General features: G+C 38.9%; 2 protein-coding genes across 4 annotated transcripts; both read right to left on the minus strand.

The window, feature by feature from the left end:
• Positions 1–21,853: 21,853 nt before the first annotated feature.
• Positions 21,854–43,045, minus strand: MCM5 (minichromosome maintenance complex component 5). Of its 3 annotated transcripts, none has more exons than XM_058191288.1 (17): positions 42,911–43,045; positions 41,956–42,131; positions 41,636–41,762; positions 41,058–41,186; positions 39,068–39,240; positions 38,059–38,214; positions 37,253–37,419; positions 36,649–36,820; positions 35,819–35,930; positions 34,755–34,898; positions 33,681–33,746; positions 32,552–32,728; positions 31,711–31,823; positions 30,532–30,660; positions 28,285–28,427; positions 26,454–26,581; positions 21,854–24,396 (listed from the first exon to the last, which is right to left on the minus strand). In XM_058191288.1, the coding sequence occupies exons 2-17, from the start codon at positions 42,120–42,122 to the stop codon at positions 24,295–24,297; spliced, it is 2,205 nt and encodes a 734-aa protein (XP_058047271.1). In that variant the 5' UTR covers positions 42,123–42,131; positions 42,911–43,045; the 3' UTR covers positions 21,854–24,294. The 3 variants fall into 3 exon arrangements, with proteins under 3 accessions (XP_058047271.1, XP_058047270.1, XP_058047269.1); XM_058191287.1 differs by having other exon boundaries at positions 41,956–42,158; positions 42,907–43,045; XM_058191286.1 differs by having other exon boundaries at positions 42,907–43,042.
• Positions 43,046–50,234: 7,189 nt separating this feature from the next.
• Positions 50,235–60,745, minus strand: HMOX1 (heme oxygenase 1). Its single transcript, XM_058191354.1, has 5 exons — positions 60,544–60,745; positions 59,983–60,103; positions 53,239–53,730; positions 51,697–51,805; positions 50,235–50,898 (listed from the first exon to the last, which is right to left on the minus strand). The coding sequence occupies exons 1-5, from the start codon at positions 60,561–60,563 to the stop codon at positions 50,771–50,773; spliced, it is 870 nt and encodes a 289-aa protein (XP_058047337.1). The 5' UTR covers positions 60,564–60,745; the 3' UTR covers positions 50,235–50,770.
• Between the last annotated feature and the right edge of the window lie 9,415 nt (positions 60,746–70,160).

Genomic DNA, 70,160 nt, shown 5'->3' on the forward strand with positions numbered 1-70,160 from the left:
AATTGCATTTTGTATGTAAGGATAAAGATGAACAAGTTTTACATTTCTAAATTATTCCTTTATTGTTTATTATTCCTTCTTGAAGAAAAGCTATAGAGCTTTTCTAAGAGCCCAGGTGATGTAGTGGATAAAATGCAGTACTGCAGGCTACTTCAGCTGACTTCTACTTGCAGTTCAGCAGTTCAAATCTCACCAGGCTCAAGGTTGACTCAGCCTTCCATCCTTCCAAGGTGGGTAATATGAGGACCCAGATTGTTGAGGGCAATATGCTGACTCTGTAAACCGCTTAGAGGGGGCTGTAAAAGCACTATGAAGTGGTATATAAATCTAAGTGCAATTGCTATAGACATTTGTTACGATATCAGGTTCAGAGCTTGGAATATTAAGTGCAGGAATTAAATTCATTGGAAATTAATAACATTAATTTCTACATTAGAAAACATGATGGTCTAAAGTAGAACTCCTAGTGTTTTAAGTTACTTATATATAAATAAGTATATATTTATGTTCTATGTTACTTTTATATAAATCCTTATATAAAAGGATTTTTATACAAATGTATAGATATATCCATTCAAAAGCAGTAATACCTCCTAAAAATGGAGGACCTTAACTTGACGCTCAGGAAGATGTAAGAGGAAAGATGAATTTTAGGATATGATGAATACTTGGTTGTCTTTGGATTGCTTAATATAAACTTAAACAGCAAAGAAGCAGGAAGTAGGTTTAACTATAATGGCTGTTGGGTATCTCTTATTTACATTGATATAATGTAAATTATATAAATTATTGAATGCAGTTTATCATGGGCATTAATAACCCCTTGGACATGAGCTACTATCATAGGCCACTGTTTCTCAATCTTGGCAAATTTAAAATGCCTGGACTTCAACTCCCAGAATTCTTCAGCTATCATGCTTGCTGGGGAATTTTGGGAGTTGAAGTCCAGAGATCTTAAAGTTGCCAAGGTTGAGAAATACTATTATAGATTGCATATGGCTATTGAGATAAAGCTCCTGCTTTCAAAAATCCCATGAAAAATCTAGAATCTGATAGTTTTATAAATTGTTATAGGTGCTCACAAATATGGCCTAGGAAGCTTGCATGAAATTTCAACTATTAATGCAGAAGGGAAAGCTTTTTATTAGATGATGATGTGAATTGAAACAGAAGGATGCTTTTGATGGAGGATGACCCTAAAAGGCCATCTAAAACTTCTATACTAAATTTGGGTATGTGGGATCAAAGAAGGACATTGGTTAGTGGGATTTTTTGTTTGTTTCTGGTAAAATATGCCCTGCCAACAGTGGGAGAATCTCCCCCAACCCAAGTAAAAATAATAACCTATTTTAAAACAGTGCTTTGCTGCCCTAGTATACTGCTAGATAAACAGCATCTAATTCTAGGCAGGCATTGTTAGTCTGTAAAACAGGGATGAAATGGTCCCGGTTCAGACAGGTTCTGCCGAGCTGGTAGCAATGATGGCCGGTGGTTCGGAGAACTGGTAGCGATGGCAACTCGATGCTCCGCCCACCCACCCAGTCATCATTATTTCCTGGTTTTAACCAAGAAATAACCTGTTTTTTATTTATTTATTTATTTTATTTTATTAGATTTTTATACCGCCCTTCTCCCGAAGGACTCAGGGCGGTGTACAGCCAAAATAGTAAAAACCCCACAATATACACATTAAAACAAAACTTAAAACCAAGCATATAACTTAAATGGCCAAAATTTAAAAACAATTTAAAACCCTAAGATACATAAAAAACCCAATTTAAAAATTTAATAAAACTTTTAAGCCAGTCCCGCTTGAATAAATAAATGCGTTTTCAGCTCACGGCGAAAGGTCTGAAGATCAGGCAATTGGCGTAAACCAGGGGGAAGTTCGTTCCAGAGAGTAGGAGCTCCAACAGAGAAGGCCCTACCCCTGGGGGCCGCCAGCTGACATTGTTTGGCGGACAGCACCCTGAGAAGACCCTCTTTGTGTGAGCGTATGGGTCGGTGGGAGGCATACGGTAACAGCAGGCGGTCCCGTAAGTACCCGGGCCCTAAGCCATGGAGCGCTTTAAAGGTGGTGACCAAAATCTTAAAGCACACCCGAAAGACCACAGGAAGCCAGTGCAGACTGCGCAGGATTGGTGTTACATGGGAGCAATGGGTGGCTCCCATTATTACCCGCGCAGCTGCATTCTGAACTAGCTGAAGCCTCTGGGTGCACTTCAAGGGCAGCCCCATGTAGAGAGCATTACAATAATCCAAACGAGAAGTGACAAGAGCGTGAGTGACCGTGCATAGGGCATCCCGGTCAAGGAAGGGGCGCAACTGGCGGACCAAGCGTACTTGGTAAAAGGCCCTCCTGGAGACGGCCGCCAAATGATCATCAAACGACAGCCGCCCATCCAGGAGGACACCCAGGTTGCGCACCCTTTCCATTGGGACCAATAACTCGCCCCCAACAGTCAACTGTGATTGCAGCTGACTGTACTGGGGTGCCGGCATCCACAGCCACTCTGTCTTGGAGGGATTGAGCTTGAGTCTGTTTCTCCCCATCCAGACCCATACAGCTTCCAGACACCGGGACAGCACTTCGACAGCTTTGTTGGGGTGGCCCGGGGTGGAGAAGTACAGCTGCGTGTCATCAGCGTACAGATGGTAACTCACCCCGAAGCCACTGATGACCTCACCCAGCGGCTTCATATAGATGTTGAACAGGAGAGGCGAGAGAATCGACCCCTGAGGCACCCCACAAGTAAGGCGCCTCGCGGTCGATCTCTGCCCCCCTGTCAACACCGTCTGCCGTCAGAGAGATAGGAGGAGAACCACCGATAAACGGTGCCTCCCACTCCCAAACCCTCCAACCGGTGCAGCAGGATACCATGGTCGATGGTATCAAAAGCCGCTGAGAGATCTAATAGGACCAGGGCAGAGGAACAACCCCTATCACTGGCCCTCCAGAGGTCATCCACCAACGCGACCAAAGCTATCTCCATACTATGACCGGACTGGAAGCCGGACTGGAACGGGTCTAGATAGACAGCTTCATCCAGGTACTGGGGAAGTTGCCATGCAACCACACTCTCTACAAACTTCGCCACAAAGCGAAGGTTGGAGACTGGACGGTAATTCCCCAAAATAGCTGGATCCAGGGAAGGCTTCTTGAGGAGGGGCCTCACCACCACCTCTTTCAAGGCGGTGGGGAAAACCCCTTCCACCAACGAAGCATTTATAATTCCCCGGAACCAGCCTCATGTCACTTCCTGTGTAGCCAGCACTAACCAGGAGGGACACGGGTCCAGTAAACATGTAGTTGCATGTAACCTCCCCAGCAACCTGTCCACGTCCTCAAGAGCCACAGAATCAAACTCATCCCAAACCACCTCGACAAGACGCGTCTCCGTCATCTCACTTGGATCATTGCAATTTTGGTCCAAACTATCCCGAAGCTGAACGATTTTATCGTATAGATAACCATTAAACTCCTCAGCACATCCTTGTAAGGGGTCATCCCGCCCCTCCTGATGAAGGAGGGAGCGGGTCACCCGAAACAGGGCGGTCGGGCGGTTATCTGCCGATGCAATGAGGGTGGAAATGTAAGAACATTTCGCCTCCCTCATTGCCACTAGATAGGTCTTAGTAAAAGACCTCACTAGTGTCCGATCAGCCTCGGAACGGCTAGACCTCCAGGTGCTCTCTAGGCGTCTTCTCCGGCGTTTCATCTCCCTCAGCTCCTCAGAAAACTAAGGAGCCAATTGAGATCTACGCTGGGTCAGAGGCCACAAAGGCATGACACGGTCCAAAGCCCCAGCCGCGGCCCATTCCCAGGCCGCAACTAGTTCTTCAGTCGTGCCGTGGGCAAGATCCTCAGGGAACGGCCCAAGCTCCATCCGGAACCTCTCAGGGTCATTCAGGCACCTGGGACGGAACCAACGTATTGGCTCCATCTCCCTGCGGTGGTGGGTGGCAGTCCGAAAGTCTAGGCGAAGGAGAAAATGATCTGACCATGACACCGGTTCCGTCACTAAATCTCCTAGTTCCAGATCATTAAACCACTGTCCAGAGATAAAAATCAGATCTAGAGTGCCTCCCCCAATGTGTGTAGGGCCATCAGTTACTTGAATTAGGTCCAAGGCCGTCATGGAAGCCTGGAACTCCTGGACCACCGTTGATGACAAGCCGGCCGATGGCAAGTTGAAATCCCCCTGACCAAAAGTCTGGGAATCTCAACTGCCACCCCGGCAAGCACCTCCAGTAGCTCAGGTAGGGCTGTAGTCACGCAGCAAGGAGCCAGGTACGCGATCAACAGACCCATCTGATTCCTATGGCCCCACTTCACAAGGAGGGATTCACAACCAGCTATCTGAGGCACAGTGGACTCCCTCGGCTCTAGGCTTTCTTTAATCACAACCGCCACCCCTCCACCCCTACCTTGGGCCCTCGGCTGATGGAATGCATGGAAACCCGGAGGGCACAGTTCAACCAGGGGTACACCCCCCTCTGTGCCCAACCAGGTCTTCGTAATGCCCGTAAAGTCCGCAGACTCCCTCTGAATAAGATCACAAATCAAGGGAGCCTTATTAACCATGGACCGGGCATTGCACAGCATCAGTCGAAGGCCCAAGCTCTGAGGGTCTTGGCCATCCGGGGAACAAGTAAGGACTGAGGGGCCGGAGCATGTGATCACTTTTAAACATCGAACACCTGCTCCCAAAGAACGATACGGCCCCTTGCCTCCGCCATATCTGCCTCTCCCACTTACCGTACAGATGGAATGACATTCTACGCTCTGAACACCGCCCTCCCCCCCATCTTCGGACCAAATAAAGTAATGCCGTGAGCACGTGGGACTGGACATACCCTCCCCGACGGGCTTCTCCCCTTACCTGTTTCTCCCCTCCCCCCTTAAAAACCCCTTATTTAAAAACCTATTAAAAAACCCCCACAGATTCTTCTTCTTTTACCCTCTGCGCATGTGCAGAGGGTCGGTGCATATACTTCCGAACCGGTAGGGAAGGTAAGTAGATTTCACCCCTGCTGTAAAACATATGTAATTCTTCCAAGCATGTCACTTTTTTTCCTGAACAATTTCTAGATTGCTTTTTGTACTCTACTGAGGAACTTTGATATAATATTGGAAAATGAATTGAATAAAATATACTACTGTATACAATCCTTTGGCTGGGGAAAAAAATTTAGCACCTACTAGTGGAAAATAGGCTACATTAAGACAAAAGATTAATTATGTATTGGACTGGCTTGATTTTGCGACATCTGTCTATCCTAACCACAGGGTCACTTATCAGAATAAAGGGTTTTTGTTTTAATTTTATGCTTTGACTCCTTGCAACAGCCTGAACTAGTTCCTGTAGTTTTCTTGGCAGGGATTTTTGGAAGTGGCTTACCATTGATTCCTTCCTAGGGCTAAGGGAGTGTGCCTGGCTCAAAGTCATCCATTTGGCTTTGTGCCTAAGATTGAATGAGAAATCAGAGTGTCCTGTTCTAACCTGATACCTTAACCACTACACCAAATTGGATTTCATCAGAACATAGTAAAAAACCAAGATACTGTGTGAGTTGTCATGAGTTTTTTTTTCAAATTGGATACAATTTCTCTCTCAAGAAATTCAGAAAAATTAGCCACCCAATTAATCTACACACAGATTTATAGTGCATCTTGAAAGGCTATTTGTGCTTACCATTAGAACAAAATACATTACTTTCTAAAAGTTTGGATAAAGTTACCTTAACTGAACTTCAAGAAGCAACTTCACAAATTTTGGCAGAAAATATGGAAGACACTGGTTGGACCAAGGTAATTTGCTTCCTGCAGAGAATTACCTTTAATGCACAAAAGATGCTCTCAGCTTCTTGACCTGCTCAGCCCATTTGGCTCTTCAATTTTCCTCCCTTAAAGTCTCAATTGCAGATTATTTGATATTGAAATTGAGTATATGCAGTTTACTGTACAAGTATTTTGCTTGTAGAACACTAGGTTACCAGAGGATACCACTCGTTGATGTTAATGTTGCTGTGGAAACCTTGAGGTTGGAACTGGTTGAATTCAGAAATCGCATGCAGGAGAACTCAAGCAAAATTACCTTTATGGTTTCCACAGCAACCCTAACTTTATAACAAATATATGTAGGCTGAGTAAGCTTGCTCTCTAGACCTTGCTTGTAGTTTCAGGGCCAACTTCTGGCAATTTCATCTTTTCCAAGTGTTTTTGTTTTCTTTCCAGCACCTTCGCTGGCTTAAGACCACTCTGGCAACAAAAACTGACAAAAGAGTCTTACTGCTTTCCTCAGCATGGTGTGTTTTAAAATATCCATTTCTTTTCTCTTCTCTGTTGAAAATATGTAACTTTGGGATTCAATTCAGTCTTCAATTGTACATTGCAGGAATGGCTTTTATGTGCAGTTTTAGAATAAGCTATAATCAAGGCTGCAGCCTGATGCAGAAAAACATTGTGTGGTAAGCAAAGATGAGTTTTAAACCTTTTCCTTTTGGACTGTTCTACACCTGAAAATGAAGCCTTTCAGGCTTTTCTTATTTCAGAGAAGGACAGAAAATATTTGTTTATTTTCCACCATAAAGGGGAAATGTGAGAAGGTAATTTTGAAAAGAGAAGTGACTTAAGGAGCTCTCATCCTCAGCCACAAATGTGGTACAGTGGTTAGAGTTTCAGATGAGAAGTACCTTACCAATATAACCCAGGAGAGAAAATATATTAAGCTTTATGGAAGAAATGTTGAATAGAAATGTAGTATGATCTGCTTCAAGCTACTGTATAAGATTCCCTGGGAGGGAGGTTTTTAGGGGATGGAAATCAAGAGTCAAGGTGCGATGACCTGGGGCATGGCACGAAAGCAACACAGCCAGAAAACAGGTCTAACTTGCTTTTATTGCTCCAATTTTGCCCCCAAACATCTCCACTACAAGTCCTGGAGCAAAGCTCTCACGCGCACCTTCAGCAGCCTCTGCCTGCAAGTAGTCCAGTAAGCAAGGTTAGCCAAACAATAACCAAGGCCAACAGTCCAGTAAGCCAGGTTAGCCAAACAATAACCAGACCAAGAAATTCAGCGAAGCAGGCAAACTGGGCAAGCCCCACAAGATAGAGCACAGTAATCTCCAGGTGTCGGCAAGTGCACACAAGGCTCACAGATTCAACACTTGTTCCCAACAAATGCCCCTCCCAACGGCACCTCCTTACATTTCAGTGAAGTTAGGGTGGAGGATGACACAAGGTAGTGGTTGTGATCACATGGCTAAAGTCCGCCTTGTGTGTGTGTGTTTTGTGTGTGTGTGTGTGTGACTCTTTTGTTGAATGAAAAACACTGCTGTGCCTCTCTCTATAAGCTGTTATGGACTATTGGGAGCTTTAAACTGCTCCAACCTGATGATAGGACAATATCCTCCAGGGTATTGGAAAATTATCTTGGGCAATTTCGAGATTGGTTTTTACTCAGCATATACCCAGCCAATCAGTGGTGGGATTGAGCCAGTTCAGGCCAGTTCAGGCAAACTGGTAGTTAAATTGCTCCCCTCCCCGCCCTTTCCAGGAGTCCCCACACATTCCATTTTTGCTCCCAGGTAAATGCAGGGAGGCCTAATAGGCCCAAATTGTGGTGTGGGGGAGGGTGGGTGTGGTGCCCCCCTCTTGGCCCATTTTTTCTCCCAGGAGACTGCAGGGAGGCCTACTAGGTCCAAAACGGGGCACGGAGGGCAGCATGCCCCCTCCCACAGCCCATTTTTGTTCCCGGGGGATGCAGGAGGCCGAATGCTGCCTGTCACACTGCCTGGCCACACCTATCATGGCCACGCCCACCCAGCCAGTCATCAGGGGAGAGAACCGGTTGTTAAATTATTTGAATCCCATCACTGTAGCCAATCCCTATATCCACATCAAAGCAAGCTTAAATGCCATTCAGTTCAGCTGACAAAAATATAATTGAATATTTATTTATTAAACATCAGCAACATAAAAAGCCGTGAAGTAGCAAAATGGGACAAGACACAGACAAAGAGACATGAACAACAGACAGATTAAAAGGGCAGAGGTCATAGTATCAACAATTTACATGCTTCAAAAGGGCTCAAAACCTTCTAGAGTCACTGGAAACAATATTGTGGGTAATTAGCATGGAATGTTTTTTGGTTATTCCCTTATTTTAACCTTTTTAACATAACAGCAGCAAAATGGAGATGGAAAGTTAGATATCAGATGCTCTCTCCCCCATTCTGCACCATGAAAGAAACAGGTAGGTGTATGTACGGGAATGATGTATCCAGCACAGGGCCATTGAAATCAGCAATTCACCAAAAGGAGTTGCTGCAGTATATAAATTGCAGCATTTATAATTGCAGTATATAATTTATAAATTATATACTGCAGTATATAAATTGTGTCCTCATCCTGTTCTTCAGCTATTGTTGGGTGAAGCAATCTGGGAGTATGGCCTGTGTTATCCGTTGTCTGGGTTTTGTTTTTTTTTAATTAACATTCTTTTGTAGTCTGTGGAATTTTTTTCTTTTACTTCTTCCTCCTCCTCACTCTGTCACTCTCCCCATCCTCAACAATCAGCAAGAAGCTGGTTGCTACCTAGAAAGGATATGTCTTTCTTGCCAGATGTCTGGATTTATTGCTTAAAAAGAACTTTAGATAACATCCACCTCTGAACGAACACTGTGTAGCCACAATTTAAAATAAAGCAACAATATAAAAAATATACAAGAGCAGAGTTCATCTTTACAATGTACCATGTATAGAAGGGGGGGGGAACCACATCCCACAAGAGGACCACATTCACCCTACCCCAATGCTTTGGCGAACAGCCAGATTTTCAAAGACTTCTAAAACCTCATTAGGGTGAAAATCACCTGACTTGGGGGTGGTGGTGCAGGGGCCACAACAGAGAAGGTACCCTCCTTGGATCCTGATAGCTGACATTGTTTAATGAAAGGGACCCAGACAGGTACTATGCTACTAGTTCTCCTCAATGGGTAGAAAGCATAGGAGATTAGGATGAGGACTGCAGTTGGTTTGAAGGTTAGAGATGTGTCCCCACCACCCTTCTCTAAAATGAGCAGTTTTTTTTCCAAGTTCAGGTCTCTTGAATAGGAATTATTTAATTGCACCCAACACCCAACACCCACTTCTTCATGACTTAGCTGAGTTTTGACAGCTCTTTTCATTTAAAAAACAAAGCAAGATCCCATCTTATAGCTGAGCCATTCTTTAAACTCAATATTAAGGTGGGGAAAAAAATCCTTCCTTCCTTCCTTCCTTCCTTCCTTCCTTCCTTCCTTCCTTCCTTCCTTCCTTCCTTCCTTCCTTCCTTCCTTTCTCTGGCCACAATCTGCTACCTTCATGTGGGATGGGTATATAAAGAAAAAATTCTGAGAATTGTAATTCCAACATATCTGGAGGACAGCAGGTTGAGAAAGCCTAATTTAAGTCATGTTCAGCTTCTGTCTACACTATGATGCAGACTGCTGATGGTATAACAGCAAACTATCTTCAATATCGTTGGTAATCTGAGATCTATAGTGTGAAAATAATGGATTTTCTGGTCTTGTTTCTAAGACATTTCATTTCTTTTAAGGTAGAATTCCTTTGGATACAGCTCAGCTGCATGTTTTAGCTACCAAATAATTGCAAGTCTTGTATATGCTTAAATAAACTAATACGTACTGTATAATCAATGTATCCCACAATGCTGCAAGATGTCAGCCTGCTGTAATTGTCAGGAAGATGTGCCAATATATAACGGTGTTAGACCTTCTCAACTTTTTGTTGAAACTTAGGAATTTCTCTTCTTGTCACGGCAATGCGGGTCTGAAAAACAAAAGTTGTACTTGCTGCAAATTTTAATAAACTAGCATTATCTCTTCCAGTACACAGGAAAAAGCCATTTATGGGTGAATGAGTGGCATACAACAAGGGAATTGTGAAAGATAGCAAGAAAGAAAGAAAGAAAGAAAGAAAGAAAGAAAGAAAGAAAGAAAGAAAGAAAGAAAGAAAGAAAGAAAGAAAAGGGATGAAATCTTTTAAAATCTGCCATAAGGATGTTTTTGGAAAAACAAACAGTTAACCTAGCCTCAAATTTTATATTTGAAAGAAATTAGTTCTTCTGGACACTTGAGAATTGGCAGTGAATCACACATCTTATGTAAGAACTCAAAAAGAAGCAATGTTGAATGGGGAGATCTCTTCCATCGGTGTGGTTTCTGCCCCCACTCTTAAAATAGCAGCCATGTGAGTGGTGGGGTGGAACTGAGCAGAATCAAAGCAGCAGCACATAGCAAAGGAAGGATTAGTAACTTTACCTTTTTACAATGATTTCTTGCAGCAACATCTGTTTTTGGATGCAGATGCTCACTTTCTGTATTACCTTTAAGAAGTTCAAACACTCGGGAAAGACAAGGACTTCCCTAACATTATGCACTGGGGGTTATAAGAAGGATAGGCTTGGAGGACACTGAGATCAAGGCCTTTGATATTAGAAATGCGAATACTGGCCCTCCAGATGATGACCAGAACTTCTAACATTAGTAAGCACTGGCTATGCTGGTTGTGGCTGATGGAGATTGAAGACCAGCAAAGTCTATAGAATCTCAGGTTATCTGCCTACTCAGGTTATCTACCTTTATATCAGATTCAATCCAGATACCTTACTCTGTCCCATCCCCCCCCCACTCATATCTCCCAAATTATGTACAGACAGCAAGAGGTAATCTTTATTTTAGTAGCCTAGTCATTACCCAAGGAATGAAGTATGTAGTAATATAAATCGTAAGGGTCTGAAAGTTGGGTAATGCCTGCATTTGAATTTTGAATTCTCCTCATATGGGAACCTAAAAGACTGGCTCCTCGTTGCTTTGAATTATGGAGGGGGGAAAAAGCGACTGTGTTTTTGACATGCAAGAAATGTTTAAAGGAAACCAACACAGGGTGCAAGATTAGCCCTCTCACTGAATTGCACACTTTTAACTTTTGGGCTAAAGTAGACTAATCAGCAGGCAATTCGTGACTAGATCTCCCAAAATTTAGTTTGAAAAGGGAAATGTAGGCATGCTAGCAGTGCCCTGGGGAAAAATAATGTAGTGAAGAAAGCCTCCATAGGAAGCAGATGCTGAGAAAGTAGAGGGCAATTCATCATCAGTCCCTAGCTGTGAGAGATGAAGTTGGATTCAAAAAGGTCTGAACTTACAAGATGGAAAGTTTTAATTACCATTGCAGGGGAGCTTTGCTAAACGGGATGTACTTCTAAGTGAGCATTATAGATCAAATTAAGCACAGGGAAATGGATAGTAAAGCACTATAATACATACCATGCAAAATTACCTGTGCATTTCCACTTTCAGTTAATTATGAGGAAAGCAAATGCTTTAGAAGCACTGAAATCCCTACTAGGGAAGCAACTGCTTTGCAGTTTTTTTTCTTCCAAGATTTATTTCTCAGTCGAACGTGAGTTTTCTTCCTCTTCCTTTTCCCTCGTAGGGACAGTACTAACGTCACCAGGCATGCCATAAAGGGGATCAGGAGAATAGATACTTGGCTACTTGAGGCAGGATATATTGCCGCTCATCATTTAACTTGTTAAAATAGCACGAAAGCAACACGATCCAGTGTTTCAATTTCTCCCTCCCTATTTTACCTTCATGAATCCCGAGAGCTTTTTTCAAGAAGACAGGTGATGCTGTTACTTTCCACAGACCTACGTCAGCAGTCACACAGCACGTGGCACACTTGTCTGCTTTTTCTTGTACTTCTTTTTGCTTCACCACCATGGTAGCTGCCAGAATCAGCACATCAAAGAAGAAAAGGACATAAATTTAACAAGTCTAGATTAAAAAGCTTGAGTAGTCATTCTCAGTCTAGTGTCCTCCAGCTGCCTTTGACTCCATCTGAGGCTACAATTCTGCAACACTAGAAAGGATTGGGCAATTGGGCAATTTGACTTGAAATTGAGTGGAGAGTAGGGGTGAAAACTATATTAACATAAATGGTCTGCTATATCCATTAAGTGTAATTGTTCTGTGACTGAAAATTTGGGCGGGCAAAAAAAGGTAAAAAAAAATTATTGGGAGACATTTATTCTTTGTTGGAGCCATCGGATGGGGTCAAAACCTATTATTTCTGGCCATAATCTCTCTGTGTGTTTTCAGTTCCAAGCTACTTTAGAATTTGAAGGATGGATACTGAAGTAGGAGGGTGCTAAAAAAATATTCTTGGACTTAAATAAATCAATGTTTATTAAAATTGTTTCCATTAATTTCTTGCATTTCCAGGGTTTCTTCACCAAGCTGTGGCAATGAGCCCACAGTGGTGAGGATGGTGTTCCATGGAATTCAACTCACAAAGGGGTTGCTTTCATTAGCCCTTCAATATCTCTCTCCCCTCCTCCTCCATCCCCCATGAAGTTCCTTAGTTTTAGGCATCAGCAAGGAAAGGTTACATATTCATGAGGATTAAGTGTCTAGCAGGTATTGGGCACCTGCACCTTCCCAAAAGAGGGAAATAATTACCTAATTGGGGTTCGAGCAGAAAGCTTGTCATATCACAACTGGAAGAGTAAAGAGGAAGAAGCCTCTCTTCCAGATGTTGTTAAAAAATACAGGTCACCCTGAAAACAAACTCCTGAGAAGTTGTTTTTAAGGTGTCAAAAGGCAGCCACCCTTTGGGGCTTCTGGGGAAGGAAGGGTGGACTGAAGACATCTCTGCAAAAGTAGAGATGACAATTGCAGTGAAAACTGAAGAACCGGTGAGTAATATAATATAATATAACAACAGAGTTGGAAGGGACCTTGGAGGCCTTCTAGTCCAACCCCCTGCCCAGGCAGGAAACCCTACACCATCTCAGTCAGGTGGTTATCCAACATTTTCTTAAAAATTTCCAGTGTTGGAGCATTCACAACTTCTGCAGGCAAGTCGTTCCACTTATTAATTGTTCTAACTGTCAGGAAATTTCTCCTTAGTTCTAAATTGCTTCTTTCCTTGATCAGTTTCCACCCATTGCTTCTTGTTCTACCCTCAGGTGCTTTGGAGAATAGTTTGACTCCCTCTTCTTTGTGGCAACCCCTGAGATATTGGAACACTGCTATCATGTCTCCCCTAGGCCTTCTTTTTATTAAACTAGACATACCGAGTTCCTGCAACCGTTCTTCATATGTTTTAGCCTCCAGTCCCCTAATCATCTTTGTTGCTCTTCTCTGCACTCTTTCTAGAATCTCAACATCTTTTTTACATCGTGGCGACCAAAACTGGATGCAATATTCCAAGTGTGGCCTTACCAAGGCATTATAAAGTGGCACTAACACTTCACGTGATCTTGATTCTATCCCTCTGTTTATGCAGCCCAGAACTGTGTTGGCTTTTTTAGCAGCTGCTGCACACTGCTGGCTCATATCTAAATGGTTGTCCACTAGGACTCCAAGATCCCTCTCACAGGTACTACTATTGAGCAAGGTACCACATATACGGTACCTGTGCATTTTGATTTCTTTGCCTAAATGTAGAACCTTACTTTTTTCACTGTTGAATTTCATTTTGTTAGATAGCGCCCAATATTCAAGTCTGTCAAGATCCTTCTGTAACTTGAGCCTATCTTCTGGAGTGTTGGCTATTCCTGCCAGCTTGGTGTCATCTGCAAATCTGATGAGTTCAGACCAGCTCTTCAAAATTCCTCTTAGGACAAAGATCACCCAGCAGTGAGATCACCCTCTCGGGTTGCTTTGTGATAGAATTCAATAATGCTGTTTCTGTATAGAACAAAGGGCAGTATGCCATTTTGTTATGATCTTATCTTCCTCTCTCCTTGCTCTGATAAACACTGTATTCAAACTGCCAATTTCCCTGGGATTGAAATAATGAGTAGAGCCACACATGAATCTCTGAAAAGAGCAAAATGTTCTGGGATTCAAGAAAGGCATCCTGACAGTGAGGAACCACTCTGGTCCCAGCTAGCATTCTCTCTTCTTCTTTGCTTCTTTATTTCACAGTATTTATTAAGTAGTGATTTTAAAAAAAATCTACACAACATTTAAATCACTGCTTATTATAGCTTGTGACCTAGATTTCCATGCAAATCTATACATATATCAGTGTTGAACTGAACATAGGATATATAGTTCTCATCTAATTCATAGCTAAAGTGCAAGAATGCAATATCATCCATGAGTATTTCTCTGAATTTCCCATGTGCTTTGAAATAAATTACAAGACCAGATTCTCTTTCCCAAACTGGTTGATTTAAAAAATATTTGGTTAATAAAAGGTTGGCAGGGGAATATTCTCTATAGAACTTTACAGTAACTACTTCTAAAAGCGAATCTTAAATGCTAATTGCTATTTAAATATATTTAGCATGTAAAGTTGGCATGAGGATGGGCTCCAGCATGACTCTGAAAGCTCGGAAGACTAAACTTCTGGTTTAGTTTCCTACCATTAGTGACCGACCCAGATTGGTTACGGCAACATTATTCTGGGACATATATATTTGCCTTCATTAATTTGTATGTACTATACATCTCATTTGGTCTCTATTTTGGACATTCAGAAGTGATCATTTCATAGATCCAGCAACTCCTAATCCGTAATTCTGATACTCAATTTCTTTAATATGACTCCTTCACATACTGATACAATTCATAAAAATATACATTCTCCATCTCTGCCATTCCACTGTATTAAAAAAAGTTAAGATCAGAAGGAGTAACCTGGTTATTCCCCTTCTATGGACAATGGTCATAACGACTTTATTCATGAAGTATGCAATTTAAACACTTTTTAAACACAAAATCCCTGTTCCCACTGTGAGTGTATCCTTTTGTTAAAAAGACAAAACCAATTGGCTTCTTAACATAAAAGAATGGTATAGAACAACTGTAGGATTAAAAATAAGTTGCTCAAAAGACTCAAGCAGTATCGGAACGTAGACAAAAAGAGAAAGGCAAAAATGGAAGTGCAAAAGGGCCTCTAGATCCCCATGACATCCATCAGCTTGGCAGAGAGCTCTATTGTACTTGCAAACATCCAACCCTGCTGGAAATACTGCCATATTGGGCTCCCTGGAATGGCCAGTTCACTTTCATATTCATGACTTATTCATCTCATCTGGACAGGGAGCAATGCTTAGAGTCTGCCCTGCAATATTCATATTTGTTGATATTAGGAAGAAGAAAGACTCTGAAAAAGGCCTTTAAGTTTGGATGGGCAAAGTTTTGATTGGCAAGTGCCATACTCAACCTTTTAGGAACAAAGTAGTGTGGCCCAGTGGTGGGTTTCATTTTTTTTTACTAATGATTCTGTGGGTGTGGCTTGGTGGGTGTGGCTTGGTGGGCGTGGCAGGGGAAAGATATTGTAAAATCTCCATTCCCTCTCCACTCCAGGGGAAGGTTACTGCAAAATCCCCATTTCCTCTGGATCAACTGGGATTCGGGAGGTAGAGAATAGATGGGGGCGGGGCCAGTCAGAATTTTTACTACCGGTTCTCCAAACTACTCAAAATTTCCACTACCGGTTCTCCAGAACTGGTCAGAACCTGCTGAAACCCCTTCTGGTGTGGCCATTTCATACATGAGGAAAGAACTGCTTCTGGTCACTCATTTCTGTCCTGAATTTGGACATGTAGGGCAGAGAGCAGAATACAGATCAGAAACTATGAGGATAACCTGAAACTGAATTGCAAGCATTTTTTATTTCCTTCAACAGATCCTTCTCAAATGGAATATTTTTACCTGTAATACTAATGAAGGCCAAGGATACTCCATCAGTTCTTCTAAGAACTCAGATGTATTTGACATTTTCTATTGCATAAATGTTGGCACCTAGAAACTACTTTTGATAAAAATGGTTTTGGAATGAATAGGAAAGAAAAAACAACAACAATCAGTCAATTTTTATTCTCTCTCTTTCTGTTTTTTGGCCTTTTGGTTTATTTATTTGAGGGAAGGGACTGTCTTATTTATTACAGAAAACATGTAAATGAAGCAAAAATGCCTCAAATAAGTACTGTATCAAGTAATTAAAATATTCCACATGCCCAATAACATTGCACAGGATATAGAGAGCACCTCTTACTTAAAACAGAATTATCATGTTCCATGCTTTTGGAATTACTCTTAATTCCATAAATTAGGGATTTGTTGTTAAAGAAAACTTGAAACACTTTTAGAGAGCCTTGTGTGCATGTTTGTGTGCATTTATTTATTTATTTATTTATTTTATTTAATTTTTATACCGCCCTTCTCCCGAAGGACTCAGGGCGGTGTACAGGCATAATAAAAACCAGCAATACAATATACAAATTTAAAATCCAATTTAAAAAACTTATTTAAATTAGCCCAATGATTAAAATTTACTCTACTAAAACCCCATTTAAAATTAATAAATTTAAGATTTAAAATCCCAATTTAAGCCAGCCCCGCGCGGATAAAGCATTAGGCTCTGGCCTGTACCTCAAGCTGTGAATCTCCAAGAGATGAACAGGAGGAGTAAAAGAAGAGAGGATTGTAGCTAATATGTCACTTGAGCATGATAAGCAAGTCAGTGGTGGGTTTCAAATTTTTTTACTGCTGGTTCTGTGGGTGTGGCTTGGTGGGTGTGGCATGGCTTGGTGGGCATGGCTTGGTGGGCGTGGCAGGGGAAGGATACTGTAAAATCTCCATTCCCACCCCACTCCAGAGGAAAGTTACTGCAATATCCCCATTTCCTCCCGATCAGCTGGGATTTGGGAGGCAGAGAATCTCCCAACTACTCAAAATTTCCGCTACCAGTTCTCCAGAACTGTTCAGAACCTGCTGAAACCCACCTCTGAAGCAAGTTAAATGGATGCTTTTCTCATACTATTAACAAGTCAGAGCCAGTCTACATGAAAATACATTGTCCAGCTCTCCTGTGTCAATGCTAGTTCACAATCCATACAGCCAAGTATGTTATCCCAGGGGTCCCCAACCCCCAGCCCACTACCAGGCCGTGGCCTATTCCGAATTGGGCCATGTGAGTGGCTGGCTGAAGTGTGCACATGTGGCACTTAACTTGCATGAGCAGCGGCCTGATGGACCCTCACTTGCATGCGAACCGTCCCGCTGCTTGTGTGACCCAGTTCCTGTCTTCCCTCAGCCGGGCCACCATGCTGCAAAGGTTGAAGCTATTATTCTATTATTACCATGTGGTAAAAAAAAAAACCAAAACCTACATCTTTTTACACAGAAAATCAGTTCCCTGGAGGGGAACACTTCTTGCTAATATGCTATCCTTAGACAGGGTGGAAAATCTGAGTACCCTTGCAATCTTTCCATTTTTAAAAATAAAATGAGAGTAGAACTGCACCACATTTCACATGAATAATTTGAAGCATACGGTTTGAAGCCTGAAGCCTGTCAGGGTATCGAACCTCATTCTCTGAGCACCTTCCTGATCATGACATTCTTAACTCTCTGTGCCTTTGCTGTGCCTGCTCTTTCCTGCCACATTCTTCCATAAGCATGTTTGAAGTAATCATTTCTCTTGGGAGGCAAGCTGCGTAAGCCAGGCTCAGGCTTTGACTACATTTGACCTCCTGTCCCCGTGCAGAACAAGAGAAAGGAAGCAATAAGCACTCTTTAATTGCATTAGTTACACACATGCTCCGTGAATGCCAGACCAATTAGTGATGTTACTTTCTCCTTCAAAGAGCCAAAAAACATAGCCTGTCATTTAGGAAATGTCAGCAGGCTTAAGTGTGGTTGGCCTGGATGAAACAGTATGCCTGCTACCATCTAGCCTATCAGGATGGGAGCAGGCAGGTGAATGGATGGAAATATTTGGTGTTCCAGCCGAATAAATATGCCACAGTTTGTGCTTAAGGATGTAAGAGAAATCTGCAATAAATTTAAGCAAACTGTCAGTTCTACCTCCCATGGATTCTTTTCACAGATGTGAATCGGGGGTGGGTTCTACTTACCTTTACTACTGATTCACATTGTGCCCATGCGTGGGTGTGCTCCGCTTGTGCACGCATGCCAGAAGAGTTTTGATGACGTTTGGGTCAGTGGGCGGAGCCTCCTGCCAGTTTTATTACCAGTTCTGTAGAACTGGTCCGAACCGGGAGCGACCCAACACTGATGTGAATGACTTTGAATGCTGCTGGATCATCTTCTATTAGTTTGGGAAAAGCATTGATTTGTCGGGAGGGGGGGAAACCTTATGGTTGTTTGGAACATATTCTAGAAAGATTTGTGTAGGTTTCAGTTGTACATGATAAATAAAGATTTTTAAAAAGGTAGCATGATGCTAATTCACTCACTTTACATATGCAAAGTCCTGATTCCTTTAGCATCATACCTACCCATCATATGGGCAATGTTATATTATACAATTAAAAACTGCATGGAGGAGGTGGTGGGGAGGACAGAGAGAAAATTATATTGGGTAGCTTTTTTTCTCCCTAGGAAAGATCTCAAGATCACAAATTGGCCAGTAGAAGAGTAAAATAAAATGGTGGATATGTATGTAAAGGATCCAAGAAGCAGTTAATTGTGTCCTCGCTGATCTTGTCTGGCCTAAAAAGCCCAAGGTTAATGTTTGGATAGGTCACCAAAAAAGGGCTGTAGGCAAGGCTGAGATTAAAAAACAAAAATCATTCCAGAAGAGAGGAATGACAAACCACTTGGGCACTTTTGCCAAGAAAAGTTCTTGGCAACATCTATGTAATGACTAGATGAGCTTGAAGTGAAGACACATTTTTCAAAACATGCTCGGAGTTTTAATGAAGCATATTCCCAAGTTTGCAAATATGGGTTGTCAGGTACCTTTTTTGGCAAGAGTCAGAAAAAAAAATGGTAAAAAATTAATTTTGGCTGCCTTAAAAGACCAGTAATATGACAAAACGCACAGAGATCCCCCGCATGTCCTGCTGTGCTACCTCATTGTGATGGTGGATGGGGGAATATGAACAAATGCTGGGGGTATATGCCAAGAGATGCCAGGATCTCAGCAGGATCACCTAAGGGATGAAGGTCATACCTGCTGACCTGCTAAAGCAAGGTGACATTAAGGGAAGATGCTAAAGTCAGATTATTTTAAGTGACAACTGCAATTTCAAACTATGTGGGAGAAGGCAATAGTAAACTACTTGTATTTTACAAAGAAAACCATAGAGATAGAAAAATCTACATGGTCACTTACTTGATGGTACATAATCAATCAATCAGCAGCAGAGATAAATAATGATCAAAACTCCTGTACCTGTAACTGGGTAAGAAAGACCATTCCATGTTTATAGACAACAAATCTGCATTGTTTAACCCCTCTTTCATCCATTTCATGATTGCAGAGCTCTAGTGGCACAGTGGGTAGAATGCAGTACTGCAGGCTAATTCTGCTGACTGCCGGCTGCCAACAATTCAATTCTCACTGGCTCAAGGTTGACTCAGCCTTCCTCCCTTCCGAGGTCCATAAAATGAGGACCCATATTGTTGGGGGCAATATGCTTGACTCTGTAAACTATTTAGACAGGGCTGTAAAGCACTGTGAAGCGTTATATAAGTCTAGGGGCTCTTGCTATCCACCTGTATAGGTTTTAATTGATATTCACTCACAAGTTTTTCTTAACTACATCTGGTGTTTTTTTTCCCGTTTGAAGTTGATATTTGCACAAGAAGGCATTTTTTTCCCATTACCTCATGGATCCTCTTCTTGCCCTGTGTGCTTACATATTATGAAAAACATGTCTGGATGAAAATATATCTAACAGAACAGCTCAAGGACAAAAGAATGCTAATATTCTTGCTGAATGCTAGGAAAGGTTAAGCTATCTTCCAATTTGCATCTTGCATTTTTATTTAAGGAAAGGTTTGGTGGGGGAGATGGAAGTGTGAATGGAAATCCTGCTGAAACACACTGATGGTGGACTTTGTATGCAAAGTCCCTGGTTCAGTACAGGAACCGTGGTGATTCAGTGGTTAGAATGCAGTACTGCGTTTTGCTGACTGCCGGCTGCCAGCAGTTCAGCAATTCGTTTCTTGACTGACACAAGGCTTTCCATCCTTCTGAGGTCGGTAAAATAAGGACCCTAATTATTGGGGCCAATATGCTGACTATGTAAACTGCTTAAAGTAGGCTGTAAACCACTGTGAAATGGTGTATAAATCTAAGTGCTATTGCTGTTCCTTGTCTGCTATTATCTCTTTGACTAAACTCTTGAGTAAACTAATTTCTATAGCAACTGCACTGTGAAGCGGTATATACTGTAAGTGTTATTGCTACTCCCTCTCTGTTCCTTCACAAGAACTACGGTAATCCTTGATTGCAACCATTTGTTTAGTGACCGTTTGAAGTTATAACATTAAGAAAAGTGACTTATTAAGTTTTCACACTTACAGATGTTGCAGAATCCCCATGGTCACAGGATGCAACATTCAGGCCTCATGTGATCACCTTTTGACCAGGAAAGCCAATGGGAAAGCCAGACTCACTTAACAACAGTGTTACTAACAACTGCAGTGATTCACTTAACAATGGTGGCAAGAAAGGTAGTAAAATGGGCAAAACTCACTTAACAACTGTCTTGCTTAGTAATGGAAATTTTGGCTCAGTTATGGTCGTAAATTGAGCACTACCTATATGCAGCAAAAACAACACACACACACACACACACCCATGGGGGAGTTGCTACTATTCCAAAGCACTGGACTGGATCTGGCTTGTATCAGCTACACAAAATGCACGAGATCCATTTCTTTTTGCATGAGCATTAAAAAAAATCCCAACAACTTGTCACTGCTTTACATATAATATCATATTGGAAATGGGAATGAGGATCAGGTTTTTCCATTTTTATAACAACTTGCCTCATGCAATATTCTGGAGAATTCTATAATAAATCTATTTTTGTGCCTGCATGGTTGGCCCTAATAAATGTACAACTGGATGGAAATACTGCAGGACCAGGTGGTCCAAATGGCCATAGCCATTCAGCCTATCTAGGTCTAGGACATAATGGATGAAATGTTTAACAGAAGGATACAGTATCAACATACATCACTGAACAAATTTTCCCCTTTGCACATTTGCTTCAGTAATAAATCCTTTTATTTATTTTTTATTCAGATCATACGCTGGGACCATGCCATCATGCAGGATGTCTTTACTCCTGAATGGGGATGCATTTCCCCATTTGGAACTGATAGGCAATTTGGACTTTTTTTTCCTGGACTCATAGCACCTGCTTGAAAAGGTGATAGCTGGGAACTAAGGCGATTCACCTTGTGCACCAAAACCTCGTTGTTCTTGTATGTGGCTACTCACGGTCATCTTACATGCAGACTGTTGCAAAATGTTCTACATGGTGTTGCCCTTGAAGACCACCAAGAAGCTACAGCTGGTTCAGAATGCAGCAGCATAGGCAGTAATGGGAATGCTATGATTTCATGAACCAGACTGATTACTTATTAGCTTCTGGGTACAATTCAAGGTGCTGATTATCAATAAAGCCTTTCATGGTGTAAGGCCTGGCTAAAGGAGTTTCTGTCCTTCACGTAGAACTGTGTGCTCCAGGTTCCAACAGGTGTGCTCCAGGTTCCAACATAGCCCAAATCCTGGAGGAAAAAAAAGCATGCTTTCAAGGACCGTTTGACAAAGTAGGAGCCATAAGTGCTGCAACAGAGAAGTAGATCTTCTCTGTTGCAGCACCTATGGCTCCTACTTTGTCAAACGGTCCTTGAAAGCATGCTTTTTTTTCCCTCCAGGCTTTGGGCTATGGTGAGCCTCTTATGGGAATACACCAGCTTGTGTGTTCTATTGCAGGGGTCTCCAACCTTGGCAACTTTAAGACTTGCGGACTTCAACTGGCTGAGGAACTCTGGAAGTTGAAGTCCACAAGTCTTAAAGTTGCCAAGGTTGGAGACCCCTGTTCTATTGCATGTCAGGATGTCCGCACTATTTCCTCTTTATATTATACTTGTACTATTTTTAGCATTGCACATTGCTCAGAATCGCTATGGAGTCAAGACAACCTTTAGTTTGATTAATAAATATAAAATACATCATAAATTTTTAGAACAAGTGCTGGCAACAACAGAATGGCTTTATTCAAAAATCTATCAGGCAATAAGAGTTAAGTATAATTAAGAAACTGCCATATCCCTCACAGATCAACCAAACCGTATACTCCTGTAGCTGCAGGACAAGACTGGTCTATCTGCAGTGCTCAGGCAATAACATTTCACTGAGGAGGAAAAGGCACAGGGCATCAGCCAGTTATTCTTTCCTTTATTATGGTAAAGTAATGAAGCTTCACTTTGTTTATGAAGCCAGCAGATTTTGGATTTCTAGCACCCTCTACTGGCTGCTGAAATTAGAGAGAGAGAAAGGTTTTAAAGTAGCACAGCAAAAGGTCAGCAGGTCAAAATTAGAGAAAACCACCTTTCTGGCTATTCTCTCACTAAACAACATCCCTACATAACTTTTAAAATATATATACTGTACAGCATCAACCTGTGAAAATGACATGTGTATAATACGAGCGCTGAACTTCAAGAAAATACAAGCACAAAAGGGGAAATAAAGGTTCACTCTGAATTTCCATATGGAAGTCATGTTGCCCATCCTACAAAAACAGGTGAACCATTATTGGAGCACTAATAATTTGCAAACAAAACAAAGGCAAAATCCCAAAAAGAGGGCAGTTTCTGGTAATGATGTACAGAATTCAAAAGACAGGGTAAAATCCATTGAGATACACCATGGTTTTAATGCATACTTGATTAAGCAACTATGGTTTGGTTCACACACTAAGTCTGAGTAAGTCTTTAAAATATGTGCTTTGGAACACCTGGGAGTATGCACAAAGGTCTCCATTTTGAACTATTAAGCACCTGTATCTTTGTTCCACCCTTGGGACAACGGCTTTGGAAGTTTACTGTGTATGAACTTTCCAATATAGTGTCCAAGAGTCCAAGCTGGAAAGTTGAGGCTGCTTGAATGAGAGATACTTGGTATGTACTCCAGAGATTCTGAAGTGCTTTTACACTGGCTTTGCACAGTTCTAATATGCCTACCACTAAACTGTAAACAAAGATTTACAAGCTGTAACAGCTGGGTGTGTTAGTTCAAAAACAAGAGAAAATATGTGGCTTTGTAGAGTGTCTCATTCATGAGTGAAATGGGTATTTCCTAGCTGCAAATCTTCCTACAGGGTTTCAGGCAGAAATAATTTGCATCGATTAGCTAAAACTGTTGGTACAAACAATTTTAAGGCATCATCAAGCCTTCAAATAGTTGTGTTCACTGCCTTTGCAGTGGTTTGTTATTTTATTTTTAGAATGCAGTGCTGCTGCTTTAATTATTTCATTGTTAAATATTAGCAAACATTATAAAATGTTTATGCAATTTCTCCAATGCAGTATTTATTGCTTTATACACTCTTGTGGAAAGTATGATTTAGCATGTAATAAAATCAAATTAAAAGAAACCCGGCTGGGTTTTTTTGGGTCATAACTAAAAGAGGGACATTTCCACTACATGGTGGGATTATGCATGGTCACTGTCTTACCACAAGGATTCCTGCTTGCACTTCGAAAGGCCAAAGGAAAAAAAAATACAGCTATACTCTTGAGACTCTTGAGGAAAGGTTCTTAACTAACACATTCAAAGAATGATGGTGGAAATAACTTCCTTCAGTGACAGATCTTTCTACATATTTGTTTCCTGGTCTCCTCCACCCTTGCTCAGCTGCTATTGAAGTATTGCCACCTAAGCACAAAAGTCAGGTTGTGTAAACATGCCTTGGAACTTCTCAAGGGAGAGGTCTTAGTTTTCCCCATAGGTTCTTTGTTTTCCCTGGTTCTCTTATTGTTGACCTCAACGGCAGTCACAAGAGATCACAACGTGATTTTACTACACCAAGCAATGAGGCTTTCATCAGAGGGAGCAGTTAGCAGAAACACATTAGAGAAAATTAGTTCTGTACTGCTTAACAGTTTTATCTTACCCTCACACCCTTAACAGAACACTTTCTATTTGTTACAGACATGTTACTTATTAAGTTTTAGTGTAGATAAAAAAAAGGTTTTAATATTGGTAACAAAATATCAAGGTGACACTTTCATAGGAAAATTGCAACAAATAAAAGCAAGAGCTATTATTATGCTGTCTCCATCCCGGCCTCCCTAATAGGACAATATTCCAGAGTATTTTTCTTTGCGCTGAAAGATGTATTGCAGATATTAAATGTAAGAAAACAGTAGCAAAAATTTAGTTCCAATGACACAGAGAATGGATCTATTTTAACATTCCAGGAGATGTACAGTATTTTACTTGATGCGATAAAGAACTTTGCGTTGCATGCGATGCTGGATCTCACCACGACGCATCATAAGCTGCAGCACTTTGTAGATGGCGTGCTCAGGATATTTCTGAGAGGGAAGGAAAAGGGAAAAAGATATTTTGTGAAAACATGCCTAAATGTAACAATCAAACTTGAAGGAGAATGATGGACAAATTATGGTGCTAAACTGGACATTGAATGTCTATATCAAGCAAATAAGACAGCTTCATTTTCACCTACATTTTGTATTAAGCACAGTAGATTTGTCTATTAGGGGATATTCTAGGTAAATCTCGACTTCTACCCTTATTTGAGCCTGGAATTATGGTCGTAAGTTATGCTGGTCATTAAGCGGGTCATCACATGATGACCCAACTTTAATTTTTTGTGGCAGTCATTAAACAATTGTCTGCAGTGGGTGTTTTTTGCTGGAAAGTGGAAGTAAATGCTGGTTTCCAGCAAAAAACATAAACCATGGTCACATGACTGTGGGAGGCTGCAACCAGTCATAAATGTGGGCTAGTTTGCCAAGGATCCAAATGCAATCATTTGACTGCAGTGGGGAGAGGGTCCAGCTGTCAGAAGTTTAAATCTGGGCCATAAATACCATTTTTGGGGGAGGGTCTGTCGTAACTTCAAATTACCTTTAAGCAATCAGTTACACGTCAAAGACTAACTGTATCTTTCCCAACATGAAAGTACAACATCTTCTATGCAAAGCGTGACCTATTTTTCCCTCGATGGTATTAAATCAGCTGCTGAGAGGAAGTGAGAATTCTGTGCACTCCACCTATAGCCCTGATCCCTTTGCATCCTCCTTCCAAATGTGTGGAAGTCCGATTCTCACAATCCTTGGGTCAAAGGACAGGAACAGCTGTTCTAGAACAACGATGAATAAACATTATGATGGGCTGAAGCACACTTCCTTCTAACTAAAACTATTGTATTTTTCACACTATAAGACGCACCCCCCCCCCAAAAAAAGCTGGTGGAAATGTCTGTGCATCTTATAGAGCGAATATTGAGGTAAGAGGGAGGGGGATTGGCGTGGCAGTTATGGAACCCCTAGATACTGAACCCCTAGAATGTGTGCCATTGGTTGTCTGGCCAAGTTGCAAGATGTCCAGACCTAATTACCATTTTTTTGCACTATAAGATGCACTGGACCATAAGATGCACATTAGCTTTAGAGGAGGAAAACAAGAAAAAAAATCTGCCTCTGCCTCCCAGCATCCATCTGGCTAGTGTCCTTGGAGCAAACAGCAAACAGACTGGTCAGCTTCAGCACATTATCGCAGCCCTGGCACGTGGCTTGTCAAGGGTCTGCTCCGTTGCGCCCACCAGCGGTCAACTGAGCTGAGCTGTCGCCGCTGTCAGGGAACGCTGGAGCCTTCACTGCCAAGCAGCTGATAGGTGATTGGATCGGCCTCCCAGAATATTGCCGATCAGCTGTTTTAAGCGGTGGGGATTGCCACCGCCACCTATCGCCACTGTTTTCTATCTATTGCCACCACCGTCATTCAGAGATTGTTGCCACCGTTCGATGCCACTGAATGGTGCCAGCAATAGATAACAAATAGGCGGTGGTGACGATAGGCGGTGGTGGCAATCCCCATCGCCTAGAACAGCTGATCGGCAGTAATCCGGGGGCCGATCCAACCACCAATCAGCTGCTCGGCAGTGAAGATTCCAGCGTTCCCCAGCGGCAGCAGCACCTTAGCTCAGCTAACCGGTGATGGGCGCAACAGTGTGGAGCCCTGATGAGCCACATGCCGGGGCTGTAATAACGTGCCGAAGCTGACCAGTCTGTTTGCTGCAAGGACGCTAGCTAGACGAATACCAGATGGATGCTGGGAGGCAGAGGCAGATTTATTTTTCTTGTTTTCCTCCTCTAAAGCTAATGTGCGTCTTAAGATCCGGAGCATCTTATAGTGCAAAAAAAAAAAAAAAAAGGTAATTAGGTCTGCACATCTTGCAACTTGGCCAGACAACCAATGGCACACATTCTAGGGGTTCTGTATCTTCTTGATAAACTGCATGTAAACCTCTTCATTCATGTTACTTTCACACAGGACTGCAAGTACAGGTGATTTGTCAACAGGTGAGAGAGCATTTCCAACTGCCTCCCTCTCTCAGGTAACTTACTTGCTTCACAAAATCCTGGATGATGCTGTGTTCAGATACTTGGGAGCCAATGGCAAAGCGACGCTTGAGCTGCTTCTCAATACGAGACAGCATCTCTTGGTCTTCCTGAGTAGTGAAGCCTTCTACTCCTATAGGGAGGGCATATTGCAATTAACACCAGACACAAATCTCTTTATAGAAATAAATTGTTCAAATCTTTGATATCCGATCTAGTCAAAACTTACAACAGTACATTTTGTATCAGCATGAGTTGTTTTGTTGGATTTCATCAGTTTAAATAAACCGGAATTTAATACTATTGAAATAAATGGTTCATACCATTTATTTTTTGTCTCCTAAGAGTTCCTTTATTAAATTCAATCAGATATAATTATATGTTTAGCATGTTAGTGTCTCTAAGCCATTTCATATACCGTATTTTTCGGAGTATAAGACGCACCGGCATATAAGACGCACCTTAGTTTTTGGAGAGGAAAATAAGAAAAAAGCTGATTGGCAGGTAGATTAGCCTCCCAGAATATCCCCAATCAGCTGTTCCCAGAGGTGAATTTTAGCAACAGGTTTCATGGTTGTGATCTCTGTGCCTTGTTTTTTTTTCTGCCTCTGAAAGCCTCTGAAACAGCTTCAGAAAAAAAGCCTCTGAAGCTCTATTTGGGAGCTTCTTTTCTGAAGCTCTGGGGGCTTCTTTTCTGAAGCTGTTTGGGGGCTTCGTTTCTGAAGCTTTTTTCAGTCTCTGAAACCTCCATTTGAGAAACTGGGCGGGGCTAGATTCAGAGTATAAAACGCATCCAGATTTTCACCCTCTTTTTTGGGGGGAAAAGGCGCGTCCTATACTCCGAAAAATACGGCATATGTTGTGTCCACTTGCAGCCTGTGGAGATGGCAGCAGAGTCGGAAAGTGAGGAGTCTGGGGAAGAACATGGGCCAGTCCTGGAGTCTGGGGAAGGCTCAGACGAGGGCTCTGCGTCGGAGGCAGAGATGGGGCCAGGGCCATCTGGGAGTTATGTGCTGACTCTGGAGCCTCCAGAGGGAGCCTGTTCCTCTGCACAGAGCTACCAGAAGGCAAGAACAGTTAAGAAAAAAGGGGTGACTTGGGAGTAAGGCTTGGAGATGATTGGCTCCTCCCATAACACATAAAGGAGGAGCAAAGGCACGTGAGACTTTGCAGGAAGCAACTTTGTTCGTTCTGGTCGGTTTATATTCTGAAGCTCTGTTTTGACTCCGTGTGGCCTTGCAAAGCTAATTGCCAATTAGGTCTTTGGCAGCATGTTAAGGAGATAAAGGTGGGTGCTTATCAGCCTTATCCTGAAAGACTGTGGCAGACTTCTGTTGGACTCTTTACCAACTCTTTGTGAATCATTATGAGCTGTGAATGAACAATAATTCAGTCGTTGAAATAAAAAGAGAGTTTTGGGGTCTAATCATGTACTTTTTACTGTCTCAGGAAGCTTAGGTCAGAACAATATATTACTGCAGACTCTTTCCTTACAACAATGCTTAAGGTAAAGAAAATACTGCAAATGGAGATGACAGCAAAGAAGTTAAATCTATTTACATCATTACACACTGCCTCAATTGTATTCAGGCTCTTAGCAGCCAACAAAAATCACAGCAGAAGGAAGAATTGAGGCAAATACTTCATATCTCATTCTTATATTCCTATATACACCAAAGTTGAATTCTTAATCTTAATTTTTCAAAGTCCAGCCAACCTGAATGCTGAAAAAAAATCAACATTATTTTTGAGAGCAAGATTATCAACACATGTAATCTTTGGTCAATAACCCTGTAGTACTGCACTAGCCACATGTATTTCCTTGGTGAAACTCACCTGAGAGGTTGCCTGACAGAGCCGCATCAAGTGTAGACACCTGGAAGAGCCGCAGGGCTTCTTCAATGTCTGCCTCAGTAGCAAAAGGTTGGAGCTTCATCTTACTGAGGGATTCTGCTATTCGCACAATGGCCTCCAGCTGCCTGCATGGAATGAATGAAAAAGCTCCATTAAAATAATATAAAAGGAATGGAAGAAATAACTAAGAGAAGTCTTTAAAAACGTAAAAGAAAAAAGAAAAAGAGTGGCTGTGGATGCCGGCATCCCGGTACAGTCAGCTGAGTCCACGGCTGACTGTTGGGGGCGAGTCATTGGCCCCAATGGAGAGGGTGCGCAACTTGGGCGTCCTCCTGGATGAACGGCTGTCTTTTGAAGATCATTTGATGGCCGTCTCCAGGAGAGCTTTCTACCAGGTTTGCCTGGTGCGCCAGTTGCGCCCCTTTCTAGACCGGGATGCCCTATGCACGGTCACTCACGCCCTCGTGACGTCTCGTCTGGATTACTGCAATGCTCTCTACATGGGGCTCCCCTTGAAGGGCATCCGGAGGCTTCAGTTAGTTCAGAATGCGGCTGCGCGGGTGATAGAGGGAGCCCCTCGTGGCTCCCGTGTGACACCTATCCTGCGCAGACTGCACTGGCTACCTGTGGCCTTCCGGGTGCGCTTCAAGGTTTTGGTAACCATCTTTAAAGTGCTCCATGGCATAGGGCCGGGTTACTTACGGGACCGCCTACTGCTACCGAATACCTCTCACCGGCCCGTGCGCTCTCACAGAGAGGGACTCCTCAGGGTGCTGTCAGCTAGGCAGTGTCGTCTGGCGACACCCAGGGGAAGGGCCTTCTCTGTGGGGGCTCCCACCCTCTGGAACGAACTCCCCCCAGGACTTCGTCAACTTCCGGACCTCCGAACCTTCCGTTGCGAGCTTAAAACACATTTATTCATCTGCGCAGGACTGGATTAGATTTTAAATTTATATTGGTTTTAAATGGGTTTTATTATTTATATTGTTTTTTAATAATTCGGCCTTGTAGAATAAGTTTTTTAATTTTTATTTTAGTCTGTATTTATATGTGCTTTTTACTTGCCTGTGAACCGCCCTGAGTCCCTTGGGAGATAGGGCGGTATATAAATGTGATTAATAAATAAATAAATAAATAAGCATTAAATCAATAGAAATATTAACTGGAAATTAAATTTGAACAAGGATCTTTTCAGCATGTCTATTCAAACTCGAGCTTTCTCTATTCTCTTTTTCTTCATTTTAGGAAATAATCATAACTTCCTGAATCAAGGTAAAGTAAACATCTCGTTTATTTTGGATTTTGTATGCAGTTCTACTAACGAGACATCAATGCAATGCAGGCCTTAAAAATGCTGAAACAAGAAGACAATGTTTTTGAAAAAATACTACAATAACATATTGATCATAATGTAAGTTCAAGTTCTCACTGTATTCAAATTTCCAGTGATAATATGTGTATCCAGACATTGCAGGATGCATCAGATGGGGAGACCTCAAGTTCCTAAAAGTTTATGTCTTTTAATAACATTTGTTTGTCTGAAAAGTTGAACCCAGATTTTCTGATTTATGTGTATCTAGCAGCGTGCACAAAATGGCAAAAATCTTTTGAACCTGGAACAAACTGTCGCATTCTGATGGTTCTGCATTATCTGCTGTGATTCCAGATTTCAAATGAAACAGAATTGAAATGAGTAGAGCAAGGCTATTATGTGCATCTCCATCTTCTCTCAGCAGATTTTAATGTGACCTATCGCCACTGGTCCATTCACCCCGATATTCCCAAAGCAAAATTATAATGTAGTATATAGTCCAACATGCCTCCTCTCCATCTTCCTAGTATCTTTCCATCATCCTCCCAGTTGCAAACATTCTTAGGTTTCTCTGCTCTCCAAATACCAAAACCACTCCTGTACAGATCAAAACACTCCTAGTTTGTTAACTGGACAGGCCAATTTTCCCCTCTATCCCTAGACATGCAGGTTTTGGTTCAGTCATTGGCCAAATCAGCTTTTTGCGCATGGGACAGTATGTGCACAGAAGACTTTGCACATCCCTATGTATACTTACTGGCTGGACAACTGTCATGAAAAAATAACATGAACCTTTTTGCCTAATGAAACTTGAAAGAATCAGAAAACTGTACAGAGGGAGTTTTCTCTACGGTTTCAGTACTAAATAACAATTATTTAGTTCCTCACCTGAAACCCAGATATATACCTCCCCTTACCTTACTGTAATGGGAATGTTGGAGCGACGATCGCTTTCTCTTTCATGTTCGCGGGCACCACTGCGCATAAGAATATAGCGGTTCTTCAATTTCTCTGCAGCTTCTGCAGAGAGGCGAGGACCACATTTCCTATGGGAACAAATAAAAATCTTAGCATACAAACACACACACACACATTCATACGTACACATATACCACATAAATACGAGATCATTTCATCTCACCAAATTTTGAATTCTTATGGCACAGTCACAAACCAAATTTGTGAACACTAGCAAGTCATAATGTAGTTCAGGATGTTGTGCGAACTCATCCACTGTGGCTTATTAAACAAACCACAGTTAGAACACTTTAATATACTGTACTTTTTGAAGTATAAGACACACTGGAGCATAAGCACTAAAATTTCGAAGAGGTAAAGGAAAAAAAAAGTTTTTGCCTTCCCTGGCCCCCAGGAACACTCTGCAGGCCTCCGAAACCCTCTGCATGACACATTTTTTCACAAAAACAGGATGTGCAGAGGGTTTGGAAGGCCTGCAGAGTGCTCCTGGGGGCTGGGGAGGGCAAAAATACCTCCATTTTTGTGAAAAACTGGCCCATTTTTGGCCTCCCAAACTCTCTGTGCATCCCCTTTTTGTGAAAAACAGGCATGTTTTGTTAAAATGGAACATGTGGGGTGGGGTTTCAGGAGGCCAAAAATGGCTGTATTCGGTATATAAGACACACCATTTCCACCTTCTTTTAGGGGGGAAAAAGTGCGTCTTATACTCCGAAAAGTACGGTAATATATGAACTTAGTCTCCAGGCTGCTCAATTTATGAAATTAAAGTAGATGTTCTAAAGTGATTTCCTAATGATATGCCTTTTCTCCTCTAGCATCTTCTGGAAGCTTATAGCATCATGAAACTTATTAAGAATAGTTGAGTGAGCTTCTCTCCTACATTCCTTAATGTGGAGCACTACATTAGGGGCACTTGAGGGAAGGCATTTTTGCTGCTGAAATGTCACCCTGGCCCTCAAGTCAGAGTGAAGGAAATTTTGATTTTGCTTCAGCACTGAGCTGAAGACCTTTTGAATCTCTAGAAGCAAAGCAAAGCCTAGTTTTTATTAATCTGAAGCATGCTTGAAAGGTTTCTACCACTCTTTCCACGTAATTACTGCTACAGTCGTCTTACTCACGCTCTGCAGTAGGCAATCAGCTTCTTCAGTTTATGAAGCTCAATCTCACCCTCGACTGCCTGTGTCTGGGTTAAGGCACTTACATGTAGTGACATCACATGCTTGGCCAGGGTCTAGGGAACAACAAATAACAAATTAACCAGAAAGAAAAAAACTCTATTGAAACTGCCTTCTGCACTTACTATTAGTGCAACGGCTTTATTGCTTTGGCATGCTAACTTTTTTGAAGCCTGCAAGAGATCTGCCATTATCATTCCTTTAAAAAAGCACTGATTGCTCTTTTTACGGTAGTAAAGGGTTATTATTCCTTATTCCACCCTTTATGTAATCTTTGGAGAGCAATTTAGGGTATGTTTATACAACACAGAGGGTCACAAGCTAGGCAATTAAACTTTATTGGACTCATTCATATGTAGTTAGTCATTATATCATGTGAACATAGAAGAATTGATTAAATGGATTACGGTTATGCTAATCTTGGGTAAGTGCAATATGAAAGCACAGTCCATAAATCTTGTAGAATTTGTAGTTTTACAGTGCTTTCCAGGGCAGAGGTAACATTTGAATACAGTAGGATCTAAATTTGCAAAATACTTTCTGAATGCTAGCTTTGTTTTATAAGGAAGTGTAAAATATTGGCTAAAATCTCTAGAACGGCTAGAGAGTATAGAATTGCACTCTTTATCTACCCCTTCTTGTGGAAGTATTCTGTTATATAAAATAAATAGAATATAGGCTTTCACAAAATTAAGCCTTTGTGCCATTGTTTCTAGAGTTTTTTAAAAAATGAATTTCTTACACACCCTCTCCCACGTTGTACTGGGCTATTCAAACAACTCACCATGTCTCTTTCTTCATTGTGCTCATCTTTGACAATGAAGATCATATCAAATCGGGACAGAATGGTGGGCATGAAGTCTATGTTTTCGTCTCCTTTAGTTTCATCCCAGCGTCCAAACACAGAGTTTGCAGCTGCTAACACAGAGCAGCGTGAATTTAGGGTAGTGGTGATACCAGCCTGCATGATTGCACAAAGGAAAACCCTGTATTAACCAGCATGTAGTACAGTCAAAATGATGGGACTTATGCAAATTCTTACCATATTGGGCCTACAGTTTAGAAAAACTAAAAGTTAGAGTAAGATGCAAATCAGCCTGGAACAATTCCCCCATCATGTTCTATAAAAAATGTATAATAATCTATAACCAATGGCCCACAGCGAGGCACTCTTAACTCTCTATACAAAAGCTGAACTTATTTAATTATTGTCAGGATTAGGGACCAAATGGGAACCTTAAGCCTCTGTAAAATGTTAAAAATATCCACTTCCTACTTTAAACTTTACAACACAAGAAAGAATAAAAATTTTCTTCTCTGCCTACTGCTGCAACTGCATAATGTTACCGTTGTGCTCACTGTGGTCCCGGACAGGATGCAAAGGAAAAACAAAGCCCTTGGCACAAAAAATGCTGTTCAGTCCTGATAAGGAAGAACAAACTCGATCTCATTTGATATTTTAAGGCTGGCCTGAACAGCTCCCAGCCTATTTGCTAAATAAAGCCTTCGGACTTACTGATATGACCCACTGGCTTCTCTCCTAACCCTTATCTTTTCTGATAAACAACTTTTGATCTTCAGTTCCTTCGAGTATTTCTCATTGGTAAAGTTTTACAGTTATTTTCAAGTAAGCTCCACAGAGAATCTAATTGCTCTGCAATGGATTTCCTGAAGCTTGTATGAATGCATAAAAGGCTTCAGGCAACTAAGTCAGCAGAATGCTTCATTTCATGCTTTGGAATCACCTACTTGCTACTGTGCATTCCCCGCCCTGCCCCCGTTGCAATTTATCCAGAGTCAAATTTCATCCTTGGTCAGAAATAAATAGTGTCTGGTTTAAAGCCATGTAAATGAACAAAAGAAAAAGCACTGAAAAAAATAACTGTAACATCCAGCTGGTATGGTAAGTTCACCTTGGCAATGGAGATGGTCTGCTGCTCCATAGCTTCATGGATGGCCACTCTATCATCTTCACGCATCTTTGTCAAAGAAAAGGGGAAAACAACAGGTCAAATTTCCATATGTAGAAGAAAATAATACCATTTTGTTAAAATCTTTTGTTAAAAAGTTTTGAAATAACATTCAAAGCAATAGTCAATTATGTTTTATGAAAGTTGGTATCCATAGTAAAGTTGGTAGCTCACTTTCAGCACAAATTAAATGAATACATTTTTGAACTTAAGTTGGTTTGGGGCTTCTTGAATTACAGAAGTTTTACTATTCTCCATTTTTTTAAAATGAATGCATATATTTATATAAAGCTCTCTTCCTAATGTGATGTGAACTTATTATGCACAGTCCTAGACTTATCACCATAATTCTGAGTTCAAATACAATCGTAAGTCATAGTAATTGTTAAATGGGTCACCATGTGATCACATCTGATTTTATGACCATTTTTCAGCAGTTGTTAAGCAAACGTCGTGGTCATTAACAAATCTATTATACACAGTGGACATTTTTTTGGGAAACCAAAGTAAATGCCAGAAATGGGCATAAAATGTGACGGCAGGATGTTGCAAATGCCTGTAAATGTGAGCCAACTGCCGAGCACCATGGTGGTGCAGGTATGCATCACCGTTGGAACTTCAAAACTGGGTTATAAGTAGAATTGGGGAGGTCCACTGTAACTTCGAACTGTTGCTAAGTGACTGCTCCAAAGGTGCTTTTTTTTTCAAGAGGCAACTGGACTTTGTGGTTTTTCTTTGAAGACATTTCACTTCTCATCCAAGAAGATTCTTTAGCTCCAACTGGATAAGCTAAATGTCTTCAAAGAAAAACCATAAAGTCCAGCTGAAAAAGCACCTTTGGGACAACCATCACCTGGATGACTGAGAATCTACATAGATATTTGCTAAGTGACTGGTTGTTAAGCAAGAAACAACTGTATTCCAATCTTAAAGCCCAATCAAAACACATACACCCACCCCGCACACATTTCTTGGTAGTATTACAACAGAGGTTTTTGCTAACCCTTCCATCTGTACCTTGTCAAACTCATCAATACAAACTACTCCTCCATCAGCCAAGACCATGGCTCCACCTTCTACAAAGAAGCTCCGTGTGGCTGCGTCTCTGATCACTGAGGCAGTCAGACCAGCTGCACTGCTGCCTTTCCCTGAAGTATAGACCTGAAAGGGGGAGAGGGGGGGGAAGGAGACCACGTAATGCTAGTCAAATATTCTACAGGCCAGAACTTCTGCTTGATAGCAAAAGGAGAAAAAAGCTGCTATTTCTGAAATGGTTTTCAATTTAAATTGCTCCATCAATGTGGAATGTACGTTTCTATAACTTAAATTTATATTATGAAACATAATTCAGACCTTGACTTTCTTCTAAGTAACAAATTGTAGATTTATAGTTTCAAGCTGCCTTTTTAAGTATAACTCAAGATGATGAGCATAACTAATATACTGTGTGTCCTACTTTCCCCACAATAACCTTATGAGGAGGGCTGGGCTGAGAGTGATAGGCCCCAAATCACCCAGCCAGTTTTCAGACCTAACAGAAGACTGGAACCGAGTCTCCTGGTTTCTTGGACAGTCCCTTAACGACTACATGAAACTAGCTCACTATGTAACATCCCTGTCTTCACTTTCACCATTTAAGGCACTACGAGTACAAAGGGCTTGAGCGCCCAGATTAGCCAAGTAGAAATTCTTGACTTAAAAATAAAATTTATTACGGATTCTACCTTCAACTCTTCATTCCCCTGGTATTTAACATACATTTTTATTAGTCTTTGATTACTCAGCTATAAGTAACTCAGTCAGGATTGTTATCAATCTTACGAACATACCTTGTAACCAGCAGTTTTTCCCAAGTTTATCTTTTCATCCCTCACATTATACCACCCAATCTTCCATATACAAGCCAACAAGTAGATTTCTCAAACAAGACAATCTCTAGTATCAGAGTTTATGCAATAAAATCAGAAAACAAGATGAATGAGCTTTTAAATTAGTGGAACAACAATTGGAATGACAATCTATAATTTTAATAATTGATATGCCTATGGATCAGGTACATAACCGCCCTATAAATTACTTACTCCTATGGGTGAACATCTTTCTACAAACTTTAAGAGCTGAGATTTGGCAGTTCCGGGGTCTCCCATCATGAGCAAATTAATATCCCCTCTACGTGTTAACCCATCTGGAAGTCTGTAAATTGAGAGAAAGTGATCAGAGACTGAATATGAACTTTTGTTAGACAATGGAATCAATTGTCTAGCTCAGTGGTTCTCCAAGGATGGCCTGGGAACACCTGGAAGTTCAGAGACCGGTTTGCAAAGTCAAATAAAATTTTCAAAATTTTTCAGTTTTAATTTCTAATATAGTAAATACTGATTGTTATAAACCACAGAAACCAAAATTATTTTTGAAAATTTGGTTTTAAGAAAGTTAAGGGATCTCAAGACCAAAATCTTAAGAGAAACAATAGTTAAAAACATAAATTTTGGTGCTCATCCAATCATGCTGATGCACCTTTCTCTGCAAGACTGTTTTGGTTCCATTTGCCAACAATAATTACTCAAATTTGCTATTTGAGATATTTTTTCCCTTTAGAGGCTGCCTAAGAGATGTTATTAAGAACATCAAAGCCCAAAGGGAATTGGAAATGGAGCAGAGGTAGCAATGCTTTTTTCCACTTTGTTCCATTCTTGTTCCATAAAAGAAAACACCACGTAACAGATAGCTGCCCTTTCCTTTTCATGTAGTGCTGGGTAAACAGCACTATTTTCTTTCCCAGGAATAGTTATGGTAAAAGTAAGGAAAATCTTAAGTATATAAAAAAGCTGCTTCATAGTAAGATAAAACAAGCATAAGCCTGTATGACTTTCTTTCTTAATGATACCCCTTTACCTCTCTTGCCAATTACCTCTTTCGAGAGCCTCCAAAAAGCATGCATGCAATTGCCTTCTTGATATCATTACTACCATAGATGGAAGGAGCAATGCTTTTGGCAATCGTATCATAAATATTGGGCATGGAAGCCAAATGCCGAAACTCCTCCTCTTCCTGAGGTGTCATGGAGCCAGTGACACTGCGCCCTAGAGAAAAACAGACAAATATTGAAAGGTTAGGGTAAATTCTCTGATCACTAGCATAAGAACACCAAACTAATTTGCAGGATTGTTTTGATATAATTTTAACCAAAAATAAATATTGCATCTTATGTAATACCTTATCAGTCATACTAACAAAGTACTATTGACATTAGATATGACTATTTTGAAAAATGCCACCAATCATTTGTATTAAATAGTCTTAAATCCCCAGCTTAATATTGGTTTCACTCTGATATGGACTACATTAGAAAGGCAGAATAGATAAGAGTTGGAGTCAGTAATTCTCACTTGTGTCAAAACAACACAAGTTGTCTTTTGACCAGCATGTTCCCTAGTCAAATGAAAGGAGTGCAAAAAAGTATGGCATGACTCGAAACCTCTTATAAGACCCAGGCTTCCAAATTAAAGCTTTACCTGAGCCTTCGGTGTCTACTTGGATTCCCACCACACGGATGTAGGAGCTCCGGATGCCAACTCCAACATTATTCCGGCTCTTGATCTTTGTGAGGCCGGCTTTTTTGATTGAGTAAACACCTATGATGGTAGCTCTGTTCCCAGGGACAACTTTGTCACATAGATATCTGGAAAATTAAGAGAAAGGAAGGAAGAAAAAGCCATTTAAAATGGAACAAAAAAGGTAACTCTTGAATGCTGTCTATAATTTTTGCTAATAGCAGGTGGCTGTCTGCTTACAAAGATCTTGAGGATCACATAACATGGATAAGTGCCACTAACAACTATATTTATGCCTATATAGAGATTTAGCTAATTCAGTTTTCCAGTTTATGTATTGAAACAACCAAATTCTGTCTTAAGCATGAACATGAATGGTCACATGAGCATCTTAACGTTTTAACCATGAATACAAAAACATATTGTGTTTGGGTTTTTCTACTTGATTGAGTCTCTTGTTGCACTACAGTCCTATCCTGCTGAAGAAGGGCCGGTTTAGCTCTGCCTGGTAAGGCCTGTTATTAAGAACACAAAGCCTGCAATTACTGCAGGTTCGAGCCCGGCCCAAGGTTGACTCAGCCTTCCATCCTTTATAAGGTAGGTAAAATGAGGACCCAGATTGTTGGGGGGGCAATAAGTTGACTTTGTAAATATATACAAATAGAATGAGACTATTGCCCTATACATTGTAAGCCGCCCTGAGTCTTCGGAGAAGGGCGGGGTATAAATGTAAAAAAAAAAAAAAAAAAAGAATCCAGAGGAATCACCTGTCACAATAGAGCTGCATGTGCCGAGGCAACTCTCCATGAGGAACAGCATCAGGAGACTCTTGTAGCTTCAATGTCTGGAAATCCACACATTTACACTTGTCTGGAACAATGAAATATGGGTCCAAAGGACATTTTGCTAGGTTAGTCTGTTCCCTGAAGTGAAAAGAAAGACAGTGAAGGTAAAATGGGAACAGTTTTACTATTTTATAATGTCTATCTCAATCATTCTCATAAGACCTTGGGATCACAAGTTTTGGAAACACCAATACTATGGGTACCAAATTTGTCCATGGTTAGCTAAAATAAACTGTGTATCTTAGATGCAAATGGAATCCACATATCCACTAAACTTTAACCCAAATTCTTGCAGTTATATTAAGAGTTGGGTAATTAAACAATACCAGCCACTTCATTGCCAGTGTTGTAGTGTTCAATCTCATATTGCATCACTACATTGTATTAAGATGGAACAAAGTTGTTTTCTTGCTCTTAATTTTCTTTTGCATATCAACTTGTTTGGAAATTCAGAGTTCAATTTTTTTTATGAACTCAGTTTAGGTTTATTAGATACATTTTAATCTTTCTGAGGTACAGGAAAACACTGTTTTTAATTTATCTTTGCAGATCAATTCAAATTACATGTTTTCTCCAAGAAATTGTCCCCCCCCCTCCAAAGCTTTTATAATCTTAACCAAGCAAGCATCTTCCAAGTGTTTTTGCACTAGAACTCTCCCAAACCTTTACTAAATTGTTTGTGGCTAATAGGAATTAATCCAAATATCTGGATGACATAAAATTTGCCCAAAATGAAAGGAAATAAATATAACAAAGGCTATAATCTTAGGCAAATTATTTGACAATATTAATGAAGCTTAACAGAACATGTTAATGAGGAAGTATATATAGGAGTCCTCTGTAAACAAATGCAAAGCAATATAATCATATGTGTCTCACTCAAAAGTAAATTTAATTAAAATCTGAAAGGAAATGCGACCCATTCCCTTACGTGCTGCACTTCCGAGGAAGAGCATATCCTTCCAGGCCTGGACGTAAAGCTATGTTAGGTATTATATTTCGGCAAGTGCGGCATTGGATGGTGATCTTGGTTGCTTTGGCTCTCACAGGAGTTGCAGCAATAATGATTCCTGGGATCTTCACCAAATGTGACATCTGTTCAGACTTCAAAAGAAACAAGGAGAAATTACAACCGTCATGAAATCTGCAATATACATATAGAGTGTATATATATATATATATATATATGTATGTATGTATGTATGTATATAGGTCTTTGGTTATTCGGGTTTTCTCCCGCGTAAAATTGGAAGTGTCTTGGCGACGTTTTGACGAAGTCTCATTCGTCATCTTCAGGCTTCAGCTTCTTGCTTCTGGGAGCAAAGCCTGAAGATGATGAATGAGACTTCGTCGAAACGTCGCCAAGACACTTCCAATTTTACACGGGAGAAAACCCGAATAACCAAAGACCTACATACAAACACCCGCGAAAACCTCAGAAAACACACACACACACACACACACACACACACACACACACACATCCAGAGCATCCGAAGATCCAGAAATCCAAATCTCTTTTCCGCAGTCACTACAAGTTGTTCATAATATAGTGTTCCAATTATGTTGGAACATTATATTCCATGTATCCAGTTAGGAGATACAAAAATACAGAATGAGGCATATAAAAACATGTCATATATATATTATTTATTGCAACCCAAGAACATAGGGTTCTTAGGTTCCACATTTAAATGAACTTCAGAATGAAGTGTTCCTTTGAATCTGCTTTCCAAAGCCAAAAGTTCCCTTTGTTTCTTACTGTAAAACATTTGCACTGCTTTATATTTCAGCAAGGTTTTATCTGCAGCCACCTCCTCTAACATCTGGAATAATCAGAAGACTCTGTGCATGCATAAAGGCCTCTTCCATTATGTCCAGTTAACTATTTTGGCATCTTCCAATTTTTTCAAAGAATTGAGAGGCACCTGGAGGCAATTAAATTGCCCGCACGAGAAATATTTGTGCATACTTTATTGCAATTAATGATTAGGTAAAACAAAGAAAATAAATATCACTTTTGTGGTACAAAGCATCTGATGAGATGAAAGTTGGCATTAAACTAGTTTTTAGATTTTTATCCTGCCTTTAAAAGAAATTCAAGGCAGCAAACATTCTTAATACTCATTCCTTCTCTTTTTTCCCACAGCTCTGTGAGGTGGGTTGGACTGAAAGAATGACTGGTCCAAAGTCATCCAGATGGTTTTCATATCTAAAGCTTGACTAGAACTCATAGATTTCTGATTTTTAGGACAGCATCTTAACCACTATATTAAACTGTCCCTCCACAAAAATAAAGGATGGTTTTGATATAACTTTTCTTTCAAGTTTATTTTAGAGTAAATGGATCACAGCTCCTTAAGGCAGCCATCAATATAAAGAAATTCAAAACAATAAACTGGAAAGACAAATTATTATACCTTATGGGCAAAATTAAGCTAATAAGAGATTTTTATTATAATACTACAGCAATGCTGGCAAATGCAAAGGGAACCTTCATTAACTCTACAAAACTATAGCTTCAAGCTCATTTTGAGCGAATCTTTAAAAAATAGCCTATTTCAAATTGAGCTTCTTCTCAACTTCAAATTTCTTGGAAACAGCATAGAAATGATTTGCCATTTGGTTCTTCCAGGGTTTTACTTCTCAAATTAACCTACAGTACAAACAGGAGTTTCTTCAGGGTGTGGTAAAAAAATTAAAGATGGTGGTCTTAAGGGCAATGCACATAAAAATTGGGTAGAGCTTTGATTACACCTTTGTGGGGGCCATTTTTATTTCTGTTTTACCATACCCTGCAGATATCCCTGGCTACAGATCTGTAGTTTCCTGGGACCTTTATATTCAAACACTAAGCAGGTCTGACCCTGTTTAGCTTTATGAAATCAGCCATAGTTCATAAGGCTGAGGGTCTATCTCACCTTGAGATTTCGGATGTTGGATGGATTGGCATCTGATCTGAGCATAACTTGAATATCCTGAAGAGTCTCTTCTCCTGTTGGCCGAGGACGTGTTACTTCATCAGCTACCTCTTTTGCAGCTTCTTCCAGCTAAGAAAGAAATGAAATTGTTTAAAATATAGGAAGAAAGGCATTCGTCTTTTCTTAAAGAAAAAGCCCCAATTCGACAGAAATAGCCGAAAAGTAGTCTAATCATAGAACATTAAGCTTCAGTTAGAAAAGTAACAATTGGAGTGAACTCTGGAATAGGGCATATCTAATTAATAATACTGTGGAATACTTATACATTATACACTTATACATAAAAAAGGCAGAAAGGGGATAGTTCAGTAATATAACACAGTCTTTACAGGCAGAAATCCTCAGGGTTAATATTCCACATTTCTAGCTGGGCAATAAAAGATTCCAGTTTGAAACCCAGAAGAGTTGTTGTCATCAATATCAAGCTCGATGGAGCAGCAGTCTGAATCTCTACAAGGCATCATTCCATAATCTAACTGCAACCTCCCACATATTTCTCCCATGCTGCATATAGGTACCAGCTGAAGATGCTCCACAGGCTGTTTGTATATATAGTTTGCCAGATCTTCATCAAAGCTTGCCAAATCTTCTATCTCCACCTCAATCCAATATTGTCCAACATTATAATGACGTTTGAGCTCATCTCTTTTAATATAGTGGGAGAAAAAAAAAGAGACCCATGAATATGTTTATTGGAATAACATTCACAACTATGCACAAAGCTGCACAACTCTAGGACAAGTTGTCTTATTTTGATATACTTACCAACACTTCAAAGGTATTTCAACTTAAACTGCTATAAACAACTGTTTTAAGTTTTTCAAAAAAGAAAGGGCACCTGTATTTAAAAGAGAAGCCAGTCCGGTCTGTTCCAATTCGATACTGCCTTAAAAACTCTTTGAAGCGTTTCTGCAGCTGGGACTTTCGAACTTGCCCTTCCTCTGCAATTGGGTCTCCACCAAAGCTATCGCTGTAGAAAATGCCAGGGTCATCAAAACCAGACATGCTGATTCTCTGGGGGGGGAGGAAAGCAGAATGGAGCTGAAAGATATCAATAAGATACATTACAAATATAGGCTTCACCGGTTATATTAAGTCTAGAGCAGCAGGAAGCTGGGCAGCACTAAATTTAATAATTACAATTAAGCCAGAGATTCAGTTTAAAGTATCAGGAAAAACAGTTCTGAGCATGTGCAAAGTGTATTACCTTTACCCTACAGCTTTTATACAAGACAGCATCTTCTTTTGCATTATTTTTCCTTTTCTCTGTGGCAGAGTTGGGTAGTTTATGATTTTCTGTTGCAAATCAATAATTCCCAATAATTATAATTAGAGCCACATGAAAAATGAGTCGCCTAGCTGCGAGATGGGCAACAAGATTAGACAGATAAATAGATAGATCACTATTTCGATAGATCTAATTCAGCAACAAGACGAAAGCCTTGAGTTCCCTATAACTGATAACGGGAGAACTGTTTTTAAGCTGAAAAACTGCAGGCAGGAATTGTCCTTTATTTTGAAGGGCACAGATATAACCAGCCAACTTTGATTCAATCAACTCAGCCATCTGTGATAGTTGTACAAGTTACCATCATAGTGGGGGAGGATGGGAGTTGTGCAAAAGTTGGGATATACAAGAAATACTTGGAGGAACATTGTTTCAGAAATGACGGGTCACTAATGAACATCGCCGCTCCTGAACTCGGGTTAAGCAGCAACCCAAGATCGCCCTGAAGGCATACAAGCAGATATCCCTCTAACACGCGCCCCTGACCCCAGCGCCCCTCACCTGCCTCCGCAGCCGTAGAGAGAGAAACCGCTCGCAGAACGACTCGGTCGCTCGCTAGAACTCTGGGAGACGTTTTTCGCGGCAAAAAGTAATAAAAAAATTCTTCTGGATTCGCCGGCAGTTACGCACTCCGCTTTGCGCACTCTGTCATTGGCTCAAGGGCAACAGGACGTGTGCCGATTGGCTAAAAACGGTGTCCTTTAAGGGCGCGAGAGAAGGGCGGCAGCAAGCGCCAAAAGCGATTGGAGGCGACCTAAATCAGAGCCCGCCTTTTTACCAACTCCTCTTTTACCGAATTGGTCAGCCGTCCGCCAGAGTACAGGAACTTTTTTGGCGCCAAAACTTATTCCTTGCAGCAAAAACGGAACGGAAGGTTTAAAATGGCGGCTGTGGCTCGAAATGGGAGAGATTCGGCGCTTTTCGCTTTTTGCGAAATTCGCCATTGCGTTCGCGTGTAAGCTGGTTGCCGTTGATAGCTATGGAAGAAGGTAGTCCTGCAAATAAAACTTGCTTTTGCAAGCCAGAAAGTATGAGAAGATGTATCTGTTGATTTTGTTTTGCCACTACCCTAAAGCAAGAGATGGGGGCGGTGTGTGTGTAAAAGATTAAAAGCAGAATTGGAGAGAGATCTGCCCGTTACCCATATGTTAGGCCAACATTATTTAAAAGCATAAAAACAATGCGAAATGAAGAAAAAAGAAATTTCAAAGTAAGCCAAAAGTGCAAGACAATTAAAAAAAACCTTAAAATTATTTTTTTAAAAATAAGGCTTTTAGCAACAAATCAGTTCATTGGGGTTTTAAGTGTATTATGTAAGCTCAAATATTAATATTAGTAATTAGTAATGTTCAATATTAATAAAGTAATATTTATTAAAACTTTAATGCCAAGTTTAGATTATATTTGTAACTTGATTTCAGGCCTTCTGACCATAAATAAAATTGATTAATTAAAAGTGCAAGAAAAGAAAAACAAATAGAAAAGTAAACAAAAAGATATAAAGTTGCTTCTGATCTTTACAGCAGTTATTTACAATTATAAGTTCACCTATTTGTCTAAAGTCACAACTGTCTTTATCTAGTAATCAAAACCATAAATCATAAGCTTTTTACTCAGAGTCTATTTTTCTGTTTTATGCAAAAAATAAGACAAAGACTTTCCAGCTCTCTTTCCGTAACTTACTCTCCAGGATTTCCACTTCATCATTTGTTCTAAATTTACAGATGCTTTTTTTACAGAGCTTTCCATTTTGTTGATTTATTCTTTAATCTTTTTTAACTTTCCAAGTCTTTGATCCATTCTTAAATTGTCAATTTATTATGTAGTGATTTAGTCAGCTTAGCATCTTGGTTAACTTATTGTCCAATTCCTTAAAACATTTTCTGAAATAAATCTGGCATAAGTCATCTCTCTGAGGTTGCTGTATTGATACTCTGACATATTGCAGTTTTTCTGGTGATTGTCATTGTAATATTGTAATCCAAAAGTGAAAGAAAGTGTCTGTATTGCAAGGGAAAGGTAAAAGGAAAGCTTTCCCTTCTCTCCTCTTGTCTTTCTGTGCCCTTAATATACTACTTTCCTCTCAAATGGCACTCCTTAGATTTTTTTGATTTTTTTGATTTCATTTTTTCACAACAGTATACACAAACATTGACATAGAACAACAACACATCACAAAAGAAAAACATGTATATAAGCAAAAGTATGCAACAACTATATTAATTTGATATAATGAAAGGGAACAATAGGACAGGAACGATAGGCACTTTTGTACTCTTATGCATGCCTCTTATAGTCCTTTTAGGAATGGGGTAAGGTCAATAGTAGACAGTTTTTGGTTGAAGTTTTTGGGATTTTGGGTAGAGACTATGGAGTCAGGTAGTGAATTCCAAGCGTTAATAACTGTTACAGAAGTCATATTTTCTGCAATCAAGGTTGAAGCGGTTGACATTAAGTTTGAATCTATTGTTTGCTCTTGTATTATTGCGATTGAAGCGGAAGTAGTCTTTTACAGGAAGGATATTGCAATAGATGATTCTGTGTGTTAAACACAGGTCATGTCGGAGTCGGCGGAGTTCTAAGTTTTCTAATCCCAGGATTTCAAGTCTGGTGGTATAAGGTATTTTGTTGTTTTCAGAGGAGTAGAGAACTCTTCTCGTAAAGTATTTCTGGATGCGTTCAATTGTATTAATGTCAGAGATGTGGTATGGGTTCCAGACAATGAGCTGTATTCAAGAATAGGTCTAGCAAATGTTTTGTATGCTCTGGTTAGTAGTTTTTGGAAAAGAAGCTGCATAAAATTAGGTTTACAACTTTTAGAGCCTTTTTTGCTATGTAGTTGCAGTGGGCTTTGGCACTTAGATCATTTGATATGAAACCTCCAAGGTCTTTAACTATAAGGTAATGTCCATCAAGCTTGTGCTTATTGTTAGGGTACTTTTTCCCAATATGTACGACTGAGCATTTGCTGGTTGAGATTTGCAGTTGCCAAGGTTTAGACCAATCGGAAACAAAGTCAAGGTCTTTTTGAAGGGTAGAGGTATTGTTAGTGGTATTAAATAGTTTGACATCGTCAGCAAAGAGAACACAATAACCTGAGATAAGGTCACAGAGATCATTTATGTATAGTATGAAGAGCGTTGGTCCAAGAACACTGCCTTGGGGAACGCCACTTTTGATAGGAACAGGATTTGATAAAGCGTTGCCAATTTTGACCACTTGTTGTCTGTTTGACAGGAAGGCATTTATCCAATTGTGAAGAGGTCCTGAAATGCCATAGGATTTTAGTTTTAGGAGAAGTTTATCATGTACTACTGAGTCAAAAGCTTTGCAGAAGTCTATGTAGATTGCATCTATTGCTTTTCCTTGATCAAGGTTAGTAGTCCATATGTTTTTGCAGTGGAGAAGTTGTAAGTTACATGATAATTTTTTTCTGAAAGCAAATTGTTTATTTGAGAGTAGGTTGTTTGTTTCAAGGTGGAGTGTAATGGATTGGTTTATGATAGATTCCATTACTTTGCATGTGATGCAACATAGAGAGATAGGTCTGTAATTTTCAACTAGGCTGGGATCTCCTTTTTTGAAGATAGGGATGACTGTGGCTAGAGACCAGAGTTTGGGAAGGGAACTAGTCATGAAAGCTTTATTAAAGATTATGCTTAGGGTTACAGTTACAGGCAGCATCATTCTGCCTCCTATTATCTTTATCTATTGTTCTGTAAATTCCACCAGTTAACTGCATAATAATAATAAAATAATTTTAAAAATCCATGAAAGTTCAATTTGTTTGTCTAGTTTAATTCTAGAAAGAGTGTAGAGAAAAGCAACAAAGATGATTAGGGGACTGATATCTCGGGTTGCCACAAAGAAGAGGGAATCAAACTATTCTCCAAAGCACCTGAGGGTAGAGCGAGAAGCAATGGGTGGAAACTAAACAAGGAGAGAAGCAACTTTGGAGAAATTTCCTTACAGAACAATTAATCAATGGAACAACTTGCCTCCAGAAGCTGTAAATGCTCCAACACTGGAAGTTTTTAAGAAGAGATTAGATAACCATTTGTCTGAAATGTTGTAGGGTTTCCTGCCTAAGCAGAGGGCTGGATTAGAAGACCTCCAAGGTCTCTTCCAACTCTGTTATTCTAATTCCAATTTATTCAACAACTTTAATCAGAAAACAATATTAAAAAGCTTTCTCCATTTTAAACTTTCTTACATCCATTCCTTCTAAATCTCTTTGCCAAAAGTTTTTAAATCTTTAACTCCTCTCCCTCCCCTTTTAAGTCTAAAAAGGATGTTGAACCATCAAGTGGAATTCTCTTATCCTGCTACTCAGGAAATGTCTCTTTAACTAATTGCTAACTAACTAACTAACTAATTAATTGCATCTAAAAGTGTTTTAAGTGAGGCTTGTACAAACCTTGTGTCCAAAAGGCTGTGAGCTTGATTGAGATCCCTCAACATCTACTGTAGCTGCTCAATCCACAAGTCGTTTGCAAAAACCTGTAATCTCACAAGCAGCAAGTATGTGGAATGCAAATGGACAATCTCACAATATCTTCTTGGAAGACCGTGCCAGAAAGAATTCACCATCTGGTTATTGATCACCACAGTGCCATTTAGGACTGTCTACTTGTCATAGATCTTCATACAATACTGTCAGTTTGAATTTTTAATATGGTAAATATTGATAAACAAATAAAATCTTTTGGAGACTGCTCCATAATTTTAAAAAGTGGGAATGGGTCCTGGAGGACAAAAGTTTAGGAAACACTGTATTAGACTAATCTAAGCATTATTTCTGTTTTGTTTCACATGGAGCTGTTTCCCCTCCCGCCTTTTATTTTTTTGGAGAATTTAGGTTTACATATGGTATTAAGACATACTGGTAATGTGATTTGTTCAATAAGCATGGCAAGCAAGTTGAAGCCAAACAAATATGACAGCACAGTAGATGGGAATCTTGTCTCAGTCCACTTTAAAAACAAGCTTAAGGTAAGGACTTTATGTGCTAACTGGAAACACTCTGCATATATTATATACATAAATAATCCTCATTGATGTTTTTTGTTTATGTATTGTGTATTTATGTTGTACACCGCCTGAGTCATACTGTCTAAATTGAGTAACCTTATAAATCTTAAAATAAATTAAACTGGTCTATCCCAGGGGTGAAATGCTCCCAGTTCAGACTGGATTGCCCAATCCGGTAGCGATGGTGGCGGGTGGTTTGGAGAACAGGTAGCAAAAAGCCCTGCCCCCTGCCCCTGCTGAGCCGTGCCATCATCAGGGTTTTTTTTTGTTTTTACTTTTAAAAGCATTTTTTCTTCAGCCGGAAAAATGCTTTTAAAAGTAAAAAAAAAAAAAGCCTTTGATGATCGTGGGGCTCAGCTGGGATCTTCAGAACCCTTTTATAGCTTTTTTTTAACAACCTCGGCCGAAGAGATTGTAAAAAAAAAGCTTTTAAAAGGCTTCTCTGGTGATCCCAGCTGTGTTGCCTGATCACCAGAATCTTTAAAAAACATATTTTCTACAAGCTCTTCGGCCGAAGAGGTTGTTAAAACAATCCTTTTAAAAGGTTCTGGCAATCAGGCAACTTCAGCTGGGATCGTCAGAGGAGCCTTTTAAAAGCTTTTTTTTCCTCTGGCGATCCCAGCTAAGTTGCCTGATCATCACAGGCTTTTAAAATCATTTTTTTACAACCTCTCACAACAGCCCCCGCCCATGCTTACCCAATTGCCCAGTCCCCACTTGCCTAATTGCTGCTTCTTTCGGGCTCGCTAAGCCTTGCTTCAGCTGCTGCAATCAATTGCATCAGCTAGCAACTGAATCTGCCTGCCTGCAATCCATCTCATCGGTGAGCAACTCAATCTGCCTGCCTCCAACTGGGTAAGTAACGGGGTGGGGGGAGCTTTAAAAATAGTTAATTGGGTTTTTTTTAAGGAGTTTTTTTTTAGACCAATTTAAAGTTAAGGAAGTTTTAAATTTAGCTGCTTTTATCTAAAAAATATAAAATAAAATAATAAAATAAAATATTTGTGCAGCTTTCTGAGATTTGGTGTGTTTCTGTAGTGTTTCACTCTTAACTACACAAACACAAAAAATCTCACAAAGCTGTATGTGGCATTTTGTGTGTGTGTGTGAGTGAGTCATGTATGTGTGTAAAGTGTGAAAGTTGGTTTCTGAGCTGTGGCTGTATGAGGTTCCTGTTGTTGCAGGGGCCATTTTGGGTGAACTGCAGCTGCTTTTACATTGTGTGTGAGTCAGTGGTGTTGTGTTGTGTGTGTGTGTAAAGTGTGAAAGTTGGTTTCTGAGCTTTTTGTGGCTGGGTAAGGTTCCTGCTTGTTGCAGGGGCCATTTTGGGTGAAGTACAGCTGCTTTTACATTGTGTGTGAGTCAGTTGTGTTGCGTTATGTGTGTGTAAAGCATGAAAGTTGGTACCTCTTATTGTTTTGTGTACTTTGTTTATTATTTTTATTATTTATTGTTATTGGCCACGTCCACCTGGTCACCTGACCACCAAGCCACATCCACCAATTAAGCCATGCCCACAGAACCGGTAGGGAAAATTTTTAGATTTCACCCCTGGTCTATCCCCTCTTTCACTTTCACATGGAAGGAAAAAAGATAGCATGGGAAAGAAAGAAGGGTAGTGAATAGAATAGATTCACCTGGAAGCATTTTCAGGTAGAATTTACATAGGAAAACTCATTAAAGGACTGCAAGGCATTTTCTTCAGTCTTTTGCCACATGAGATTTTTTAAGTTTTCTGTATAATAATTTGGGAGCACTTTCATTGCTAAACAAGTATTCTCATTTCCTAGGAAACAGGGTTTGTGTAATCACATTAAGTTGTTTGTATAGTTGTGTCGTTCGCTGTGTTCAGCAAAACCAGATATTACGGTTATATAAATGGATAACTGCTTTGCATGAGTTTGGCCAATTTAATCAAACAAGGACAGGTACACCTTGCTTAATAACTGTCCTTTTTAGTGACCATTTGAAGTTGTGATGGTTCTGAAAAAGTAACTTTATGGTTAATCTTTACATTTATGACCATTAGAAAGACCCATAGATTATGTGATCACCATTTGTGTACTTCACAACTGTTTTCCAACAAGTAGAATCAGTGGAAACCTACAGTATAACTAAGTCCTGATCACATGATGTTTCACTTAGTCGCATGTGGTGACTCATTTAACAAGTGATGTGAATCATTGCAAGTCAAAATTAGTGAAAAGTTCAATATAAATATAATAAATAATAAAATCTTGAATTAGTTTTTGAAGAAGATGGGAATTAGAGTTAGTATTTGATATTGAAATCCATTATTTTTAAAATATAAATTAACTGAAATCAAGAATCTACTGAATAGCTAAAGGAGCTAGAATGAAAGAATAGTATTCTATGTCTGTATATATATTTTTGCCCCTACGGATATTTTTATTATTTTTCATGGATGTGAGTATGACTGGATGCTAATTTGTAATTAATCTAGCTCAAGATCAGTATGAAATTTTAGAAATGTCAGTGTTCTTTCTAGGAAATAAAAATATTCCTGTGTTAAACTACATATACTACTAATATATTTATTGCTATCTGAGCAAGTGTTCCTACCTCATATTTTAAGCTTTATTATATTTTTAGTAAATATATTCTAGACTTAAAACAAGCCTTAACAAAATGCATTTTTCTTGAATCTGTGTAAAATCTGTGTAAAACATGCTAAAGTACCCTTCCTAGGTTAGCCAATAACATTAAGGCAATAACTCAGTGTGGAAAGCAAATATTCTTCAAACAATCTGATAAACATATAAAAGTACACAGCTGAGTTAATTTATAAGAAACTTTAATGAAAGTACATATAACTTAAAAGTATAAAGTACAAATAAAAGAATGTTTTATTCTGTTCCTGAAAGGTCATTGCTAAGGCACATCTGTTTTAAAGTAGTAGAAGTGTATCCCATAAAATCATAGTTTATTGCATTTTAGGACAAAGAAAAACATGCAATGAAACATATACTGTATAGAAACTCTTGTACACAAACACTGGACAAAATATCACAGCTTGATTTATTCCTCACATATTTCAGATGGCAAGTTAACATTCTTTTCTCATCTTGGCTTCTTATTGGTTTAATGGCATGTCATAAAGTGGCGTTTCAGATTCTTTAGAGAAATGTATTTGACACAAACTTCTTTAAAAATGCTGCTGGTAACAACAATACCTAGAACTGGAGACATAGTCAAGCTCAGTACTTCCAATATGCAAGATAATCTAAATCTGCAACCCTCTTTTTTTTTAAAAAAAAATGCATTAGTTCCAGAATAGGCAAGTAGTAGTAAAAGTGCTTAAGTTCTTTTCAGTTCATAGAGCATACAAGCCCACGACAACTGTTGTTGCTAAGAAGAAAAGGGCGAGAGTCCAACGCAAAAGCGGGGTTCTGGGCAGCAAGTCTGTATGCTTCATCTGTGCTTGGCCACTTTCCTTTGGGACTGTATTAAGAAAACAAAAATTGTTCAGAATGAAAACTAACTGGAAAGGTTGTATTACTAAATCATTAAGCACAGCAATGTTTTAGTCACAGTTATAGCATAACTAAATACCTAGTACCTATTAGCTCTGCAAAGTAGAGCATACTGCAGTAACACTGCAAAGTTTATGAGTATATTACAATAGTGTGGACTTAAATTGTGTGATAGACAACCATTTGGTGGTTGTAGCTTTCAAATGAATTAACTGGGGGGTGGGAAAGGTGATGAGGGAATGCACAACTTGTAAGCAAGAACGACCATGAAAAGTTAAGTATAGTCTTATAGTTATGCAATCAAATATATGAACATAAACTTTTAAACAGCAGTGTCCATAACAAGCCATGGTGATATCAACATGGTAAATATGTGCATCGTAATATCACAAAAATGATGAACTTATTTAATAGATCCCCCATCATACTCCTCTCTGGATTATTGTATGAAATATTTTGTATATTGTATGAAATATTTTGTACATTCATTCTTTGGTAGAATTTCACTTGTAACTTATAGTATAGCTGTAAATTAGTTGTCCATCTGTTTTTCATATCACTAATTGAAAATGTTCCATGTTTAACATATGGCCTATACCAAACTTAGATATTTTCGATGCACAGGGGAAGGTAGGTGGCAAGGGGAAATGTGAAAATCATTCTAAGCAGGCATATTTTATAATATATACTGATTTTTTAATTATTCAGGATAAAAATCGATAAAATAAATTACAATAGTGAATATTAATGAATCGTTATTTCTTACTTTGTGTTCTGTTGCGTCCTGTTGTGTGAAAATCTAATTTGGTTTTCCCAAGATGATTGTTCTGTGGAGGCTTGCCTTGATTCACCAACTTTTGCAGCTCCTGAAATACCTGAGAAAAATGAATCATAGAATAGTTTAATTGCAGAGAAGGGTTTTTATAATTTAGATTTTGTGAGATCCATTTTAAGGAATTTAGAAAGTCTCCTTATCTTCCAGCCTTCCTACTTCACTATAACTTTTGATATGGAAAGCAACACAGAAATTGGATGTTTAATAGGTTCAACGATGGCCATCTACTTTGCAATAATGGATATCAGTAATATGAAATGCTATAAATCTAGTGCATAGATAAATGTGAAGATTTGGTTCTTCCTGTAGATATATTTCTATCTATCATATCTGTAGGTAAAGAATATGTATTTGCAATACCGGTAACATGGGAGGAGAAAAAGAAAGATGTCTCCAGTTCATATTTCCTAATCAAATACATAATACTTCATTTGTATCAATGGAATTTGAACTTTCCTCAGTATGGAAAGTATTGGCCATGAGATCATCAATCAATTACATATACATTTAATTTTAAATTCTACACTACTAGTGCCTCTATTTTTTGAAATAATACATAACTATAATAATCTAATTCCCTTTTTAAAATGTCCATGTTAATAGCCATGACCACATCTTATAAAAATGAAATTCAACAGTTAAGAATACATAATATGGGGATGTATTTTTTTTTTAAAATATGTCTTGAATCATTCAAATTTCAACTTCATTGGCTGACTTAAGATTCTGGTATTATGAAACAGTTTTATAATATTGGTGCACTATGGTTTTCTCTATTTAATTTTTTCTTTTGAAATAAAGAGGTTCTTACACTAGCTTTTTCTCAGTAAGCTATATAACTCCTTTGTCCTTTCCCACAATGTTCTTTGAGATACAATAGTCTAATAGTATCTTAATAATATTCAATTGATATAAAATGGTATAAAAATATAGTCAAAGAACCCAGGCTGAAGTTAAATGCTGAGATAAGGTAATTGTCTATAAATATGTCAGGAAGCAAGGATTTTTGATAGATTTGAATACTTCCATGTATATTTTCAAAAGATCCCCCCCCACTTTTCATGAAATCTGTGCTCCTTTGTAAAAATTAACCAAATCAATTTGTAGGGTCCTGCTTGAAGCATTTTAAGAATATGGTAATATGTTAATTAGTTATTATTGCTTAGACTGGTTGATTCTAATATAGCAGGTTGTTTTATTTGAGAAGGTCATGTTAATTGCAGCACAATTATTTCTATTATACCCAAACTCCAGCATCATAATCATCTTTATCTTTTACTTATGTTTTTGTTCAGTATTAAGCCAGAGGAAAAGTTGTATGAAAATTATAGCATTGTTCACCCCATTGTTATTGTTTTTGATAAAGGAGGAGATATTTCAGTATATCAGATAAAACAGCAATCAATGTTTAAGTAGGAGAATTGTACTTCTTAAAATTACTTATTTGGTTTGCAAAAATTATGCATGACTCACTTCAATATTCAAAAGAAAAGATTTTCTGGCTTCTTCAACAATTCTCTCAATAGTAGAAGAATCCATGGGGATGCTGTTCATCCGAGCTCTATAAAGCTGTTTAAATTTGCTGATGTTGGTGATTCCAGAGAAATTGAAGAAAGACAGCCCTTTTCCAGTATTGGGCAAACTGAGAGATTTCTGGGCAATCTTCTTCAGAATTTGGCCACCAGATAGATCTCCCAGGTATCGAGTATAAGCATGGGCCACTAAAAGTTCAGGTTCATGCTGGCCCACATGATGTATCCTATCCACATAATTTTGAGTTGCCTCCGGACACTGGATGTCTTTCTTCCATGTGGGACCATAGAAATATTCCAGGTCATCTTCCAGTGCAACTGTGCGATTCAATTCATTTGGGAAATAAACAGGTGCATATACTGGGTTGTCCTTGTTCCTTTCAGATTCTTCCTCCAGGGCCACATAGATGTAATACAGAGAACCCAAATAAAGCTAAAACAAGGACAGGGAGGAAAAGAAAAACAGTTACAAAATCTCTCTTCAGTCATAAATGTTTCATATTTAGGTGATTTGATATTTAGATTTACCTTCCTATTAAAAAGCCATAGTGTTCATGATTTTTGAATTCCAATTTTAGGTGGAAAAGTCTCCTATGAACCAATTCAGTTTTGGTAGCATTTGATGTTTGGGCAATTTTATTTGATCGTCTACAGATTGTATTCAACCCTTTCATGCCATTTGGAATGGTTATGATGTGACATTTTATATTTGCATTCATTTATCTAACTGTATGTAGGTTTCAAAATCTTCCTTTAATAGGTTGAATGCAGTAGTATTGCCTCACTGATGTGAGAAAAAGGTGTGGGACACCATATATATTAAATATGATTGGTCTTCACTTGTTGACCATTTGAATCCCAATTATAGACATTCTACAGGAAATATAATTGATTTCCTAAAACTGCATGTATACTAACGGTTTTCAACACTGGAAAAGACTCAACCTACACTGGCAATGTTCCTGATAAAATCAGTGGGCTGTAAGTAGTGAAAAAAGTTTCTAGTGATTTTCCTTATCTATCATGACTTTCCATGTAAGAGCTCTACTGCTACAAATGCTGCTCCACCCCTATTTGGAGAATTTTGAGATTCTAAAGTGGCTAACACAAATCAGAGACAAACTAGGCCCTCATTTTATTCCAGCATTATTTTCCTACAGTGCAACATCACCGCTAGATACAACCAAACTTTTAAAATTTACAGAAACATTTTTAAGAAAAAGGACTTCAGGTGTTATTTTTCCACTACCATTTTTTAAAATATTTTTGATAAAATACTTTGTGTAATATTAAGTCTAAATATATTTGATCAGAGAAAAAAAAACTAGGTATCTTTTAAATATTAACCAAATTCCACGAAACATTTGTTTAGATTTGATAAAAGAACCAGTTTCACAACAATTTGAGGAAAATACTGCGGAGGTTATAAGATAAATGAGGAATACTAGAAAATGGCTTAAATATGCAAATAAGAGAAGGATGTTGGCTGCAAAATTGTCATGCAGTCCCAATATAGATCATGAAATTTCCTAGGGTCCTAGATTGGCCTCTAAACTTGCTAAATTTTTAGCACCGTTTAACTGTTTTTTACCCCAGGTTTTGGACCCTTGTGTGGCTTGAGAGTATGGGAAAAACATGGGTAGAACAAAGTCATTAGAGGACATAGATTATGAGTTTGCCAACCATTGTTGTTGTTTTTAGTGATCTACAATTCTACTAGCAGCTAGCAGTACAATATGATACTCACAGACTGCAACAGAATACATACTTAGGATATAATGTGATAGAGCTTTGTTCAATACATTTTAGAAGCATCTGCTTTCTCTTATGCACCTGAGTACTTAATGTGATTGAAATTATTTTATTTATTTATATTATTAAATGTATATGAAAAACTCACTCTCTTAATTTAGCTATTAGAATCATTTTTATATCCAAGGGTTGGTGCCCCTTGTACTAGCATTTTCCATTTGGCGCCACCTTGATGCCACTATTTCACACTTGGCAGATCATGCAGTATTATGCAGATTGATGGATGAAATGTTTAATCAGATGTCTGAAATATGATGTATTTGTCTTGAGGTTAGTGTCTAAATTGCTAGTCTATAATTTCGTCTTTGCGCTTCTTATTTATTTATTTATTTTTACTGTACCTTGTTTTTATATTGTGAGTTGTCTACTTCTCAAAAGCAGCATGAAATGCTGATCATCCTAAACAGTAAAACAGCCCTAGCCAGTTGGGATGACTCCTCAGTTCCTATAATTCCCAACCTGCATAATTGCTATAGCTGGGTGAAGATGAAAAAGTAATAATCTGATACAGTTTGAAGATTCTCCTTTGAGAAATGTTGCAGTAGGTACTAGGTGAGAATTGGGGAAAGGAAGAACTGAGAGACATGGTTGACGTTGCTTCTTAATCAGTAGTTTTAGAAAAGGTAGTAAATCTTTGTCAGCTTCAGGAGATTATTCTTAGAGACTTTAATGTATTGCTATTTTTTCTGGACCCTCTAAAACCACGCAATTTTTAAAAATACAATAATTGTTCCTTTCCCAGATATTTTTTTAATTATTACTATTAATACTTCTGGGTGGAAATGGCAAATTGTAGTGAATCACTGAAACTTCCCTAACCCGTTAGCTGGTAATCAGCAACTTTGGGCAAAAATTCATTTGAAGAAAATGTCCTTATTCTATTTGCTTTCTCATTATTTGTTCTTACACCTAAAAATAACAACAGAGCCAATCATAATATACTTGCATTGTATATAATTTAGATCTAATGTTACACAACCATACACACATATCAAAACTTAATTACATTTTCTCTAGGTAATAAAATGGAGTTTTGAATAATTTAGTTGATTATGTGTCTTGTTTATACATACCCCTCACTCAATCTAGTTTACTAGAGTTCAGTCAATCAACAAAGAAGAAGAATTTGAAGAAGTTCTAACACTTATTTTCTAGAAGTATTTTGGTCAATTGAGGTTTGGCCAATTTTTAAGAATTTTGTTTGTATTGCCATCACTTCCATTTTAATTTAGTAAAAATGTTCTACCTTATTTTTCCCTCTGTTGGTTTTATTAATTGTGTCCCTGCTTCCTAGCATTCATTATCCATTGAGCACTTATATTTAATGACTATTTCTAGTGGAAATAGTCTAGCAGTTGTACTGGAAAATGAATATTCAGGTATTAGTGCATTTCTTTGGTCACCTATACTGACACATTGCAAAAATCCATAATAGGTTCCCATCCAAAAATGAATCAGGGAGTTGTCTCTTCCCATCTTCTATATGCTGTAATTCCAACATAAAACTGTGTACTATGATTTACACTATGAGTTTCCTTTCTTTTTTCTTTTAAGAGTTCCTCAATTCACTTTAAATATATTATGCAAATATAACAAACATATAATGTGTGATTTCTTGTTGAATATACATTCTAGGTGTACATGGTGTAATGTTGCTATGGTGTAATGTTTTTGTTTCAGAACAACAATATTTACCAGCACAGTAGACTTGTCTGTCAGGTTTATCATGGGGTAATTTGTTTTCCTTGCTTATTTTCGGTTTGTTAATGTGTAATTCATGTGTTAATTATTCTGTTTACAGAATTGTGCATTCTGACGAAGTTCCTCTTCTCAAGCAAAATCTATTCTATATACACCCCAAGAATATCTTGAGCTCAGTATTTGGATTATGCCTTAACTTTAACAAACATTATACTACCAAGTGTAGTGAGGAATAAGTTCTAGTGAAAATTATTTGAATAATAATGAATAAACATATTTAATAAGCATCTTTGTTTATACTTAGGAAAAGATAAAGCATTTGCTTAAATCAGCTACAGTGGAGTCAAGCACAAAATTCCTTACACCAATCGTAATTAGGGAGTAGAGGGTCAAAGTCAGAAGAAGGATGATAGATAGATAGATAGATAGATAGATAGATAGATAGATAGATAGATAGATAGATAGATAGATAGATAGATAGAAGATAGAATTTTTTATTGGCCAAGTGTGATTGGACACACAAGGAATTTGTCTTGGTGCATATGCTCTCGGTGTACATAAAAGAAAAGATACATTCATCAAGGTACAACATTTACAACACAATTGATGGTCAATATATCAATATAAATCATAAGGATTGCCTGATGTTAAGCTTCTATCTCTATTTCATTTTTTATATTTTATTAAAATACTAAGGTCCATAAATTCAAACTAGATCAAATGTAGTAATTGGCAGAAGTGGCTGTACCACTGAAGTTAATAAATAGTAGAAATTTTAAAATATGTAATTACCATGGGAATTTATTTTCAGTTCCAGAACTGAATTTAGGGGGGCGGGGGTTCCTCACACTAATCTACCCACTCTTTTTTCTTTTAAGAGTTCCTCAATTCACTTTAAATATATTATGCAAATATAACAAACATATAATGTGTGATTTCTTGTTGAATATACATTCTAGGTGTACATGGTGTAATGTTGCTATGGTGTAATGTTTTTGTTTCAGAACAACAATATTTACCAGCACAGTAGACTTGTCTGTCAGGTTTATCATGGGGTAATTTGTTTTCCTTGCTTGTTTTCGGTTTGTTAATGTGTAATGCATGTGTTAATTATTCTGTTTACAGAATTGTGCATTGTGACGAAGTTCCTCTTCTCAAGCAAAATCTATTCTATATACACCCCAAGAATATCTTGAGCTCAGTATTTGGATTATGCCTTAACTTTAACAAACATTATACCACCAAGTGTAGTGAGGAATAAGTTCTAGTGAAAATTATTTGAATAATAATGAATAAACATATTTAATACGCATCTTTGTTTATACTTAGGAAAAGATAAAGCATTTGCTTAAATCAGCTACAGTGGAGTAAAGCACAAAATTCCTTACACCAATCGTAATTAGGGAGTAGAGGGTCAAAGTCAGAAGAAGGATGATAGATAGATAGATAGATAGATAGATAGATAGATAGATAGATAGATAGATAGATAGATAGATAGATAGATAGAAGATAGAATTTTTTATTGGCCAAGTGTGATTGGACACACAAGGAATTTGTCTTGGTGCATATGCTCTCGGTGTACATAAAAGAAAAGATACATTCATCAAGGTACAACATTTACAACACAATTGATGGTCAATATATCAATATAAATCATAAGGATTGCCTGATGTTAAGCTTCTATCTCTATTTCATTTTTTATATTTTATTAAAATACTAAGGTCCATAAATTCAAACTAGATCAAATGTAGTAATTGGCTGAAGTGGCTGTACCACTGAAGTTAATAAATAGTAGAAATTTTAAAATATATAATTACCATGGGAATTTATTTTCAGTTCCAGAACTGAATTTAGGGGGGCGGGGGTTCCTCACACAAATCTACCCACTCTTTTTTCTTTTAAGAGTTCCTCAATTCACTTTAAATATATTATGCAAATATAACAAACATATAATGTGTGATTTCTTGTTGAATATACATTCTAGGTGTACATGGTGTAATGTTGCTATGGTGTAATGTTTTTGTTTCAGAACAACAATATTTACCAGCACAGTAGACTTGTCTGTCAGGTTTATCATGGGGTAATTTGTTTTCCTTGCTTGTTTTCGGTTTGTTAATGTGTAATTCATGTGTTAATTATTCTGTTTACAGAATTGTGCATTGTGACGAAGTTCCTCTTCTCAAGCAAAATCTATTCTATATACACCCCAAGAATATCTTGAGCTCAGTATTTGGATTATGCCTTAACTTTAACAAACATTATACCACCAAGTGTAGTGAGGAATAAGTTCTAGTGAAAATTATTTGAATAATAATGAATAAACATATTTAATACGCATCTTTGTTTATACTTAGGAAAAGATAAAGCATTTGCTTAAATCAGCTACAGTGGAGTAAAGCACAAAATTCCTTACACCAATCGTAATTAGGGAGTAGAGGGTCAAAGTCAGAAGAAGGATGATAGATAGATAGAAGATAGATAGATAGATAGATAGATAGATAGATAGATAGATAGATAGATGATAGATAGATAGAAGATAGAATTTTTTATTGGCCAAGTGTGATTGGACACACAAGGAATTTGTCTTGGTGCATATGCTCTCGGTGTACATAAAAGAAAAAATACGTTCATCAAGGTACAACATTTACAACACAATTGATGGTCAATATATCAATATAAATCATAAGGATTGCCTGATGTTAAGCTTCTATCTCTATTTCATTTTTTATATTTTATTAAAATACTAAGGTCCATAAATTCAAACTAGATCAAATGTAGTAATTGGCAGAAGTGGCTGTACCACTGAAGTTAATAAATAGTAGAAATTTTAAAATATGTAATTACCATGGGAATTTATTTTCAGTTCCAGAACTGAATTTAGGGGGGCGGGGGTTCCTCACACTAATCTACCCACTCTTTTTTTTCTACCTGGTACTTTGTCTTCCATGGGAAGGCTGGAACCTTGAAGGATCTGGTTTTCTAATGTAATCTGAGTTGTCCAATTTCCTGTGCCCAGAATAATAAGCTGGTTCAATTTTCTTATACATCAACTTACATTATATTGTACCTACACATCTTTATTTCCTTTACATCAAGTTACATTATACTGCATCTACCGCTTAATTTGCAATTTATCCATAAACCATTGCTCCTTCACAACCACAAAACGTACCTTAAATTCATGAAATGACACCTGTCCCTTTTGGAAAATCTTCATGAATTCTGTGTTTTCTGCCTCTTCATGAACATCTTTGGTGTTTTCCTTCAGGGCTTCTGAAAGGTCCTGAAACTTTCTATTAAAGATATGAAAGAAAGGGGATAGTTTAGGGTAGAATTGGTATTAAAGAATTTCTGATTAGTCCTTTAACAAAGAAGATTGGCAATCTTAGGAAACCAGAGAAAAAGATTAGCATCCTTTCTAGACAATAGTGAAAGGACCTCTCTATTCTTCAAGGACAAGATATGTTTAAACAAAAAGTTACATTTCTTTGGACAAAAAAAAAAAGTTTGGGGAAAATTACAGATATCAGACTAAAAGATCACATATCAGGCTGACATTTAGAATGGAATCAGATTGGTGGATTACAATCTATTTATTCATACAAAGTTTTCTTTTCTGGGATCACAGAGACCTGTTAGTGAGAGAAATACCAAGAATCCTAATGTAGAACATCTGTGAATGAGAAAAGTACATGCTGAATATATATATGAACGTCTTAAAACCAACACTCACCCTTCAGTGTGCTGAGCCATTGTTCCCTTTTATTGTTGTTTGCTATCCTTTCTTTAGTCTTTCTGTTGTCCTTTTGCTTTCTTCTTTCCAGAGGCTGAGAGGTTTCTGAATGAAGCAGTCTTCCTCCTTCATCATTCTCTTTATACGTTTACTGTGGGATCACGTGCTCAGCCAGAAAACATCTGACCTCAGAAAACATACAGTTCCCTTGCAACATGTACACTTTTTTCACCACACCCGTCACTAGAGAAGTTCAGCCCTTTCCTTTTTTTTTTTAACTTCTGAGTGGGGAGGGAAGAAGAGAAGTCATCTGATGCGGCTTTATTGACAGCTAAGCACAACAGGATGTCAAGAGACTTCTCTAAAGAATGCTGGCATTAACCATTTCATTCCACAGAGCCAACTTCTCTTTTCAAATATTAGTGACTCTTGGTAGCATTTATTTTTTATACATATTGGATATACAGTACAAGCAATTCAAAAGAGGCAGACAATGTACTGTACATCATATTTTTATTTCTTGATTTAGGGGATAATCTTACTGGCAGTGAGAAATCTATGTTGCTGAGATTTCTGTCAGCCTACTGGCACAAAGTTCTGGCAGTGTAGCTCTGTTGGTAGGATTTGACCATGGGGAATCAAGGGATGCTTGTTGGTGGCTGAATGTGAATCCATTAGAACCAAATCCATCTTGTTCCCCCTGTATATGGTCTCCAGCTAGGTAAGCTTATTGTAGGATAAATTTCTCCCCTCTGTAGTTGACAAGTGGGGAAAATAATGCTCCTTCCTTGATTATAGTGCATCTGTAACACTCCTTTTGCATTATGTTGGGAGTACACTCTTATTTATGTGGCAGTTTCATTGGAATACTCTGGGCGGGTAAATTAATTGCCAGACTGAAATCAATAATTCTATTAATGGTGTACTAAAATAAACCTGTTTATCTGTGGCAGAGCTAGCCAATCTGCACCCCTCAAATCCTTTGCAAGTGACCAGTTCTGCCTTCTGGCAAAAATGAAATTTTTCTCTTGTCAACCCTCTGGATGGGGTGGGGGTGGAGGGAGAAAATCTCATAAAGAAAAAGGTCTAGAACATTGAATAATGGATGGCTGTCAGGTTTTGACTTTATCTCCCATCCTGGAAGGTGGCATCTGACAATTACCCATGAAGAGAGAAAAAGTGTTTCTGTGATTGATTTACTGCAGCAATTTCAGTGGGAATGCTGAGTCTGGGTGTTGAAGGATAGAAAATGATCATTTTAGAAGGAATCCATTTTCATTTGTTTTAACTTAGGAGGCAGACACATGGAATCCAGGAAAGAGGACCTACTTGTGCTGACATTTCATCTGACTCAGCTCAACTTCTCAAAAATGTCACTTTTCTTCAACTAGCCAGATTATTCTAGAGCATGGTGACACATGGCTGCCACTTTTTTATCTATCTGGCTATATCATCATTGAATTTATTCTCACATGTAACATAAATGCCTTATGCACGGTCACTCATGCTCTCGTCACTTCTCGTCTGGATTATTGCAATGCTCTCTACATGGGGCTACCCCTGAAGTGCACTCGGAGGCTTCAGCTAGTCCAGCTGCGCGGGTGATTGAGGGAGCACCACGTTGCTCCCGGGTAACACCACTCCTGCGCAGCCTGCACTGGCTACCTGTGGTCTTCCGGGTGCGCTTCAAGGTTTTGGTTACCACCTTCAAAGCGCTCCATGGCTTAGGGCCCGGGTACTTACGGGACCGCCTGCTGTTACCACATGCCTCCCACCGACCCATACGCTCACACATAGAGGGTCTTCTCAGGGTGCCGTCCGCCAAGCAGTGTCGGCTGGCGGCCCCCAGGGGAAGGGCCTTCTCGGTGGGAGCACCTACTCTGGAACGAACTTCCCCCCGGTTTACGCCAATTGCCTGACCTTCGGACCTTTCGCCGGGAACTGAAAACTTATTTATTTATCCAAGCGGGACTGGCCTGATTTTTAAATTCTAAATTTTAAATTTTTTAATTGTAATTGTATTGGGTATTTTATATGGTCAATTGGACGGTTTTAATTTCGGCCTTTTATTGAATAAGTTTTTTAATTGTTATTTTAGTGTGTATATTAATTGTTTTAATGTAGGCTGTACACCGTCCTGAGTCCTTCGGGAGAAGGGCGATATAAAAGTTTAATTAAATAAATAAATAAAATAAAATAATTATATAACAATAAATACAGAGACGGCTCACATTATCTACCAGACTGGTGAGTCTTCTTCTTGTGAGATGATATAATGAGACGTTACAAAGGATGATTAACTGTTAATCATTAATTGTTAATTGTCCCTTGTGATGTGTGCTATTTGGGCCTTGTAGCAGGGATTCTGAAGAAAGTCCAGTCTAAGAAAGGTAAAGAACCAGAAATATCAAAATAATAATTCTTCCCACAGGCCATTAGAATCATCCAGTGGGCAGTTTTAAGCACCAGTGTTGCTTCATAGAAAGCATCCTGCTACTCAAGTAACCTGTTGCTAGCATCTATTTAATCATCATCAATATCTCAAATTCTTTGATATCATAGTGGCTGCACTAGTTCAGTGAGTAGGTCAGAAAAGCCGCATTATAGGAAACTTGTGTAAGCCTGTGCTGTCATAAGACTCCACATATGAACCAATAAAGACCAATTTATTACCGTCAAGATGATCTTTGGGCAGGGATAGAATTTTTTGGATCATGGGGCTTAACCTATCCACAAAATGGCTACTGTAGGCCAAGACACAAAATAACTGTTTTTCATAAAGCCATTTTTGGACCTTATTTAATTAAAGGAAAGGAAAAAAGGGAAGGAAAAGAACCACTCTTTTCCAACTCATTTAGTTCTACAGTACATAGTTCTATTATATATCTTTTTTTCTTCTTTCGGTTAGATGGAATATTTCCAGTTAGATACTGGATGCAGCCACCTCCCATGGTGGTTGTCCTTAATTTTCAAAAAATGTTTGCGAGACCTTTTTGTAAATTAAGGTGATACCAGATGCTCAAGAAAAAACACATTCATGTTCTCAGTAATGTTGCCAATATTTATAAAATAGTGCTTTGGTCAACATACTAAACCTCCATTTAATGTTTTAGAAAATACTTGCATTTGGAACTATTGGGATACCGTACAACTGACGAAACCTCTCTTTTGTATGTGTGGGTCATGGCATTTTGGCAGTATCAGCAAGGACAAACACTTTTGCAGATTGGAAAAAGGGAGAAACGACTCCTTCCTTAGAGTTATTGGCACTGAAGCAGAGACAATCTCCTTTCTTGCCAGTTGATTTGCTGTGTGATAGGTGAGGAATCTGTACCTCACAACAGGATTCTTTGTTATTGCTACCTAGCATTTTTATTTAGAAGTTTTTCTAAGCGATAACCTTTTAACCTCCTAAAATTACTCTCTTCTTAATTATCTTACTAGTACAGGATTAGATATTCACCATTAGCACTTATATCTGAAATTTTGAATGGCCAGTTATTTAGCACATGAATGTAGTGTGAAATCATGCTTCAGTTCCTACCGCTAATGGCTGCTTCTCTTCCAACTGTTGGTAAGAAACAATGCAGGAAGCTAGTCTTGGAGAAAGAAACACACATTACTCAGCAACAACAGTCCCTTTATTGCAAGGAAACCTCCAACAATGACACAGCAAAATGTTCTATGCACCTCAAAAGGAAATTCTGACTCAGGGAGCACATTGTCATGCTGTACAGCAGGAAACAGCAGCTGCTGCAAGGGTGGAGTGGAGAGAGGAACTAGCAATTGTTTTGTGAAACTGGAGAATCCATGAACAAATAGAGTTAAGAGAACAGTTTTAATTTCACAAGTCATTTTGATTGTACAGTTCAGTTTAAATGAAATATATTCTTCATCTTTTGAAATTTTCTTGGCAACATGCAAAGGTGGTTTGCCACTGTTTACTTCTAAGATGTATTTCAGTTTTGCATTTAGCCTAAAGCCTTAATATTAATCAGTTCCATCTTTGCTTAGCAATTTTTCAAGCCCAGACAAGATAAACTAGCTCAGTGTTTTTCAACCTTAGCAAATTTAAGATGGGTAAGCTTCATTTCCTGGAATTCCCCAGCTCTATGTTTGATTGATCATAATTTATAGTTCTGTGGGGATAAAGTATCAGTCATTTAGCTCTCCATGGTCTGATCAACTCCATAAATATAACATTTTGCATGCTTCATATGTCAATAAAATAGAGAAAAATGTTATAGATACGATGTAGACAAGAAAAGAGAATTGGACATAACAGAGAAGAGCATTTTTTTAAAAAGCAATTTATATTAAAATTAATGCTTGTCCATGATAATGGATGAATCTTATGCAGGGTTGAAATGTACTTACCTTTCCTACCGGTTCGCTGATGTGCACGCGTTGTGTGTGCTTGCTTCACTCGCGTGTGTGAGATCGTCTGCGCATGCACCATCTATGCATACGCAAAGCCTGCACATGTGCAGATGGTCAAAACCGGGACGTGATGACATCCCAGTTTAGGGGGGTGGAGCCTCCCGCCGCCACCGCTACTGGCTCCTGCAAGCCAGATAGAGCAGGCAGCATTTCACTCCAATCTTATGTCCTGTGTTGGCAAAGCAAAGTTAGTAATGGTAGCTACATACCGGATACTTGCTTCCTCCATTATATTAGAAACATACAAACAATACTCGGATATAAAATAGCAGATTCAACATAAAACAATATATGCCTGGAAATAAAGGTATTTGATAAAATAACAGATAGTGTTTACAAATCAATCAGTCTAGTTAGATCAAGAAATAGGCTGGAGCTCTGCAGTCTTTGGTATTGTAAAAAGGGAGAATAAAGTTTTGACCCTTGGGTTGCACATCAGCAAGTTTTCATGTCAGATCTTTATATTAGTTGAAGTTCCTGATCCTTTTTTCTCAATGCACTGATGCCCTTTGGCTTGAATATCACTTCATTATTATTTTTGGTATTAATCAATTCTGCAGCAGCCTTCATGGGCACGATTCAGAAACATGCACACATTTCAAATTAAATAGGCAGGCACATGTGCTTCTTCTGGAGTCACAGTGCATTAAGAATGCTAAGTGCAACACTTTCACTAAGTCATTGGCTTATGAAGCAAAGATAGGTTGAGCTCATTTTAGCCTCACGTGTGGGATCAAGAGCGTCAAGCACATGGGATAGAGTGAAGTATTTTAAAGACAACCTTCCTAACCTCTGATCCTTTTCAGATATTCTGGACAACCACAGCTTTTATAGCTGACCAGCAAGGGATGGGAGTTTTATTTTACATATCGGGCAATCCCTGGATTGAGAAAATTCCAAGGGTGGCAAATAACTCTATAAACTGGTGACAGTTTTCTGGATTACATATGTGCCCTTTAACTACTGCTCATTCCTGCAAGCCCAGGAGCTGTAACCTGAATCGGTCATCTCAGCAAAATCACTTGGAAAATGCTCAATGAACTTGATGCTAATTACCTTATCACATTATGCTAATATTGATTTAAGCTAGTTTAATTGCTTAGGTGTGACAGAAACGCACAATAGAATTGGATTGTGCACTGCTGAAATACACACCCTTACTCAGTGATTCATCATATGAACAAATGAGATAGAAACAATATGAGCAATCCAGAAAAATATCGCCAGCGTTGTAATCTGAAGAGAGAATACACTTTGTTCCTTAGGATAATGAGGGTCCTTTCATTTAAAGACCGTGCCAGTTTACAAATGGCACCGTTGTTCTTTGATATCTTAGTATTGTCTATGTTCAACAATTGAAATGCTTTGATTCTGGTGTATTTGAAAACAGTGAAAGGAATGATATGCTGTATTTTTGGACATGCAGAAACTCCTGCCGTATCTGTCTTTCAGTTCCTAGACTTAAGACTTTTCAAGTAGAAAGATAGAAGAGAACATATGAAGTTCAGGGTTGAACTATGGGGTCTTTGATGCTCTCTGAGCTTGGTTGTTTTCAGGGTACTGATCATTTTACCTACTGGTAATTGGGTAATGAAACATCTTCAAGAAAACAGCCAAGCTCAGAAAGTATCAACGACTACAGAAATATATCTTTTTAGCCCCTTATGGAAACATCTGGAATTCTTTTGTATGTGAGAAAAAAAGACAGGCAACATGAAAGACATGAAGAAAGAATCAGGCAGGGAAATGGAACAATAGAAGCTTTGCATGGATCTAATTCACATGAGGGAAGCACAATATTTATTTTAAAAATGTTTGGATTTCTCAGTTTGCTTTTCACTTGCTAAAATCACATTTTTTCATGTAATTGATGGATATTTCTTTCATGGTTCAACTCTCATTTGTTTCTTTAACTCTGTTTTCCCTGTATTTTTCTTGTAATGGCAGCAAAACAGATGTTCTGACCATTTCTTTGAGGATATCATGGTGACTTTTTTAAAAAACAAAAGTCTCATTGCTATTTATTGATTATATTTGTTGATTATTGTTGATTATAATTCCTGCCCCGCCCCCTAGGAAAAACACAAGTCCCTGTATCAGTCTAATAGCAACCAGGTTGAAATGAATAAACTGTATTGTTGAGGACTTAATTACCTAATGAATATTACAAAACCCCCACCTCCCAATCCATAGCTTTCTTTAATAAATATGTAGATATTTTTTAATAACAGTTCACGGTCTGCTTCAAAGAAATGGTTACTATTTATATTGCTTTGCAACATTTGCCTTTTATACATTTGCCACGGGGGGCGGGGGGGGCCAAGATTTTCCCCCCAGATAGATTATTTTCTTTCCACAGAGAACGAATTCCAAAATGACAAAACAATATAAGGCAAAAATCAAACCAAAGAAAAACAAAATCAAACCAAACCAAAGGGCCCTTCTGTAACTGATAGTTCGGTATGGTCTTTTTAAATACAGTTTGTTATGAATGTATTTCTTTTTCCCTGGATTAGCCTTTAGTTGGACCAGAAACTGTTAAATGAGCTTCAGCCCCATTTTTTATGAGAAAATTGCTTGCAATTCATCCAAAGAACTGTTTTTCCCCCACCAGGATGTGAGCCAACTCAAACAGCTGCAATCTCAGAACAGCTAACAGGAAAACACATGCATCTGTGACTCAGCAAAAATAGGAATTGAAACCTTTACTCAGCAATGTCAAGACACAAACAAGATCTACCATGACACAGCAGAATTAGAAAGAGGCACATGGCTTGAGGGACCCCCCCCCTCCCCAAAGATTAGTCAGCACTATTTAAACAAAGGGCTTTTTTGTGCAAGTGAAACAGCTCATTTGTGGTTGGAAAGAATCCAGAACTCAGAAAAGATTCCCGAAGACAAATGAACACACACAACTTTTACAATATTCATTGTAAATGTAAGTGTGTATCAAAATTATATTTCATTATGGAAATAGTGTATGATCAGTGAGACAGAAAATAAATGTTTAATTTCTAACCAGGATTAAAAATATCTGGTTTCTGATTAAAAAATAACAGTTCCCAGAAATGGATATTGTTGAATGTATTTTTAGTAATCTTTGGGAGTGCCAGGTCTCACTTGTATATATCTTAGTATGGTCCTCTACCTGATACACAGGCTTTGAAACTGTTAGCTGTTGATCAAATGACAGTACAGAAACAGTCCCATTCAACAATCTATGTTAGTGGTTCTATAGTACTTCAAATATAACCAAATATGGATGGGTATTTTTAAAAAGTTTTTGATCAATCATTCTATTTAGTCTATTTTCTCTACTACCCACAATGACAACATCAGCAAGTATTGTGGGCCCAATTGGCAAAAGAAAGCTCAGGACCGTAATGGTTGGAAACACATAGAACATCCATCCTGCAGTGGATAGACAATCACTAAAATGATTATCTATATGTATGTGTATGTGTAGTTTGCGCTAATATACTATATATACATATATACCAGTAGTGGATTTCAAACCCCGTCACTACCGGTTCACTTGTGGGTGCTCTCACGCACACTCGATACTTCTAAGCATGCACAGAAACTTCTGAGCATGTGCAGAGATGTCCAGGCGGGTGAGTGGAGCCTCCTGCTACCGATTCGCCCAATCTGTGGCGAACTGGTAGCAACCCCACCACTGGTAACTGGTATATACATATAGACAGACAGACAGACAGACGGACAGATAGACAGATTGATATAGATATGTATGATAGGTGCAACCTTCATTTTCCTGAGCTGTGAGAAATACCACCAGATTTTGGTGGAGATATGAAGCAACATGTTCCTACTGATCACATCAAATCTCAAAAAAAAGGTTTATATCCCCAGATGGTATTATTTCCTTTTGTTACAGATCTACCCTCCCAATGCATTTCCTCTCTGTGCTGATTAATACAAAGGTAACAATCAGAATTTATAATCTGGTATTCAAATTTATAGAATTAACTGTGCATCATGTGCTGAACTCTACACTAAACCCATTAGCTGGAATTCTTAGTTTACCAAGCCAGCAACGAATCATAGGACTCTGTTTAGAAGCTACTTTCTAACACTTTGCTCCCATGGTGCTAGCTGGTATCTGACTGGTGCTAGCTGGTATCTATTGTGGTCCGCCAGCAGCTTGCAGAGCTAGCAGCGGATTTGGACAAGTGAGAAGGCTGGGGTGGACCATGGGCCAGTCATGGCCTCTGAGGAAGGCACAGGCGAGGGCTCTGCATCGGAGACAGAGATGGGGCCAGGGCCATCTGGGAGCGATGCGCGGACTCTGGAACCTTCAGAGGCAGACAGCAGAGAGGCAGAGGAAGAGGAGGAGCCTGTTCCTAGTGCTCGCATGCGAAGAGCTGCCAGAAGGCAAGACCAGCAAAAGCAAAAAGGACGATTCAGGAGTAAGGTTAAAAGAAGCTTAAAAGAGCAGCAACGGCTCTTGGGCTCTTTGTAGGAAAGCAACATTGCTACATTTGTTTCTAGCCGTTGTCTCTTGTTTCTGAACTTGTTGTTTCTGAACTTCATGGGCTTTGCCAAGAAAAGCCTTTGGCAGGATGCCAAAGAAGACAAAAGGTTTGTGATAAGGCCGAATGGCTTTTTCTGGAGGATTTGTTTTGGAATTAATTTGGACTAAGCTGAGAATGAAGTAATTCTCAGCTATTCTAATAAAATATGTTTGTTTAGGACTGATTGTGCCATGTAATAACTACTTGGGCCTAACTCACAACAATATCATTCCTTTCACCCTTCCCCACTGAGCTTGAATTAGCAGAAAACAGAACTAAAATAATACTGCATTTGTCATGTGTCTTTTTCAGATCACTGAAATCTGCTGACTTCTGTCCAAAGCAATGGATGATAAAGCCTGATTGTCCAGACCTCAAGGATGTCCTTGAATTGTGTTGGTACTGCAAGGCAAACATCACTTTAACATTGGGGCAATTAAGAGTGGCTTAATTTTTTCTCGTTTACGGGCTTGTGTTGAGATGAAAATAAGGACGTGGAACATAGCAGGAAAAATATTACCAAGACACATTTATGCTGTGATTTAAGCGCAGGTAGAGAAAAGCCTGTTATTATATTCAAAACACTATCCAACAATCAACTGATTGGGATAGCCTTATTCCAGGGGTGAAATGCTCCCAGTTTGG

This window comes from Ahaetulla prasina, chromosome 7 (assembly GCF_028640845.1).
Source record: "Ahaetulla prasina isolate Xishuangbanna chromosome 7, ASM2864084v1, whole genome shotgun sequence".
In the NCBI taxonomy this organism is placed as follows: domain Eukaryota; kingdom Metazoa; phylum Chordata; class Lepidosauria; order Squamata; family Colubridae; genus Ahaetulla; species Ahaetulla prasina.

Bases quoted from the DNA above. Each gene is read 5' to 3' on its own strand.
- MCM5 (XM_058191288.1), bottom strand. From the start codon at position 42,122: ATGTCTGGTTTTGATGACCCTGGCATTTTCTACAGCGATAGCTTTGGT. The intron at 39,241-41,057 runs GTGAGATAGACC...TTTCTTTTGAAG, and splicing joins CCAACATCCGAAATCTCAAG to TCTGAACAGATGTCACATTT. The intron at 31,824-32,551 runs GTGAGTTGTTTG...GTTGTTCCCTAG, and splicing joins ACAATGAAGAAAGAGACATG to ACCCTGGCCAAGCATGTGAT.
- HMOX1 (XM_058191354.1), bottom strand. From the start codon at position 60,563: ATGGCTCAGCACACTGAAGG. The intron at 60,104-60,543 runs GTGAGTGTTGGT...TATCTTTAATAG, and splicing joins ATGGCTCAGCACACTGAAGG to AAAGTTTCAGGACCTTTCAG. The intron at 51,806-53,238 runs GTGAGTCATGCA...CATTTTTCTCAG, and splicing joins CTTTTCTTTTGAATATTGAA to GTATTTCAGGAGCTGCAAAA.